Here is a 60,948-nt window from a genome sequence, read left to right on the forward strand (position 1 = left end):
TGGTGCTCATCAGGGCAAATCTATTGAGCCCAAACACGATGGAGTTATGATGAGTAGATTAGGAGTTCTGGGGAGTTCTAGTGACCAACTCCTGACTCCGTCATGAGACCCTGGACCTCATCTAGATCGATGGTGTTCGTCAGGGCAAATCTTTTGAGCCCAAACACGATGGAATTATAATGAATAGATTAGGAGTTCAGAGGGCCTACCGCGAACCACGTTCGACAAGTTACCTCCCTATCACACTTACGTACGGATTTACAAGTGCGACAGAGAGGCAACACGTCGAACGTGGTTCGCGGTAGGCCTCCTGGTGACCAACTCCTGACTCCATCATGAGAACCTGGATGGACTTCATTCGGGTCAAAAATAATAATACAAACCCTAACGTGATTTCAAATAAAACTGAAACTCTATAGCACTAATGTGCGCAAACGATTGGCATCTTGACTAGGCAGCATGGGTGCGTAGCCACCAGTGGCGGTGCGTCACAAATATTCGTAGGAAACCCGGAGCTAATTTTGCTTTCCTTTTCTCCATAAACCGATCGTGAAAGTACTTAACGGGCTGAAATTAGACAAGCCGGTGGGAATCGAGTTCTTTGAACGATCCGCCACTGGTAGCCACCATGCCAAACGTTTACGATACGACAAGGAAACACTATCTGTCTCTCTATCGCACTAATATGTGCAATCGATTGGCTTCTTGGCTAGGTATCATGGGTGCGTAGCCAACATGCCAATTGTTTATGATACGACAACGAAACACTACTGTCTCTCTATAGCACTAACATGCGCAAACGATGGTCATGTTGGCTAGGCGCCATGGTTGCATAGCCAAGATGACAATCTTTTACGTCACGACAACGAAACACTATCTGTCTCTCTATCGCACTAATATACTTTATTTATACCTGTAGTCATTTACTAACTTTTTCATTTTCCATTGGTGTGAAAGAGACAGAATAAAGAGCAAGGGTTATAGTACACTCTGTAGTCTGTACACTTAGTAGTAGTGTACATAAAAAAAACTACTGTGCATATAAAATAAAATAAAGTGTGCCCATATGATATCATATAACACTAAAATTAATGTTGCTTGACATTATATTGAAAACTATCAAGATTATTCTAGTCTGCATTGAAACGCGCGTCGCGTTGCCGGCGCTCGCGTACCGAGCGCCAACGCCATCTATCGAGCGTTATTTCGTGAAATCGGAGAACGCTCCAAGGAATAAGGGCTCTTAAATAAAATCACTAAAAGGAAAGGGCTTACGGGCTTACACTTACATAGGCAGCTTCATCCAATAGGAACCAAGTTGGCGCAAGGCGCGAGCGGCTTGGCAACGACGCCTAAGCTGATAGGGTACCTTTTATGAAAGCGGTTAAGGTACCCGAAAAAATAACGGTACCGTTATTTACCGGTACTGAAATAAATTTATTCGGCTACCTAAATGGTTTGGATTAAATCGGTATGACGTTATACCGTTCTATAAAGGTATCGTTATTTTTCGGTTATGCAGTCCCCGGTACATGGTATTAGGTAAGTCTTTTTCTTATTTTGATGTCATAAAATACACTACTCACTATTCCATACTAATAATATTGACTATGCAAAACCATGTTGACATCTACGGCCTATGGGCTACACAATGCTACGAACTGCTACGCTACGTCACGGGAACCCTATAGGGCAGGGGTTCCCAAAGTGTGCGCCGCGGCGCCCTGGTGCGCCGTAGAAAGAAATCCGAAACAACAAATATTCGCGGGTACCTATTTGAGCGCTCGCATCGGTAAATAATATAGCGTCGTGTCACTCTTTTTCGACCGTGATTTTAAATTTACAAGGGCGCCGTTGCAAAATACTAAACTTGTAACTGCGCCGCATGTTGAAAAAGATTGGGAACCTCTGCTATAGGGAAAGGGTACGGCAAACATCGAAAAAATATGTCAAGTTTTTGAGTTCAAAACTTTTTACAAAAAATTAAAACCGACTTCAAAAAAGATAAAATAATACATTCGGTATCCTATTTAAGTATATGCGTTACCAACTGAAATGTTGGCAGTTGGTGCCAATATACTTACTTTACTCTTTGCTTTCAGTTACTAATTCTAGATATATGAATTAGTAGGTACCTACTTTAAACATTAAGTTATTATCAACTATAGACCAAAGTGCCAGACAGATCCGGCATCTTATTGTCGAACTGTTGAGTCCAAAATCCACATACCTACGTACGTACCTACGTACATGATCCGAGTCCGACATGACCTTTGATCCTCGCCAAGTGGGTCAAGGTGCGACGAGTCCATGATAGTCTAGCTGTTAGCTACTGAGACTACATAATTACATAAACAAGTAAGTTTAAGCTTAACACACACCAGGCAGGCGCAGGTCGGGCGCGTGACCAAGCGGGCCCGTGACGCGTCTCGTCAGCTGTCAAAATCGTTGCAGACTTATCTTGGTCTCTACTTACATGTGTAAGAAGTTTCCGAAAATTTTCAGGTTCGCTATTTGGAAACTGTGACGGTACATCAGTTGATGATTTAAAGTCATTCTTAGTGCAAAAAACTATACCAACATAAATTATGTGTCAAAAACAACTGTATACTTAAGTACACAGAGTCAGACCAAGCTAAGTTGACAGCGATTTTTACAGCCCAGATTGTGCAAGTGTTATTTTAAACGTCAAACTTCTATGAAGTTTACTTAACACTTGCACTGCCAACTTAGCTTGGTCTTGCTTTAGTTGTTTTTGATGTGGTTTTACTTGATTTGTTTAGGATTTTTATAAGCTGTTCTTAACTTAATATTAGCGTTTTCTTTTTATACTTACATGAAATAACAATAATTAAGACCTCTGGTCCGGCAGGAGTCGTTGTCCTAAAGCTGTCCGCTGCGTGCGTGGGCGCAGGTTCATTCCGATCGCATGCCGAAGCCAGCGAGTCGGAGCTTCAGGGCTATAACCGCGAAAATCGCAGTTCGTCAATCGCGGGCATTTTTCTCTGTCACTCAAATTACGTCTTACTGAGAGTAAAAGAGAAAGATCGATTCGATACCAGTGATAATTGGCCTGGCAATAATAAATATGTACCTATGGCGACTATGACTATGACCTCCTTAAATTTAGTAGCTTAATTGATAGGCAAAATTGTTGCTACATACAAGGAGGATTTCTAAAATATGGCTTCTTGTGTCAATAAAATTTTGTACATAGAAAAGGACCTGCTGTATGTTATTTTATGTTTTTTTAAATAATGTTTTGATAAGATGTGTCCCGCCGAGTTTCTTGCTGGTCCCATATTGGGATACCCTCCTACAATTTAGGAAGGATTTAAATTTCTCGAGTCAGAGGTGTAGGGTTAGAGCAGGCGTAGCTTTATTTGACGTTGTTCATAAGCGCATTGTAATCTTTATCTTTATAGGTACGAGTATATGTATTAAGAGCTGGATTGCTTGACTTCGTGAATGATGAAAACATACTCGTCTTAATATTCACTCTACACACCGAAGCAGCAACTGAGGACAGGACGAATCGAAGGTATTCGTTGTTTTCAAAGTTCGCCTGTGCTCGCACAACCAATAGGAATACGGATCAGCAAACAGCACAGCTTTCTCCGCCATAACCGCCGTGTTTACGAGCCCTGAGTCAGGACGGCCTGATCCGACGGCCGTAATCAAATGTGTTTATTGGAGTAGGTAACTAATAATGAGCGCCCTTGTGCGTCAAGCTGTTGGGGATAAAAGTAGCAACCCAGAAACCCCTGAATCAATCTTGATTAATATTTTGTGGTCCGCAGGTCTGTTTATGAAGTTACAAATCTAATCCCTACTTATATGTAGGTATAATATACTCTGGCGAACCAGCTTTCCTAGTGGAAAACTATAGATAGATCTCCCATACTAATTTGGAATTTTGCGCCTTTTTCTACTGACAAAGGTGACTTGCCAGAGTATAATGTATATTATTTACTAATAAATGCGAAAGTAGTCAGACCAAGCCAAGTTGGCAGCGATTTTCATAGCCCAGCCGGATGCAATTGTTTACTTATCACTTGCACCGTCTGGGCTATCAAAATCGCTGCCAATTTAGCTTGGTCTGATCTGACCAAGGTCTGACTAACTCTGTCTGTTAAGTACCTCTTCATGCTTAAACAGCTGAATCGTTTGATTTAATTTAGTATGGAGATAACTTCGAGGCCCAAGAAAGGACTTTGAATAGTTTAATCATCATCATCATCATCAGCCCCGCAGACGAACTTGCGGGCAGAAGCTAGTCTCATGTATCAGCTGAAATTCTATAGATTTGATTCCCTGAATCCTAATTAAAAGAAAAAATATTACTTGCTCATCCGCGAAAAGATAACGTACGTGATAGTCAATCAGTGCTAACCCGTTATACTTACTTGCGTGTTTTATAAGCAAAGTAATATTTGTTGTTTTAATTAGTATGGATTTCCGCAAAGTAACGCCTGATTCTATTCATTCCCTGAATCCTGCCGTCACGGAATATTGTTTTAGTAAAACTATTATAGGATAAGTATTTGTATTCCGCATTTCTTCCCCTAAAAAGATTACAGTAAGTGATTGCAATAAATGAGGAATTGAGGATCATGGGGAGTATGGGAAAGGGGATAAGAGCAGTTTAAAGATTTCAACGCGGACTATACTACAGGGAGAGGCCTATTAAAGTAATAAAAGTCGATCAGCTTCTTGCCGCCGAGAGGCGTCCTGTTCCATTGTATTTTGAATCTTAATTGCATTTGTGGTGGCAAGCTTTGATTCATGGGCGGCTAGAGGATATAAGATAAGGATTAGATCACTACTACACTGAAAAAAATAGATAGCCGAACTGGTTTTGTAACTTTACTAAATAAGTAAACTACGGTTATAAGAAAATAAACTTTGCATAAATTTACAAACTTATTTTGTAGTGTATACCCAGTACCTGAACACTGATAGCCAAACACGGTTTTGTAACATATAACACATACTCGTAGTTCGCAAGTCCCAATTTTTGTGTAAACAGTAACCAAAATTTTGTTACAGTTATGCAAACATTTCTTTCAGTGTAGGGTTTGCAATCCGGATCCGAAATATATGAAGTTATCCGGGTCTGGATCCGGATCCGCGGATCCGTCGTGCAATGCAAACCCTAATCACTACACCTTAAAGTCAATCATTAAACAAAGTCCCCCGCCGCGTCTGTTTGTCTGTATGTTCGCGATAAAATCAAAAACTACTTTACGGATTTTCATGTGGTTTTCACGTATCAATAGAGTGATTCTTGAGGAAGGCTTAGGTGTATAAGTTGTTAAGGTTCTACCCGTGCAAAGCTGCGGGGCGGGTCGCTAGTATTTATAATAACTGACCAAGTTTGCTTCCCATCTGTCTGCCAACTGTTTTCAACGCCTAAATTTACATTTACAAGACGAAAACAGCAACCTATTGTCTACGTGACCAATGTGACCATTGTTTTCGATCGACGTCTGAATATATTTTGCAAACAGCCATAGTCTGGCAAAAACAACTTGTCAGTCAGTAATTACCAAAAAATTATAAGTAGTCATCCCTTTTCTTTTGGGTGCTACGGTACGGTGCTAGTACTAGCGTAAGACAAAGACAGTATGATTCTCTCTGTCTATGTTTAAAATGAAGCAGTCCTGGACTAAACTATAGATCCATCGTCCTCACTGTTTTGACGACCGGTCTGGCCTAGTGGATATAGTGACCCTGCCTATGAAGCCGATGGTTCTGGGTTCGAATTCCGGTAAGGGCATTTATTTGTGTAATGAGCACAGATATTTGTTCCTGAGTCATGGGTGTTTTTAATATTAATAGAATTTAAGTATTTGTATATTATATATATCGTTGTCTGAATACCTACAACACAAGCCTTCATGGGCTTCCTGTGGGACTTAGTCAATCTGTGTAAGAATGTCATATTATATGTATATATTTATTACTGTTGATTGACAATTCCTAGACCTTATTGCCCAGACAATAAGATCCACCGACGGTCAAGTTAGTGTTGCTGTTAGTACAGTCGCTATCTGAACACGCCTCTATTGCCATCATATGGCGTTATCTGATGGTGACTGTACAATCTAGTTCACAAACTTAGTCTTTACAAGCCAGCATTTCAAAAATATGTTTGACGTGATCTGGGTTCCGGCAGAATACCAGTGCTCTGCTCGAAAGAGTAAAGCGTATAGCTGAGTCGGCACCGTTTTGTTGTTGCTGCAATTATTCCACTATTCCTGTTGGTGTTATGTCTCTAATATTTATAAGATTTTTAATTGATTGTGTATTTTGTTAATTTGTTTATGTTTATGTATGTCTTCTGTTTGGAGCAAACAAATGAAATCAAATCTATCTATCACAGGGGTTCCCAAAGTGTGCGCCGCGGCGCCCTGGTGCGCCGTAGAAAGTAAAGAGGGGCGCCGTGAGTTCTATCATTATCCGAAACCACAAATATTCGCGGGTACCTATTTGAGCGCTCGCATCGGTAAATAATATAGCGTCGTGTCACTCTTTTTCGACCGTGATTTTAAATTTACAAGGGCGCCGTTGTAAAATACTAAACTTGTAACTGCGCCGCATGTTGAAAAAGATTGGGAACCCCTGATCTATCATATTTACACGCCTCTAAAAAACAGCCAATATTTTTGAAACATAAGCTTGTATAAAAAGATGTTTGCGAAACGACGGAACAATAGGTACCTATAATTGTTGGCAATTATCCTTGTAATAAAGGAAAATTTTTCGCTGGTCGACATCGGACGATGAAACCGCAAAAGCGCAAACAATCCTTATTTGTTTTGATAGAAATTTACTGAAATGTTTTGTAACTGCGATGCTGAATAAAGTAATAAGTACTTATGTAAATGTACGTAGTATTTAGAAGCAAAAATAGAATATGCATGTCAAGTTTCTGCGAAAACCTAATGAAATATAACCTCAATACCTACTCAAATGATTTATTTCCGTTAAAAGTATCCGTTTATATCGTCCTACTTGCTTATTTAAATAAATGCAAAGAAAAGCTTCGAATACATTTTTCTACAGATCATTAGGTATAACACGTATTTAGGAGCAGTGATATCTCTATTTTTCACCATTTAGAATTTGTCGAAAAGACTAGTAGGGTTTAAGCGAAAAATCACCTCCACTACGTATACATAGTATTCATAGTATTTTTGTATTGATTTTACAAGCTTTTAGGTATTTACTTTCACCTGACCGTTGTCTGTTTGTAATCAAATCTTGCAAGTTAAATTTGATCCACTTCCCGGTTTCCGATTGAGCTGAAAATATGCATACATATGTAAGTCGGGTGACAATGCAATATTATGGTACCATCGAGCTGATCTGATGATGGAAACAAGAGGTGGACATAGGAACTCTGTGATAAAATAACGCAATCTAATTGTGTTTGGGGTCTTTAGAATTTGCTCGATGAGTATTAGTTGCCCGTGGAAAGAAAAGTACAGTCAACGATAAAAGCTTGTACCAAAAATGAAATTTTCGCCAAAAACTTGTATTGAGGTGTGCAATAAGGAGTACATATTTGTATTGTATTGTATAGGGGATATACCCTAAAGAAATATTAGTTGTAGTTTTTATTTTACCACTTCGTCGGCATGGATGATCAATCGCTACATCTATATTCTACCAGTGGTTGCCTGGTAGAGAATGCCTTAAGGCATTAAGTCCACCATTTGTACTTAATATTTTATGTGCAATAAAGTATAAATAAATAAAGTATACTTATTGTCAACATGCAGCTTTCTAGCACTAACAATCACGAAGCAAAGCCTCAGACGTACAAACAGACAGACAGACGGACAAGGCGAAACTATAAGAGTTCCTAGTTGACTACGGAACCCTAAAACCGTGTAGGTATGCATTTTTTTACAGTGTTATTAGATGACAGCTCCCGCCGCCATTATTAACGTTCGTTATACGTGGTACAAACTGGCTCTAATCTAATAGCCAGACCAAGCTAAGTCGACAGTGATTTTTGATAGCTCGGACGGTTAAGAAGTCAAATTTCATAGAAGTTTGACGTTTAAAATAACCCTTGTACCGTCTGGGCTATCAAAATCACTACCAACATAGCTTGGTGTGACTTTAGCACGTCAGAAAGAAACAATACTCCCAACCAAGAAATAAATCGATAGTTAAGTTATGAGCAAGCCTGGGAGAACTCAGTAGGGCTAAGATGGTCGGCTCTTTATCATTTGTCACCATACCTGTCACGTTCTAACAAGTATGTAAGTGCGAAAGTGACGGGCATAGTGACAAGTGATAAAAATGGAACCATGCTGCCACCGCAGGGCACTTATACTAAAGTGACGTAGCAAAATATTTTATCAACAATTACGAGTATATATCGATGTTACTGTCAACATCTAAATGTTCTACAAAATAAATATATTTATAGAAAATCGCTGTGTACCTATACTGCTTCTTAAAATAAAATAAAAATATATGAAGAATTTATTTTATTTTTAAACAGGTCAGTATTTCCACATTGGCACTAAATGTTTTATTCTAATAATTTTATATCGTTGTTTGTTATTTCTTAAACATTATTCTAACTTTCATTTATTGCTAAAAGTACATAAAAAGTGAAATTTACCTTAAGTCATAAAAATACCATTCGGTACACAAACCATTTCGAGACAAACCTTATTTATTTTGTAAAATATGCCTGAAAGGAGTTCTTTATCAAAACTTTTTCGAGAATTTTCAATGAGCACATATAATCTTATATATCGACATCTTTTTTATCGATATCAAATCCCTAAAATGTGCTCCGAGTAGGGCTAAGATGGTCGGCTCTTTATCATTTGTCACCATACCTGTCACGTTCTAACAAGTATGTAAGTGCGAAAGTGACGGGCATAGTGACAAGTGATAAAAATGGAACCATGCTGCCACCGCAGGTTTGCTCCCAACACGCACATTTGTGGCCTTGTATTTAACCATGACTGGGGTGAAATGGTGATTTTTCAGCTGTAACCACAGTCAATGACGCTACAAGTTACTCATTCTTATTTCCAAGAAATCCGGCGACAAAACACTTGTTTAATATGGTAAATACCTACCTAAATATTTGGTTACAGTTACAGTTTGTAACAAAGACATTCATTTCACAATTAATAAATACACAGAAAACATCCATGACTCAGGAACCCATAGGGTAAAAGCACTAGTAGTCAGCCTTTTACCAGAATGTATATGTTCAAGATCGTCCAATTTGCCCACTGATGGACCAATAAGTACCTTTTGTTTATGTTTTTGCTGTTCAAGAATTGAATACAATTTATTTTTTGTGATGAATACAAAGTAATTGAATTTTGATTTTGGAAATATTTCATTAAATATAATGAAGAGGCCTTTTTGCCAGTAATCAGCCCCCTGTGTCCCAATAGACAGCCTTTAAGTACCCAGTGTACAGCCATCCCGTTTTATTGGGTTCAGAGTTCCGTAATCTCAGTGTCCGTGGTCAGCCACAGGCTGACTATTGGATATTTAATGTGTTTCAATCAAATAAAGTCATAATTATGTAAATAGTTAAAGGTGCTTGACCTATTCGACTTACATTTAACTTAAAAATAAAATAAGTCTTAGCCTCTCGCAGCTGACTTCTGGGTTTACGACCTTATTAGAATTACTGACTATTGGAGTTTATACAACAAATGTAGTTCCCAATAGTCAGCCGGCTCAACCGCCTTAAATATATTACTTTTTCATCAAAATTCGTTTTCAGCCTGAAGGGGTACCCGAAAGACATATATGTAATTTCGCATAATAAATTACCTATGAGACAGCATGAATGTTGGTGGTTGCCTTACAATCGGCTACAATTATTATTCCTCAGCAGGTGGCAGCTTTAAGTATACTTTGTACAGTCGCCATCAGATATATCGGAGCGGCCGTTGTTCAGATATTTTCGAGCACCTCGACCGCTCCGATATATCTGATGGCGACTGTAATAAGTAGGTAAGTAGCTTTAAGGACAAGATTCTTAATTCCTTATCCAATGTTTTAAACGTAAAATCCCCACATCCTCAGACGATACAAAGAATGTTTACCTGGCTGATAACGATAAGATAGCCAAACCACGCGAACTGGACACGGTTCCGCTTATAAGAACCTGAGCGCTGATAACACTGATATAGAGCTGAAACACAATATAATCTTCACAAGCTCGTATCGCATAATGTTTCCTACAAATCATAATGCGGAAAAGTTTGTTTTTATTGTCTTCAGTCATGTGTAAAAAACTCTTAGATGCATCTGATTTCAGCCCTAAAATAACCTTGTCAATTGGTGACGGACATAGATTTTGTATTAGGTCACGGATATCTGTCTACAGGGATCGGCTATCTTGGTTAGGCACTCTGATGTTCGGAATTTAAAAACTCCTTCTAAATTGGTTCAAAACGATAGACTTTCAGTTTTCAGTACCCCTAGTGTAAATTTTATCGACATCATAACGTGACGAACGCGTTTGCGTTAAGTCTCATTTTGTATAGGATTTTGAGTTTCCAAAACGTCCCGCTTGGCGCGCTCTTTCTAAATCCAATACAAAATGAGACTAACGCAAACGCGTACGTCACGTTTCAAAATCGAATTTATATACACTAGGGGTACTGATAACATGAACTTTCCAAAGAAATAAAATAAATAAATAAAAATTTCTAAAATCATAGTTAAAAACTTCACAATTTATATTTTATTTCTTATTAAATGAAACAGGTCGGATACTGGAAAACAAATATGTATGGAAGCATTTTTTGCCTACGTATAGGGAAAAGGAAAAAGTGCTGAATTTGTAAACCTATTATCAGAGGCAATTGTATCGGTTCGAAGCAAACCATGTTCGGATTCGGACACGATATAATTGACATTCTTATCCTAACCGATATTATATGTATTATTTCGATCCTTATCGCATACAGATAAGAATAGGTAATTTTACAATGGCTCTCTAATCGGGTCGAGTGAAGTGGCTTAATCGGGTGATTTAGAAAAATCTTTGAAACCTCTTAAGGACTTCGTCCGAGAAATTAGGAAGGAAAACGATATTACCTACAACAACGATAAGATTTGACAATACAAGTACGGAATACCTACCTACTATCAAATTACAAGTATTCAGCAGCTATTGTTTACTTTGTAACATAAATACCTACGAGGTACATAATTCAAAGAAAGATATAAGGTAAATTGATTACAGTAAGTAGATATTTGCCGTTTCATGACGACATAACATGCGTTTTTATTTTACGTAAATATGTACTTATGTACGCCTTGTCAATACGCAGTACCCACGCCCTAATTGGTTTGCGATAAATTAACGCGAAGAGCGTTCTTCTTAATGTCATTCGTTATCGCTATACAACCTTTACCCTATATACTATATACCTATTGCCAGAACTGGCTTTGGTCTAAACTCCTACCCCTTTGAGGTTCGTGCTTTCTCTTCTATTCATTTTAATGAGGAGCTGTAGTAGCGCCTTATGTGCCACTGCACACTGCTCTATAATTCTAAAACAACCCAATGGGCATATATGAGTGGCCATTTTCTACGATCCATGCCCCTATTTGATTAGATACACGTATTTTGAAATTTAATCACACGCCTCACCGTATCGTAATCCAGATCCCAACCCGCATCTCCCAATTTGTACCATCTCGACACCCACAGCCACATGACAATTACACGTATTTTGTAATTTGTATTTCACAAAGGGTGTATGGCGTATGGGTAACAATGCCTCATGTGACGTTTGTTGGAACTGTTGGAAGTGTGGCGAGTGTTTAACAACAGGGTCAACAGCCGATGATAACTTTTTACGCCTCATTGTAACCAAATCGCGTCGCGCGCTCGCGCAGTGCTAGTTAACGTGCCTGCACTTCGATTTTACTGCTGGATTTTACATTACTTTTATGTACGTTCTGCAACAGAAATACTGATGCGCTGGCGGAAAATTTTGCTCAATTCCGAAATTTTCCTGCACAATAATAAATAACATCGTGTACTTTCTCAAAATTTCGTTTGGGGGGATATTTCAAACCTGCTTTCAAGAGCATTTCCAAGTTTCTAGGAATTGTCTACAGCTTCCACTGCACTGCAAATGGACGATGAACGATTAACTGATTTGAAATGGGACTGAGTTTAGCAAAAAGGAACAAATTTTGGTGCGTCGGGTTTTCCTTCAATTACGCCCAATTGTCATTGTCACATAATTCCATTCGAAGTGCAAGTAAAAATGAATCCTTGCACTTAGTTATACAGACTGCCTGGCTTTTCTATAATAGGTATAACGACCTGAAAATTAATGTCGATGATTGATCATTCGTTAAGTGTAATGTAATTCTTCAAACAAGGAGCCAGGCGACTCAGGCGAGTCGTCAGGGTCAATAAACCAAGATTACTGCTTATTAGAAGCTAATCGCCTTTACTTCGAAAAACACGGGTAAATACTGGCAACTACATAAATATCAAATGATTTCCCAGAAATTATACAAATACAAATACATTTATTTTCCAAATTGGCATGACATGAAGCATTAGTAATTAATTTAAAATTTAATATACACAACCGCTTCTTAGAGCAAACAATAGCCCTCACACTAGGTCGAGCCTGTGTCGTGAGGACTGTGAAGGTGAACATTTATATTATACGAGTAAACAAATATTTTGTGGTCGATATGGAAGTGTAATTCTCGCATGCTAATTTCGCACATTAGAATTAAATTTTACAGTAGTAACCACCATGTGTTCGCTATAAAAGTCACTGAATTTATGATAGCCGTGTAGTGCTACCCATCAAAATTGAAAAGTAAGTTACTTTTTTGAGAAACTAAAACTTACCGTTTAGACTCTTTCTTTATCAGTTTTAGGATTTAACCTCTATAACCTTACTAAGATAGAATAAGTAATGTAATTTGTTTTGTATGTGTGTGTATGTCTATTTTCTACAGTCTAAACGCCCTAACATACTTTAATATTATGTAAAAGATTCGTCTCACTTTAGAAATGACACAAACATAAAAGTGTCGAAAATTCTTAAAACTCGAACGCACCATCGTCAACCCTGCCAAGTGACTATCTATTCTGAACCTCATTGTAAAAGCATAAGATCCATCGATGATCAAGAGTTGCTGTTCATACGAAGGCGCTCCAAACAAAGAAATTTCATTTTACACTTACAAGAGCCGTTAGACAATACACGCCCCTCGGTGACAATGAGCGATGGCGGCCATTCTTTATTTGAATATTTTCGGCGCGAAGTCAACGACACTTCGACGCCATTTTTCTTTTCGAGTAGGTACCTAACTTGTGTAAAGTGTTGCCATGTTTTCTTTTAGGGCGTGTTGTTTATACCTCAGGAAGCCGATTTTAGAATTTAGATTGCTCGATTTCGTGTTCCCGTGACCCTACGAATTCCTACTAATACCCTTGAAACCGAGTGGTCAATACCACTAGATTCCCAATTTCTATCGTTCGTATTTCAAAAATCGGCCCCTAGCAGGTATCGGCGCGATGTATTTTCTTTGATAGGTACGAGTATATGTAAATAAATTTATAACATACCTATAAGAAATTGTTCAGGGGGACTAATGGATGTGATACCAATCGGATCCCTTTCTTTCACATAATTATCGAAAGTCATAATGTAATGATAGTCATATTATTATTAGTCATAACTCAGAACCCGTTAACTTTTCAGGAATTTCCTTAGGTTATCCTATAGGTACGTTATATGTAGGTTACGTTAGATTAGGTTTGTTTTATGGCAATCCTAAAAAGTTACGCGTTTCTGAGAAAAACCAAATTATGGCTAACGAAAATGCGGGAAAACAATAAATTATGACTTAAAACTATATGGGAAACAATAGAGACCCGATACCAATGGGTGCTTAAGAGTAAGTTTAGGAGAAAATTGCACATACGGATGCCAAGTCACATCTGTGGCATCGACGATTCGAATAGGCCCCGTGGACACGTGCAATCGAGGCGAGAAATGTGTTGAATAGTGAATACCTACATAATCTCGTAGACGTTAGCTCGTAGGCGGAATAGGCGGATGTAACCTTGAAAATAAAATTCATAAGCAGTTAATCAATATTTCTGTACCACTCTTTTTATTATTTTTGTGGCGAAACTTTATAATTCCGTAATCTTTCTGTGGCATTCGCTGACGTTCAACGTTTGTTGTCAAAGAGTCTCCTTGCCAGTAAAATAAATTAGCTAGTATTTGACTAAAAATCCGCATCATAATGTTAATGAAGGCCAAATAAAATTTTGTGGGGATATATAGTTCGTTTTTTAGCATTAGAAAATAGGTAAACAATATTGACAAGTCTTTATATTGAAAAACGCTTTTTAAAAATCAATAACAACTATTACTTATGAAAGCAATATAGGTAATGTAAAAGATCGTATATGATTTATAATTTGGTACATATTTGCAGTGATATATTTTTTTAAAGTGTTTTTCAATAAAAAGAAACGTTAAAATCGCTTCTATTGCAAAAAAAACTGGTTATAGGTTAGGTATACTGGAAGGTAACTATAGGCTGGCAAATACAACTTGTCAGTCAGTAAGAACCGGAAGGTGCTAGTACTACGAGTAGCGTAAGACAAAGACATTATGAATCTCTCTATCTAAGTATGTTTGAAATGAGACAGTCCTCTGGTCTGGGCCAAACTAAGTATAACAAACTTATTACAAAGATATAAGTAGTGTCAGACCGAAGTTTAGGTCTCGACAGCTACCGACATAATAAATATATTTTGGCTGAAGGTTCGGTTTCGTTTCGGCTAAAGCGGCTGTGCCAAAGCTGTATTTTCAGAAGAGCCCAGCAGCCTAAGTTTTGGTTTCGGTTTAGGCTAAAACTAGAGCAAAACCGAATAGCAATAAGGCTTGTGTTGTGGGTAGGTATACAACAATATAAATAATATAATATGAATATTTATAAATACTTAAACACATATAAAAACACAGCTATAAAAACTGCACATTCGCACCAAAGGGAGATCTACAACGCAAATTGCGCAGTGGCCGCAGCCGCAGCGCCATGCGTGTGCGCACCTCTTTGTCTAAGAACAAAGCATGAACAAAGAGCAGCGACGCTTGTGACGCGCTTTCCTTGCCGACCGAGTTAGGTATGAGGTTAATTAGCTCGCAATTAATGACGTACATGGAAAAACAATGGTTCATCAGGTAATTCAAATTGCCTAAGCTGTGTTTTATTGACCAAGTGAAGTAGTAGTATTGCAGCGCGACAATACTGCCATCTGCGATAAATTTATATAAAATTTGACGTTTTCTGCAGTCATGCAGCGCTGCAATACTGTGCAGTAGCAGCGCGACAATATTGCCGACTGAATTAATGCCGCAAATCTCAAAATTGGGTCTCCGTTTTTTGGGCAAACATGTTTGACGGTTAAACTCCAGATATATTCTCCTCTACAGTTCATTTTAGAGAATAAGTAATACAATACATATTAAAAACAGAACGATCCTAATTATCTACCTACATTTTAAGTTGAAATTGGTATACATGTGGCCATCAATACAATGGTAACCAGTTTATCGATAATAACTATAATAAGTCCTTGTTGCTTTCTCGTTTAATTAAAATGTAGAGAACCAATAAGATTATTAGGGTCAGAAATATGAAATGTTGTTAATAGGGTTGTTTCCAATTTTTTGAAACGCTTGTATTACGTTCTATATTAACTAAAAGTTGCCCTAAAAATCAACTTTTATACTAAAAACGGCTTTAAATATGTTAAATTAACAAAATATATATTGACAGATGCTTTGGCGCCCAAAACGCTCTTTGAAAATTGTGTGACGTCACAGTTTACGGTTTGACACATAACTACATACACACGTAGAAGATACGAACTGTCAACTGACATTTGTCATTTGTTGTTTATCGCCTAACTGTCAACAGTGTCAATCCGAGAGTTGTGACGTCATCAGAATCTTCAATGATGTTTCGAGTTTGGTCACGTGACGTGTGCCAAAAGATATTTTAAATTCAATATTTACAAAAATAATGGTCATTACAGGTCCCCTAAAAGTAGTTTAACATGTTCTTATAATCCAAAAGAATTTATTGGGATACAATTCTGCCCTAAGATTTGTAGATAGAAACAACCCTATTGTAAAATTTCCACTTGGAAATAATTCGAGTACTTTTCATATTTTTGGATGTATGCAAAATACTGGTTCTGTGTGCCGGTCCTATATGTTAACGGCACCAATCATGGGACATTTAAGAGAAAATTTGGAGTATTTTTGATACATATTTAACCGACATTTGTAAAATTTCTTCCGCTTTATGCTTTAAAAGTTGAATGTCCAATTTGTCCTTTATGTTTTCTATGTATTGAATGAAAGCTACTGCAATTGGTTTCAATATTATTAACCAATTAAAACTATGTTTTTTTTGCTCCAGTCATGGGATGTATAGCGCCATTAATTTTCAAACTAACAAATATCAATGAAACATTGTTTATGATAAAATGTTGCCAGCGATTAAAAACTGATGGTAAATACTTGTTTTGCATAATTTGTCCATACCATCCCATTACTGGTGCCTGTTCCATTATAGGGGTGTTTACTATATACGTAGCAATAACAGTTTGAGTTTGTTTCTTTGTAACACTCAAAAGGTTTATTATTAGCCCGTCCAGTTCCACTTTTGGCAACCTGATACAAATAATTAGCGTAGGTTTTTAATAAAAGCGTAGCTACCTGACCTTCAAATCAAGAGGGGAAACTAAGGATTATTGGGATTTTCCTCACAATGTCCTTCTTTACCAAAGAGCAACTATTTCGTACGTACGTGGTAGTTAAGTTCTGAGAAACTTCTTGAAACCCACGAGTCCCATGACTTTCCGTTTGGAAGTTGTACAGTCAGCATCAAAAGTAGCGGATGAAACAACGCGCCAAAAGTATCTGATATTCCGGATAACTTTTCCAAATATGGAGAAATTTCTAAAATTCGCGCCCAAAAGTCTATCTTTTACAGTCTTAATTGTTCTGTATTAAAGACATCACTTTTTGTTAAGCTGTTACGGAATGGTAGATACTTATGAAACGTTATTTGATCCGCTACTTTTGATGCTGACTGTACCTAAGTGTAAAGGTAAGAGAGATGTGAAATTTCAAATTAAAATAGTATATTCTTTTCAAAGGGTATGTAAGGGCAAAGTCCATAGATTTATAACTAGCCTAGATGCCTAGTCTGTACATCCCTAGTGAAGCCATTTCGAGTACGACATTATGTCGCCCTCGTGTCATCGTATCCGAACGGCCCTCGCAGTACTCAAGGTCGAGTTGGTTTGTGTACACCTCCCGGTTATAAATTAAAAAATACAAGAAAGATGGTTGTTTGTGCGGTGAATTGGTGTCACAATACATCAGTGAATAAAAACAAACCGCCTGATATAACATTTCACGCGTAAGTATCCAGTTTAATGTGATATTTTTACGTAATTGTAAATACAAAAATCCAAATTTTCGTCAGCCGCCATTACTTATAAATGTTGCCAGGTGATATGAATCTTTTCCTCCAAATGAGGCATGACGATTACATTGATAACATTAATATGCTTACTTTAAGTTCCTTGTATGACTATAGAAAATATTCTTTTTTAGTTTTTCATTCTTTTATTTAAAATTGTGTTTTGTCTTTTATAAAATTACAGTTTAAATTCATATTTTTATTTTGTGTGATATTCGTTTTAGATTTCCGACTGATCCGCTTCTGTCTGCGAGATGGATGGAAAAAATTAGATTAAATAGGAACGATGCAATATGGAAACCGACTAAACATAGTCGAATATGCTCTCGCCATTTTGATGAGCAAGTAAAGTAATTTTTATTTGTGGAACACAGGTGTTACAGTTAAGGTCTGTAAAAACGAAACGCAACTGTCACTGTCGCACTTATATGGAAGACTGATAGAGAGACTCAAAGCGTTTCGTTGTCGAAGCAATAGCGATTGCAACCTTGGCTAGGCCGGCAGGTACAATTACTAGTACTGACGATAAATAGTTATTTGTTTTACAAGAGGGAAAGCTGTTGTTTAACCGCTCGTGCTAATTAGCAATATTATCGAGCTAAGTAGATAAAGATCCCAAAATTTCTAAAAATGGAATCTTGAGCGTTGCGAGGGTTTCAAGTTACGAGAGTTAAACAAATTTTGCCCCAAGTGAAACACAAAACTTTTCACCATACCAACCCGAAGAAAATATTATATGTAAGATATCAAATAAAATCAAACCAAATCGAATCCAAATGATCGTCATTAAATATTTATCATTTAAAATCATTATTCCAAAGTCAATTCTACCAGCTATTATCTGTGCACATTTGTAAAATAAAAAAATAAACGTTTTTTATTTAAACATTATTTCACAAAGTACAGAAATGCAAAGTCCTTAAAAGAAACCTTGAAAGCTTTTGCTATAAATTTAATATCTACATACACACTCCCAAATGATTGATAGCCAAGTATAAGGATGTGGTTAAAATCCATCTACTTTAAGGGGAATAAATGAACTCTGGCAACCCGTTTTTGTATATATGTGTGTGTCGCTGAGCGTAAGACACGAGCGTCGCACGCACACATCGATCGTGTTTCGGCTTCACTTTTGGCAGATTAGCCTTATGAGGACTAACTGTCTATGTGTGATAGGTCAGTGGCAAAGTCGATATTTAGGTCGAACCATAATACAGTCGACTCTCGTTAATTCAAACCATCGATGATTCGAACCTCTCTATAATTCGAAGTTATCACGAGTTCCCTCTAGAACATCTCTTAATATTTCGAAAAATACTCAATAAATTTTTTAGCACTTGGTACTTCAAACAAAAAAAATCTTCGCTTTGTAACAAAACGACGCGATAATTCGAACTCAGGCGTCAAACACTCGACAATTCAAAGTTATCAGATTGCAGACGTAAGTACCCAACATTTTGAGACAAGTTCAAACTTGTATCATCATTCCACGAGCCACAATAACCAATTGCAATGATTAAGTTTGACACACACTTTCGTACTAATTTGTTTGTTTACACTGATGAAAAAGCGTTCCAGGCACTATTTCTGATAAAAAAAAAAGTAATTGATCAGTCTCAGCAATGTGCTTTGAAGTAAACTGATATTACAGACTTCTTCCGGAAGACTAATCATTAATTCACATTATGTATGTACATGTATATACCTCTAAACTTTTGATAATGTTAAAAAATTAGCAGTTAATAAATAATAATTGATTACTACTCAATAATTCGAACTTTCATATTTTTTCTCTCAAAAATTTCGAACCTTTCGATATTTCAAACTTTCGATAATTCGCAATATTTTAAAAGTTCTTCGAATTTCGAATTAACGAGAGTCAACAGTAGTGTCATTCGATATGTAATAACACCATTAGAGTAATAAGGGTAGACATATGTAAAAACAATAAGATAAGAGTGAGATAGCGCTTTACGAATAAAACACAAACACAAAGACACAAAGTATATAAACTAAACTATATCATGCTACGCAAAAAATATAACGTTATCTGCCTAACCCAGAAAGCATTGTTTGCAAAGGAAAGTGTGCCAGCAGCACCCAGAAGACTTGACATTTCGTTTCCAAAATTATGGTCCTGCATCTAGTGCATCTGTTGTAAAATATTAGTGTAGGTACATGTACAGTAATATGTTCATTTCTTATGCTTTGAAAGTGGGTCGTTGTTGTTCTTAAAAGTGTGCAGAAAATGATACGTTTCTGTTCTAGAGCACTGTAGTTTGTAAGTAGTCGATTTTTCCTTTTATTTACGATAAGTAATTAAAACTTTGGTTTTGAATGGATTTTTTGTACAATTTCCATTCTGATAATTACCTCGGAATTCCATAAATAACGATATTTTTACCTAAATTGTTCCGTCAAGAAATACTACTGAAGTTTATACTTTAATGCACGTGTATTTTACTTTCCTCGTATTCGAAATGTAAAGTAGAGTGTTTAATTCGGGTGAAAAGCATCATTTCAACCCTTAGTTATCAATGTACTTTTGAGTAGGTATATGAATTATGGCAAATAATTTTTCAATTTAGTCGGTCCCAGAAATATCAGAAATCCCCCGCATACATACCTACAAAAGTCTCTGCAGCTGACTGCTCCTACCTATTCTGCAATTTATTTATTGTCTATGTTTTCATACTACAATTTGGCAAACTATTTTCGCCAGTAGTAAAAGGCGGAAAATTAAAAATGTAGGCGCGAAGGGTTGTCCTCCCATAGAAAATTTGAATTTCGTGCATTTTCTACTGATAAAGTGACAGACTACACCCTGGCAAACCCAATTTGTCAGTAAATAAAACAAAAAAAAAGCTTTACACATCCCCCTTTCTTTTGGGTGCTAGTACTAGCGTAAGATTATATGGTTAATTATATTAATTATATACATATATTTTACGTTTGATTGATTTTACCATTCGAACTAATCGGCTCCTTTTTATTTTACAAAATTACATTATTACAATTATGTATAAAATAAATAACAGGTATAATATTTCATTCATTGGTAAACAAAATCTGAGTCACAAAAGTGTCGGCTACTTTATCAGTTTCCGAACGCAACCTTGACGAAAGTTCTAGATTTGAAAATTCAAAACAACCGCCTACGCCTCCGCTTTGGCACGAAAAGGGATGACTAGGTAATTAATATGTAATGTACACGATTTATGTAAGTGCTGTATCTAAATTAAAATTAAATTATGACTTATATATGTTTTTTTATTAATTTTAGCAGGTAACAACCTTAATACTTGCAGAAAAAAAGTATCAAAATTTTAATAGGTGCGCGTTTCCATTACACGTTTTTGGCAGTTTTGGATTTGACACTGACCAGCATATGCCGTATTGTGACATAGCATAAAACCAACTGGGTATTTATAAGTGTAAATGCACCTAAGTATTTGTTAATTTCTTTATTTTTATATCGCACCTGTGTTAATTTAATAGTTAGTAGTATATTATTGTATTGTATTTATTTCAAGCAACATGACTCATAAAAGCTTTGAAACATACAAATAATTAAAATTAAAATATTACTTAAATATGAACTAACTTTGATAGGAAACATATATGTCAATCATGAAAAAAAAGAATAAAAATTAAGAAATAAATAAAATAAGACTACGATAAAATTTTAAATTGACTAAATTCATCGTAGTCAGTTAAAAGTAAGTTCCATGTCCCTCGTAAATTAATTATATTGGGTTTATAATAACAATAATTACATCTATTTAGTAAAATTGTTCGGGAAATGTTTACCACGTTTATTTACAAAATGGGTTGGGGGTTATGGCAAATTACCAAATAATCCGGTAATTGGCAGCAATTTATGGCTCGACTTTATGTTCGCTAATTACCCTAATTCATGGCATTCCCTGCGGCAATAACTGGTAATTAGCTTTTGTTGTAGTGAAAATAATCTATAAATTCTCGTGGTATTTACTGTACAATTAGTATTCATAAATGAAATTATGTAATTATAATTACGTAAGATAAATTGAAGAGTATATTGAAATAAACCATAAAACAGGGAAATTAATATGACTTACCGTTTATAGTAATAAATAAAAACCTACAGGGTGTTTTTTATACCTCGCATTTTTTTACAATATGAATATATATGTCATACTCATAGAAACTTTATTATGGGACCAACCCCGAATATATCAACGTCAGACCAGCCAGAATCTATGAAACAGACATTTTTTTTTGTGATTTCAGGGTCGGTACGATAGTAAAAGTTGCTCAGTAATCTCGGTATGACCAATATAAGTATTTCCAAAAAAACCTCGTCAGATTATACCTGCCATTAAGTCTGGTTGAAATATTATAATGGGCGTGTAATTAACCGTGCAATATCTCTTTCATCCTATGTTAATTAACAAATTGGCAGATATCGTAGGTGGATCAAAGGTTAATTGAGCTGGGATTTTAGTTAATAGCAGCTGGCTTTATATGTCCACAACTTTGGACTCATTGGTATACAAAAAATCTTAGTCTTAGCCAAAAACCTATTATCAGTGTTGTGTTTACTGTAAACTGCAAAAACTTCACGCAATAGCGTATGGTACTATTGTAGGTATGTGACATGTAAAATATTAACGGTGTTTTGTGACCTATTTTTTCTATTATATTCGCCGCTGTAACCTTGACAAAGCGTTTTAATTTGAAATATGTAGGAATAAACAAGTGTCATAGAAAAAGGAAAGAACAGTCGTTTTTTTTTTCATTCAACAGCCTTATTCTGAACTCATTTTGAAAATAGGCTTGTCCGTGTACTGCTTCGGGTTTTGGACAGTACAGTTATTTATAAAGCAGTTACATTATCTATTTATATATTGGGGCAATGCTCAGGCACAATAGTGCAATGAATCTACGTGATTTATTTATCGCCACGGCACGTGCGGCTTTGGAGGGGAGCCAGTCGATACGGACCGATTTAATATAATAAGACACTGTTGTGTTGGGGCTACAGAAAATACAATTTTAGAGGCCGAGAGACATTTTGGCGTATTTTTTCTTTCTCCCACATGTTATGTTTTCAATAGGTAGGTATATCTAGTTTCTGAAACGCCTCTAAAGATAGCTAAATCTTTAGTCATTAATATAAACAAATGCATTCCAGTGGAGGAGCGCAAAGTATTTAATTCGAAATATATATACTTATGTCATGGTGACTTTTTAATAAATATTAGTTATAACAAAGTCTCTTTACTCCTCGCTTTTGGTATTTTTCACACTACACCTACAGAAATTGTTGTTTCTTCTCGTTCAAAAACCAACGTGCCAAATTCAGATCCAATATACATAAACATTTGGCACGAGCAACCCCAATTTAGATCCCAATATTATATTTCCTAATCCCACGCCTTGTAAAACGATAGTATTATAAATCTACGATTGCAGATTGCCGCCATATCTTAATACCGGTGAATAAAATAAATATGTAGTTCAAAGTATCAAGCCATCAAGGGTTATCTAAATCGTGTCCTTAAAACTACTAATAAAAAAACGACAAATGGAGTAATGGATGGCATTTACTCGAGCGTGCGCCTATTGTGCTCCAGAAACAAAGACCACAATGGTTTCAACAAATATTCACACGGCGATTCCGACTTTGCCATTGTCACTGTGTGGACTAAGCGTTTTTTTATCCACGTGAGTCAGCCAGGACGCCCTCACGGGGACGCTCGACCGCACACATAGATTTCCTTGGAACCAATCCAATATTGTCAGCCTGTGTCTTCTAACAACTCGTTTAACGACGTCTTAAAACGTACCCTCCGTTATTCGTCTATCAACCAGTATCGATTAGTTCGACGTAAGTAAATAGATATACCTCGTGTTAACGACTTAGCACTTCAAAATAAATTATGCAATTAAAAAATTGCATCAATCGTTAGCGGAAAATGTAATGCACTGTAGGTGTAGGCATATTGTGTTCTTGGCATTGAAGAAACTAGGTGATTGACGTAGTTTCGATCCACAAAAACTGAATGTTACGTTATGAATATATGTGTTTATATAACAGTGAATGACAGGTTTACATCGATGTACTTGGATAAACATCGGCTTGTTAGTAAATACAGTGATGTTTTAAAGAGAACAATGCGTAGGTAGCCGTAGATAGAGGTGTTTCCTTCTTGGCTGACCCATTTAATACGTTACTACGTTAGTCAATATTTTCTACGACTAAATCTTCGGGAATTCGGATATCCGACTCGTTAAGAAATTCTTGGCATCGGTTCATTATTTTGTAAACTCCGGTTCAAATTGGAATGCCCTGTCGTTTCTTGGGATATAGTTATCTTCTTTTGAGATGGCAGCCGCGGAATATATTGGCTAATAACTGTTTCGTAATGTCTTTTCAGAATTGTGGTTTATGCCTGGTTTATGATAAAAGGATGACGTTAATCACGAATGCTATTTTTAGTGGAAGTATGTTTATGCTCAGGCACATGGTGTTTGTATTCATTATCGACGCAACATATGCTAAATCAACTGTAATGAATCGACTTGGTTTCATTATGTCAGCATTATGTAGTGTTACATCAAGTAATGATTGCTGCAATCAGTATAGGTAACTAAGTAGGTAAAAGATGATTTCATACGTCACTGTTCCAAGGTCAACAAATGCTGTTTTCTCTTAAATCCAACCGTTGTTTTCCTTCCCCATTTACGTTACCAATTGTCGTTCAGTGATTTAACATGTATCGGGGTGGGCTTGGGGACAAGGGTGTATTGATCGAGTTAAAATGAAAGCAAAAAATAATAGTATAATAATCTTCATATTTTATTTTCTCTTCTTTCGTTTTTAGCATACAATAATGTATTCAGTATAAAACAATATTCTTTGTTACATTCATAGAAATATATTATTTTAGTATAACTGTTCTTTATTTATCTCTTATAAACTTACAAATTACTGTTAACATTCTGACGAATTTTGTATAAAATAATACAAATATGTATTTAGGTTTGCTAGCCACTAATAATTTTATAAAAAAGAAAATCATTTACAGGCTTTTAAGTCTTTGCAGCTAGCTCCCCCATTAAAAAGTCTATAACAATTCAACTTGTTAATTGGTATTTATTATATTACTTACAATAATCTATAGAAGACAATGGTACAGAACAATTTACCGTAGCACATTAATGGTAACAAAAACAATTAAAACAAAGGCTTTAGTTTACAAAGCGTAGGCACTCGAGATTGCTACTTCATCCTAGTCGTAGGAGACATTCTCACTAATAAATACATACATCTCACATTCACTCTCTCACTGTCAATCGGTCGCTCGATTATGAAATGCTCACATTCGTCCATCATCATAATAAAACGGACGGCCTCGCATAACTTAAGTCGCGTCCTACATTTAAGAGCACCGGGTCAGTTCTCAGAAAACTTCGACGTGTCAGGGAAAATACTAGTGCGCAAAGCACGCTCGTACAGCCAGCCAAACAAACATCGAAACTCACACTCGATCAGTCTTACATACAGCATTATTATGTCTTAAAACATTAAGCGTTAAATAATGAACACATTCAGCTAACTCAATCAAACAATGGCGTCGAAGCACCATTGTGTGCCACAATGAAAAAGTTAACCTTGTGTAACATAACATGATTCGGGGCGTCCGACAACAAAATTGAACACATGGCCGCCATTCCGCGAGGGCAGCGCAGGCGGAATTTTAATTAGCAGAACATCCGCTCGTAACTTGGTTTGATGCGCCGTTGCCAGTTCCGCGCTCTTGTCGCTATCTCCTTTACACACGCCTGCAAGTCCTGTCAAAACCTGTTTGAAGGCGTGTTTAATATATTGCGTTTTAACCCCAATGACCCCCATATAACTTATTAAAGGGAAAAATTTACATTCGGGCGTCGCGCCACAATACGAATTACTGATGGAAATCCCCTATGTACGGCAAGAGCGGCAACATCGCTGAAACGGGAAATTCGCCGTAGAACTGGCAACGTCGCGTTACCTCGTTCAGTCAGACTGCGAACGAATGACGTTGCACGTATTTTCCTTTCTACACTATTCTAAACGAGGCACCGCAATACTGATACAAGGAAAACAATTTGTTCTGCAACTTACAATGCGAGTTTAAACTTTCGGACGCGTGATTGCGCTAAGTACATCCCTCGAATGAAGATCCACTGAGAGCGGGAACTCGTTCTCGAGGTTTAGCCTCGACACATCACTGGCAACCTAATCTCTGAACTATCGTTAACGTAGCGACTTTAACACTTTACACTAGAGTTTTTAACTATATATTACACAGTAAAATTAAGATCACAAATCGCTTTGTATGCTGCGTCCTAGCGGGCGCGACTAGCATGGAATGTGGAGGAGCTGACGCTAAGGCGATCAGAAGTGCGACTCGATGAGGCAGCCTCCGTTCGCGTGCTCCAGCACCTGCTGTTTAAGCCGGTGCACGTGATCCTTTAGTTTCACCACCATTTGTGCCAGCTCTGCGTTCTCGCCCTTCAGCAACTTTACTTTGTCCTCCAATTTAGAGATACGCTCTAGCTTGCGCCGTCTGCACTTGGACGCGGCCACTCGATTCCTCTGTCTCTTCCGTTCCAGTTTGATTCTCTCCTGCGAGTCCATGTCTATGGGGGAGAGGGGAGGCGAGTTGGAAGCGCTTGGCACGGTTTGAGGCTCGTCCTTGATGATGGGTGTCGGGTAGCGGTCGACGGGCCGGTCGAGGTCCGCGTACACTCGCCGCGACACGACTGTCGGCTGTTCGGTGTGGTGTAGTTTATGTAACGCCTCTACGAACGGCTGGGCGTACATTTCCTGTTCCTCGGTGGCGGCGGGGAAGAGCACCGGCCCGCCGGGTGTAGGTGTTGCTGTTGTGATCATGCCGTTTTGGATGATGAGCTTCTCCAGCTCGGGTGATCCCAGTTTCAAAAGTTGAAGGTCAGGGGAAGACAGCAAAGGGGGTCCGTTTCGCGCTCTCTTGCCACCCCTTCCCATATCCAAGTCCAGGGTGAGGTTCCGTTTGAGATTTTCCACAGGGCCGCTCAAGGGAAACTGTTCGTCATAGAAAGTAGTCTCCATGCCGTGGCCGGAGTGTCGAACCATGTGTACGCACTAAACGCTCTGGTATCACTAAAGTCACTGCGCGAAGTTTAAAACTTTTGGTTGCGCACCGCACGTCCTCTTCGTTCAACGTTCCACTTGTTTCTAAACATTGTTAAGCAGCGAACACTGCTTATATGTCAGTGACTCAGATAAGCTATTTTTAGCTGTCGCGTGATGAAGTTGCACGCTGGTTGGTCGGGTATGTCGTGATACCGCGCCGAGCTGTGCTCTGATTGGCTGGCCGGATCGTAACGAAGCGCGAGGCCTCAGTGGGGCTGTTTACGACTTCGTGCGATTACCGAGAATCGTTGGCTCGTTTTCCATTCTAAAGCCGACAATATCGTAACGGTCGTATTATATCTAAATTTATAAAACGTCACATTATCAAATCAATATTATATTTGTACAGGTGAAGTAAAGTGTAATAATAACAAATGTAGAAACGTATGATTATTTCGTCACCTTCGTCATTACTGCGACACCCACGCAGCACGAAGATAATCAAATTTTTTTGGTGGTTTGATATATACGTACCTTGAATATATTTTATATCTGTTTATATATTTTAAAGCAAATGCTGCTGCATGTATTATTTCTTGCCTTATTAAGAGGAAAGGGGACGGCCGCTTCTCCATTCAATGCAATTTCTGATTACAAACTTAGTCCCCATTTTCTCTCCGGATATTGACGTTTGACTTTTTTAGATTTTTTGATTATTGTAAATATTAGGAGAGTAAACAGATTTCATATAAAGTTCAAATGCTTCTAACTTTAATAGGTACTTAATTAAAAATTCGAAAACGTAGGGGCATAGCTGTGGTTGATATGCAACAAATTGTATAAAAATATTTTAAATTATGCTAATAATATCCAGAGGAGAAAACGAGGACTACGTTTATATAAAAAAGGCGATTTAGCGCGGGTGACGCGGGTCCTCCACTTTCGTCTTAACTAGATGCATTATTCCAATAATATTAACATCTAGTGTCACTAAAACTAACATTTTTTATGATGACTAAATTTATTTATGAAGGTATGTTTAACAAAAAAATAACATTTACAGCTTTCAATCAACAACATCACTATCACCACTTTTCACCACCACTTTTATGGAAGGTAGAGTTAAGGAACGCAATCTCCAAAGGCAGAACTTACGCAAAAGTGTCCAGTGGTCAGCTATAAATAATAGTTCCAAATCTCTCCAGAGTGTTATTGACGGAGTGAAGTGCGCTATCTATGATTTGATTTTTTTCAAGTATTCTAGGTATTGTAGCGCCACCTATTTAAGGTTTCTTGATGACACTTTTTGGTATATGGAGATTCCATTCCTTATCTCCACCTTCCGTAACCACTTTAGTAAATACTGTCACTCTACTTTCAAGCTTTTATAAAGCACTCACTTAAGGTTTATAAAAATATATGTATTTAATTTAATTCAGTCACTTCACCAACAACTGATAGTTTGTCAGTGATTGTAAAAAAAAAAAAATATTATTTCTACCAATCCGTGTCCGTCATCCGTCATTTCGAATCGCTCGTAAATCGTGCAATGGAAACAAACGTAGGCGGGGCGCGCTGCCTGCACGAAAAAATATTATGCGGGCAAAGCGGGACAGGGTCATACGACCGCGCACGAGAGCGAGCAGTGCGGCAACACTCCCTCTCGCTCAGATAAAGTCCGGCACTAATAATAATAAGAAGGAAAATAAAGTGCACTAAAATTCCCGCGTTTATGATTTTGGAAGCCATTGTTTTGTGAAGACGATTTTATTGTTACTGTCATAAAGTTTAATTGACCTTGGATGGTTGGATGAAACTCTAGTCGTAATTTATAACTAGAGACGAGATAGCATTCAATTATATGGCTACTACACTACGGTCAAGATTTTCGCACCTTTAATGAAACACTTAATAAATTGCGTTACTAATAAAGTTTGATAGTCAATTTATTTTATTATTCGTCCTCTACCACCTTAAAGGTGAAATTGGTATCGTATAGGTACAGGGAAAAAAACAAAACAAAAGATAGGGCAGCGATGCGTAATAAGTACCTAATGTAACAAACGAATGTTTACCAATTGTAAAATGTTATTAGATTTTTTTTTAATAAATATTTGCGCTTACATTTTTAAATTGCCGCCTTTTTCTACTGACAAAGTAGGTGTGCCAGAGTATAATTGACTAACTGAACCTGAAGAGTTATGGGCGAATATCATATCGTACAGTTCAGTTATCACCTAAACGTGTTTATTTTGAACCAAAACAAAACCCCCCGCCAGTCCCGCCGTCGTATTTCACTGTAAATAAGCAATTTTATTGAAATGTATTTCTTAAGGATTTAAGTATGCAACATTGAAATTAAAAACACAGTTTTAAACATATTTATTGTTATTTTGATTAGAGTAGAATATAAAACCGATGTCAAAACAAAATAATCCAAATAAAAGCGCCATCTATCGTCGAGTAGTAAAACTTACCCTGACCGATGTCAGTAGGGCCTAGAATTAAAGTCTACTGAGTACGCTATTCACCGGCAGATGGCAGTGATAATCATTAATTTTACCAGACGGGCACTTTGCTGATGATATTACGATTGTTACGAGTAAAACATTGTATCAAGTTATCAACATAGCCTAAATTAGTGATTTTCTGTAACAAAATTAATTAATTTCCTTTCACAAGCTTTTTGTACACAGTTCTTTAGGTCGCCCTATGTCCGCGGCTATTACCCTAGGTAATAATAACTGGCACAGTATGTATATGAGATTATTTAATTACTACTTTCATTTCATTAGGAAGTGTTTGCCTAGAGATTGTTAGAATCATTAATACTAAAAAAAAACTTCGTAGACTAAGCGTCTTTTGTAATATAACACGGTAATAAATCTTAAATACCGAAAATTCTAGGCAGCATTTCCTCGCTGGATTGTTAGGCTCAAACATTGAGCGAGGAAGCTGTCAGCTCTTCGGTCTTCTGTGGCGTCACTGAGACTCTTCGACAGGTCTCGGAGACTCAGAGCGCCACGACCCACGGACCGAGGGTCTCGACGCCGAAAGGAATAAAATTTGGTAATAAATGAAACTACACCGCGTATCATAAAATATAAATTTGTTTATTTTATATTTATCTTAAATTTCATCTAAAACACATTTCACAGTAATTCACAGTCACAAATACGATCTAATAAATTTAAACTAGTCAGGTCTAGCTTAACGAACATACCTATTTAAAATATTGACAAATTATTGTACTTAAAAACGAATTGAGGTAAATGTATTACCTAAATAATCTTAACCAATAATATTTACAATGTATGGGAGTCCCGGAATAGTTGATAGTATTTCGTACAAAAGTCCCACTATCAAATAAAAACAACATTTAATAGCTTAGTAAAAAATAATAGTACAGTCAGCCAAGAAAGTGGTTTACCACTTTTCGAGTCTATTACTTGACAAATAGAGTCGAAAAGTGGTAGACCACTTTCTTGGCTGATTGTATTACCGTACAGAAGTGAAACTTCCTACAAAACCGAAATTTGACAGCGATTCAGGGACAAATCATGATGTCTCTTTCTAATGTATGGCACTATTCCTTTCGGCTATTTAGGGTTGTCAAAATTCAAATCATCTTATTTGTGGTGTGCACACGCAAAGGGATGTCAAGTTGTGCCAACCCTAATAATTGCTCGGAGTAATGCTGAGCCGAATGGAGCCGAGAATGCCCGAACGCTCTAGTGTCTTCCCACTGATCTAAGACGAAAGTGGAAGACCCGTGCGAAGCGCCTTTTCATACAAATGTAGTCTCAGTTTTCTTTCTGGATATTAACATTATTGAAAATATTGTGATACAATTTGTTGTATATCAACCACAGCTATGCCCCTACGTTAAACTTTTTCGATTTTTTTTATTATTATAAGAGTTAAGAGCATTTAAAATGTTTGTATGAAATCTGTTTTTCAAACGTTATTGGGCTTACTAGCACTTAGTCAATTTGTGTAATAAAATAATGTTCTATTATATTTATTGACCAGTATCAATTTTTTTCTAAATTTTAGAAGAAAATATCATGTTAGCTTCGACATATAAAATTTTAGCAAATGAAACATCGGACAAAAAGTGTATGGAAAGACAGGTACCTTATTGATATGATATAACGAAACGGACCCCGTGCATCACATATTAAATTTACTAACTAGCTATGATTCGATGATCACCTACGCTATAGATTTTCTAGTTACATGGCAGTGACAGACACCAGACGGATGTCGGGCTTGTCTTGGTCTTGGCCTGCCCGATGTTCCGTACTCCCTCCATATATTAATGACATTGACAGTTACTTGACAGTGACAGATACGAGTCGTATGTCGTCGTAGGGCTTGTCGGTCTTGGGGTTGGTCTTGGCCTGCCCGATGTTCTGCACGACTTCCATGCCGCGTACCACGCGACCGAATACCGTGTGCTTGTTGTCTAACCACGGCTGAAACAAAATACATCCAATTAAAATTTTAACTACAGAACACCAGTGAGATCAGAGTCATTTTAATAACAAAACTTCCGCGAGACAGAGACATTAAATATGTTAAAACGGGTCACTCACGTATTTTAAGTCGACAATGCTCGACATGTTTCACCTCCGACTCTGCGTCGGTCCGTCAACGCAAGCTCCTGACGACACTTCTTGGTAAGTGAAACATGTCGAGCGTTTTTGACTTAAAACACGTGACGCGTTTTAACAATTTAATATGAGATCAGATTCAAATCAAGATAAGTTGTCAGCGATTTTGATAGCCCAGATGGTGCATGTGTTATTTTAAGCGTCAAAATTCTATGAAATTATGACGTTCACTTGACACTTCCAGCGTCTGGGCTGTCAAAATCGCTGCCAACTTATCTTGGTCTGACTGTACGTGATTGACAGGAATAAAATATTAGCTTTGGTAAGGTCACCACCATTTGTCCACCAACACGTCGACTAACGCGCGCCGTACAGCCCAATATCAACCTTGGTGCATTCCGATAGGGTTCGATGGCGAGTCGCGCACGATGGACGCGACGTTCAAAGAGTAAAAAAAACCCGGGCAAGTGTGAGTCGTACTCGCGCACGAAGGGTTCCGTACCATTATTTATAAAAACGGCAAAAAAAATATGTTCATTGTCTGGGAGCCCCCCTTAAATATTTATTTTATTCTGTTTTTAGTATTTGTTGTTATAGCGGCAACAGAAATACATCATCTGTGAAAATTTCAACTGTCTAGCTATCACGGTTCATGAGATACAGCCTGGTGACAGACGGACGGACGGACGGACAGCGAAGTCTCAGTAATAGGGTCCCGTTTGACCCTTTGGGTACGGAACCCTAAAAATGTAAAAATAACGTTTTAACTACACAATACTCGAGAGAATGTGTCAAACAAAATTCGTTCTAAATTATCAGCATTGATGAGGTTAAAACTTTAACGTCGCGGTAATGATAATTGCTGGGTAGCGATAGGCCTGAGCCTTCCCAACCGAGAGACGTGTGGTCATCCAACGGCTCGAATAGATCGTTTCAAGAAAGCTGGCGCGGATTTTCTATGAAAATGTTCACAGTTCAGTACAAATAAATGAAAATAAAACAAATCTCGTGCCAGCTCTTAATGAATTCACTTTTATTAATTGGGTACTTGACACATGTTGAATATTATAACAAAATGTAGTTTAATGGATAGAAAATGAGCCATCCATTATAAAAAAGTGACCGTGTAGGGTCTTCAAGTTGGGCCCGACTGCGATAAGACGATGATAGTTACCGTGGGTGCTAGAGTAATGAAGAACTGGCTGCCGTTAGTGTTGGGTCCGGCGTTGGCGTGATGATGATGATAGTTACCGTGGGTGCTAGAGTAATGAAGAACTGGCTGCCGTTAGTGTTGGGTCCGGCGTTGGCCATGCTGACCATGTAAGGTCTTCAAGTGGGGCCCGACTGCGATATGATGATGATAGTTACCGTGGGTGCTAGAGTAATGAAGAACTGGCTGCCGTTAGTGTTGGGTCCGGCGTTGGCCATGCTGACCGTGTAGGGTCTTCAAGTGGGGCCCGACTGCGATATGATGATGATAGTTACCGTGGGTGCTAGAGTAATGAAGAACTGGCTGCCGTTAGTGTTGGGTCCGGCGTTGGCCATGCTGACCGTGTAGGGTCTTCAAGTGGGGCCCGACTGCGATATGATGATGATAGTTACCGTGGGTGCTAGAGTAATGAAGAACTGGCTGCCGTTAGTGTTGGGTCCGGCGTTGGCCATGCTGACCGTGTAGGGTCTTCAAGTGGGGCCCGACTGCGATATGATGATGATAGTTACCGTGGGTGCTAGAGTAATGAAGAACTGGCTGCCGTTAGTGTTGGGTCCGGCGTTGGCCATGCTGACCGTGTAGGGTCTTCAAGTGGGGCCCGACTGCGATATGATGATGATAGTTACCGTGGGTGCTAGAGTAATGAAGAACTGGCTGCCGTTAGTGTTGGGTCCGGCGTTGGCCATGCTGACCGTGTAGGGTCTTCAAGTGGGGCCCGACTGCGATATGATGATGATAGTTACCGTGGGTGCTAGAGTAATGAAGAACTGGCTGCCGTTAGTGTTGGGTCCGGCGTTGGCCATGCTGACCGTGTAGGGTCTTCAAGTGGGGCCCGACTGCGATATGATGATGATAGTTACCGTGGGTGCTAGAGTAATGAAGAACTGGCTGCCGTTAGTGTTGGGTCCGGCGTTGGCCATGCTGACCGTGTAGGGTCTTCAAGTGGGGCCCGACTGCGATATGATGATGATAGTTACCGTGGGTGCTAGAGTAATGAAGAACTGGCTGCCGTTAGTGTTGGGTCCGGCGTTGGCCATGCTGACCGTGTAGGGTCTTCAAGTGGGGCCCGACTGCGATATGATGATGATAGTTACCGTGGGTGCTAGAGTAATGAAGAACTGGCTGCCGTTAGTGTTGGGTCCGGCGTTGGCCATGCTGACCGTGTAGGGTCTTCAAGTGGGGCCCGACTGCGATATGATGATGATAGTTACCGTGGGTGCTAGAGTAATGAAGAACTGGCTGCCGTTAGTGTTGGGTCCGGCGTTGGCCATGCTGACCGTGTAGGGTCTTCAAGTGGGGCCCGACTGCGATATGATGATGATAGTTACCGTGGGTGCTAGAGTAATGAAGAACTGGCTGCCGTTAGTGTTGGGTCCGGCGTTGGCCATGCTGACCGTGTAGGGTCTTCAAGTGGGGCCCGACTGCGATATGATGATGATAGTTACCGTGGGTGCTAGAGTAATGAAGAACTGGCTGCCGTTAGTGTTGGGTCCGGCGTTGGCCATGCTGACCGTGTAGGGTCTTCAAGTGGGGCCCGACTGCGATATGATGATGATAGTTACCGTGGGTGCTAGAGTAATGAAGAACTGGCTGCCGTTAGTGTTGGGTCCGGCGTTGGCCATGCTGACCGTGTAGGGTCTTCAAGTGGGGCCCGACTGCGATATGATGATGATAGTTACCGTGGGTGCTAGAGTAATGAAGAACTGGCTGCCGTTAGTGTTGGGTCCGGCGTTGGCCATGCTGACCGTGTAGGGTCTTCAAGTGGGGCCCGACTGCGATAAGACGATGATAGTTACCGTGGGTGCTAGAGTAATGAAGAACTGGCTGCCGTTAGTGTTGGGTCCGGCGTTGGCCATGCTGACCGTGTAGGGTCTTCAAGTGGGGCCCGACTGCGATATGATGATGATAGTTACCGTGGGTGCTAGAGTAATGAAGAACTGGCTGCCGTTAGTGTTGGGTCCGGCGTTGGCCATGCTGACCGTGTAGGGTCTTCAAGTGGGGCCCGACTGCGATATGATGATGATAGTTACCGTGGGTGCTAGAGTAATGAAGAACTGGCTGCCGTTAGTGTTGGGTCCGGCGTTGGCCATGCTGACCGTGTAGGGTCTTCAAGTGGGGCCCGACTGCGATATGATGATGATAGTTACCGTGGGTGCTAGAGTAATGAAGAACTGGCTGCCGTTAGTGTTGGGTCCGGCGTTGGCCATGCTGACCGTGTAGGGTCTTCAAGTGGGGCCCGACTGCGATAAGACGATGATAGTTACCGTGGGTGCTAGAGTAATGAAGAACTGGCTGCCGTTAGTGTTGGGTCCGGCGTTGGCCATGCTGACCGTGTAGGGTCTTCAAGTGGGGCCCGACTGCGATATGATGATGATAGTTACCGTGGGTGCTAGAGTAATGAAGAACTGGCTGCCGTTAGTGTTGGGTCCGGCGTTGGCCATGCTGACCGTGTAGGGTCTTCAAGTGGGGCCCGACTGCGATAAGACGATGATAGTTACCGTGGGTGCTAGAGTAATGAAGAACTGGCTGCCGTTAGTGTTGGGTCCGGCGTTGGCCATGCTGACCGTGTAGGGTCGGTCGTGTTTCAAGTGAGGTTTGAACTCGTCCGCGAACTCGCCGCCCCAGATGCTTTCGCCGCCAGTGCCGGTGCCTGTAAATAAATAATGAAATCATTGAAGAATCGATCAAATGTGCGAGGTATTCAATCTAGGACATCCTGGCGTCGTATAAAGGATATGATAGAGGAAGCCTTCTAAACTGCTTAAGAATACATAAAAACACAATCTAGGATTTATAGCCCAGCGGTACGATGTTTGACTTTCAAACTGAACTTCGCTGGTTGGAAAGGAAAAAATCGAGAGATTTTTTTAATTCAATCATTTTGATGTGCAGTTGAGTTGAGTCACTTTTCAATAACGGAAAACATCCCGAGTAAATCCGTTTAATCCCAAGGAGATCTTGTTTTCCCACTAAATTGGCAGTTCAGATGACAGTCGCTTTAGTTAAAACTAGTGCTTTGTTAAATATTGGAATTTTTAAATGTGTTTGATCTCTTAACCGGTTTAACATCAGGAAATATAGCGTAAATAAAACATTCTCGGTCTGGCCTAGTGGGACCCTGCCTATGAAGCTGATGGTCCTGGGTTCGAATCCCGGTAAGGGCGAGTATTTGTGTGATGAGCGCAGATATTTGTTCCCGAGTCATGGGTGTTTTCTATGTATCTAAGTATTGGTATATTATATACAAGGTGGCTAAAAAATATGTGCATTCCCGTTGCCAGGGAGGTTTTGGGATTATACTGAGCAACTTTTACTATGGGACCAACCCCGAAGTCGCGATAAATTTTTTCATCCTCCCATAGAAAATGGACCAGCTAAAATGTATGAAACAGCCAGAATTATTTTTCGCAATTTCGAGGCCGGTCCCATAGTAGAAGTTTCTCAGTATAAGCCCAAAACCTCCCTGGCAACGGAAAAGCAGAATGCACATATTTTTTTGGCCACCTTGTATATCGTTGTCCGAGTACCCACATCACAAGCCTTCTTGCTTACCAGTGCCACGGTAAGCAAGAAGGCTGTAGTCAATCTGTGTAAGAATGTCATATATTTATTGATATAATATGCGGATAGAGACAGCCTCAGGCATGGCACCGACCTGTGGGGTCCCCGGTCTGCACCATGAAGCCCCTGATGACGCGGTGGAACACGTGGCCGTTGTAGTACCCGTTGCGCGCGTGCACGCAGAAGTTCTCGGCGGCGCGCGGCGCGTCCTTGCCGAACAGGCGCACGTGGATGTCCCCCAGCGACGTGTGCAGGATGGCCTGCTCGTATATGCGTTGGACGCCTGGAAGTTAATATTAGTACATTACGATACAAGTGCGAAAAATAGGAAATTCGAAACGAGTGGCGATAAATTAAAACACGACCGAAGGGAGTGTTTTAAATCGACACGAGTTGCGAATTACCTATTCGCACATGTATCGTACAACGTTTTACAGTACATATGGCCCTTTAAATGTTCGACACAGTAACGTAATATGCTACTTTTCGCACTAGTGCTATAAAGTAGCCCCATATGTACTGTAAACATTATTTTTCTACTCGTCGACTGTAATGGTTGAATTAAGATTTCGTATACCAAACTGTAATTGGGTACTTTTCATGTATGGGCTCCCAACTCAACTATAATATTAATTTCGAAACGGTTTAGTCGACTATAATGAAATGGACCAATCCCAACTCAACGCTGTCAAGAGGACAAAAGATAGCTCAAATTAATTGATTATTTCAGTTTGTATAGTAGAAACAATTGCTTCATTAGTCATAAACGCACATGTGACACCCTTAATATAGCAACATCCATAGACTACGAAAACCGCTTACCATTGCTTGTTAGTCTCCATAGGCTACGGTGGCCAAAATAGAGAAAAAATTGTCTAAAAATTGAATTTATCGCGGAGCAAGTACCAGGGCCTCATGAGTTACGAGAAGGTGTCGTGCCCACCCCGCCGGGTCCCGGCGGCCGGGGCGCGTACGAGTATGAAGGTATCGCGGCTGCTCGCGTATCTTAAATAGCTGTATACAATTGGCTTGTTTACCTGTATGATTTTATTAATTTAAAGTATTTTTTTATTGACTCATAGAAAAAGTATTGTATACAATAGTGATATAATCAAGCTTTTCAATCTCGTACCTCAATTTGGCAACTCAGCAAGCTCCGTTACCGAAAGACGGTCCTCGACTGAAAAGCTCTCAATTATATCACGATTATATAAAATACTATTTTATTTCATCATGTCATCTATTATTATACTAGACCCAACTCATAGTATTGTGTTCCTGCCCTGGAGTAAGGTTGCCAGAGCTCAACGAGGTTAGGGTCGGCAACGCGCATGTTATTCCTCTGGAGTTGCAAGCGTACATAAGCTACGGAGACTGCTTACCATCAGGCGGGCCGTATTCTTGTTTGCCATCGACGTAGTATAAAAAAAATCACAAACGTTTTCAGAGACGCGGAACTGACTGTACGAAAAAATCTGAATTTCAAATAGCTAGGGTAGCTGTTTTGCATCATATTACGCGACTTCCTATTCTTTTATTCAACTAAAATAACTATCGATTAACCGAACAGCTGCACGGACGAACCAAGACTTATAATAATATAAAGTTAATAAAAAATAAGATGCCGAAAACTACCTAACTATAGTACCAATACTAGAACAATTGTCCACAAAGTCGACACGTAATTAACTATGTATCAATACCAATCTTCATTTTGGTCTTTGCCTGAATTTTTTCTTCATTTCATACAAATGTGTTGCCTCAAAACTGCAATATCCAAACATTATTCACATCTGCTCTAAGATATTCGAATTAATTCTGCGAGCTTTTATACTATCCTACTGAGTCCCAGAGGCCTTTATAAAGGCTTTATTCCACGTGTGTTCCATTCACGTGTGTCTCATTATCTCATTAAGCATTCGGACTGTTGATAACATAAGGATGTCTCGAAAACACAAAGCGGTTCTTTTTCTACAAACGACGTCAAAAATATGTTTACATCTTTGACGTCGACTGTAAGCCATTCAGAAGAAGATTCAACGATTTGAGATTATCCTTTTAAAAACACATTGGAACTTACGAGGAATTGTAACGCGCGTTAAACATACCTTGCCCTTCTGTCGCCGAAATGATGTCTTCCTTGGACGGTTTCTCGTTAAATATGTCTCTGTCAGCATCCGGACTCTTGATGTCATCGGGACTTCTTCTAGAAAACATGTAGAAGCGGTTCTTTTTGTAGGCCGTGCAGAACAACGTGGGGTCCGTCTTGATGTTGAGGAGGGTGGGGTTCTCGGAGCCCTCCATCTCGAGGGTCGAGGCCACTTTTGATTGGTTGGTTCGGCCCTGTTGAAAATTTCCAGAATGAGGAGTGTATAGGCATTTGGAGACTTAACACATCTATAGGGACCGTGCGCGTTGGAGGGTCTGCCATCTTGTGGTCTGAATCGGAACCATAAACATGCACATTTACACGTCACGTGTTGCCTTGTGCATCGTAGGTTCTGCCATCTTGTGGACTACATCGGAACAATAAACATCACATTTACGCTTCGCGCCAAAAATCTGACAGCTCCTGTGCTGCCTCCTACAGTTCATGCACGCTCCCTATAAGTAACTATAATATTTCATATTTCGAATTAATCGTATTAAAGACTCATTTTGGATCATCGCGCCAGCCAAGTAAGTAAGTAAGTTATGTACTACTATATAAATAAGTAGTAGTAGTAGTAGTAGTAGTAGTAGTAGTAGTAAAACACTTTATTGTACAAAAAGAAACATAAAACAGGAAAGAACACACAAGCTATGCTATTGATTTTTTTATGCTTAATAAGTCCACTATTGACATTATATCCAGAGAATTTTGTTTATCTGGTATAATCCACTGTTAAATACTGATAAATGTCTCGTAATCAGCTTTAATCGTAAAAATAATCCGTTAGTTTTCAATTACACCTTAGCTGGAAAAAATATAGCCCGGGTATCTTCCGTTAGAGACTTAGGTGTTACATTAGACATACACATACATACATATAATCACGCCTATTTCCCGAAGGGGTAGGCAGAGACCACGGATTTCCACTTGCTACGATCCTGACATACCTCTTTCGCTTCCTTCACTCATACATTACATTACATTAGACTCAGAATTAAATTTTAATTTACATATTGATAATATATGTAAGCGGGCTTATAAGAAGTTGGGGATGATTCTCAGGATCGGACAGCCCTTCAGGCGCCCCAATACCTATAAACTATTATTCTATTCCTTTGTTAGGAGTATACTTGAATTTGGTTCTGTTGTTTGGACGCCTCAGTACCAAGTCCATATTGATCGTCTGGAAAGGATCCAAAATATTTTTCTAAAATCACTCTGTTACAGAACGGGTAATTATTTTGAACGTACTTCGTTAGCAGCGAAGCATTTTTGTGTTCCTTCCCTTGATAACCGAAGACACTATTTAGATATAATGTTCTTGTTTAAAATTCTTAAAGGAGCGATTAAATGTCCGAATCTTTTAGAATTAGTCACTTTCAGTTGTCCGCACCACCCCCTACGTCCTAGATCTCTATTTTATATCAGCTTTGCCCGCAAGAATTACTCTCGGCACACTTTTTTCAGACGAGTCCCTAGTTATTATAATAAGTACCTACTTGATATTGATCCTTTTCACACTTCATTGTCTAGTCTCAAAATGATACTTAAACGTAAATTGTTTTAGTTCAAGTACCTATTTCATATAATTAAATATAATACAATGTACACAATGTATAAATGTAACTTTCCGGTTGTCCTAATACCTACCAGATATTAGTAAAAAAAAAAAAAAAAAAAATACAACATATCCGATAATTAATGAAACAGACAGTAATGTCAAACCTGCTTACTGTATTACTACTTATTGTATTTTTTTTTTTCTCCTCTGAAGACTAGTAAATAGATTTTAAGTATGGCTCATGATTTCATTTTCTTTATGCTGTTAGTATGTATGTTAACATTATGTACTTAATAATGAACCTCCAGGTCTATGATTCTTAAGTATGTTAAGTACTCTACATTGTACTTCAAATTCATTTGTATATGTGACTGTTTGTGTTCTAAATAAATAAAAAAAAAAAAAAAAATCCAAACCCAAGTTATGAGGGTTCAATAAAACGACGAAGCGCTTCGAGAAGAGGTAGGTAGTGCCCTTGCGCTTCGCTTTGCTCGTCTTGGCGAGGGCACTACCGTGCCCCCAGATTAACCGGAACTCTATTTTCAGCTCCTGCTTTTAATATTAGTTGTAAATTGTTTTGGCTATACATTTTTCGTCGGTCGCGACACTTGTGACACCTGGTGTCAAGTAGCGGTACTGATCCACTATTTGAGGTTATATGTCAACTACGAAACAACTCGCCTATGGAAGGTAGAGGAATAGAATCTCCATATACCAAAAAGTGTCCGACAAAAAACCATAAATAGATGGCGAATACACTACAATACCTAAAATACTTGAGAAAAAAAATCAAATCATAGACAGCGCACTTCACTCCATCAGTAACGCCTAGGTTCTTAGCTACTCTAGCGCTACTCTGGAGAGATTTGGAACTATTATTTATAGGTGACAGCTGGACACTTTTGCAGCAGTTCTGCCTATGGAGATTTTATTCCTTACCTCTACCTTCCATAAACTCGCTTTTTGGTAAGAAAAGTAAAAAAACTGATATATGTATTTTTTTGTATCTGTGTTACAATCCAATATAAACCATATTCAGTTAAATTTAAGCCTTAAAGCTACGGGTATAAGGTAGGTAGGTAGGTAGGGTAAGCTACGGGTATAAGGGTCTCAGAAATTATTCAAACTTGTTAAAAACTTCACTTTGTTAAAAACGTTCAAATTATGGTGGGAATTATATTTCCTCTGATTTATAAAGGTTTTTATTCAATTGAATAAATCGATGGACGATTCTACGTGTTTCCGTTATAGATATTTGTTTAATTTTAATGAATTTAATGACGATTTATAAGTTTGGTACGTATATGTAGCAAGATATTTTAGGCAAGTCGGTGGGAATCGAGTCGCCGCCAGTACCAACTGACCTGGAAAAGTGCTAAGTGCAACGGCCGAAGGTTCTCCGGCTTGCCCAGCATGGTGACGCAGCGGTTGGTGACCAGGTTGACGATCTTCACGCCCAGCATGGTGGAGTACAGAACAAAATGGCCGCTTGCATCAAATACTATGTTCGCATAGTGGACTGAGTCGGATTTTTCTAGGTCTCGCTCGGTGGCCATTCTGTGAAGAAAAAAATGTATTGTGAAGTCGAAATGACGGTTGATGGGCTCAAAATCAGCCAAGCTGTGTCCAGAATACTTTCCTATATATCGTCACTCATAATAAGACACCTGACAAGTGACACCTCACAGTGTACAATACATGTACAGAAACATAAACAAAGACAATTTACATACAGGTAACAACAGGCGTAGGTTATTTGTAAGTCTTTAGACTTACCAAAGAGAATTTGAAATAGAGGTCACTACCATCTTTCGACACATAATTAAAACTTTTAGAACGCTATTTGACTTAGATCCTTATTCTTTTCTATTTCAAATTCTCTTTAGACTTACACAACACACCGCGTTACACAAGTAAACCGCGCAATGAGGTTTAAATGCACAATATTTAACACAGATGGCGCGGCAATCGTTTTAATGAGCTAGTATAGCCACCAAGTGGATGCCGCAAGCCAAGCGCGGGCGTGGCCCAGACGGACAGGGCGGCGACCTAGACACCTTCAGCAGTAACTGGCCAGGAATAACACAACAACGGGAGCTGTGGAGATCACGGGGCCTTCGCCCAGCAGTGGAACACTATAACGGGCTAACTAAAAAAAATGACATTAAACGTGCAAATCCAAAGAAGCTTAAATCACGAAGAAACGAAGAACGAAGAAAAGGCCCTCTGGGCCGAATTTACCTCCGTCCGATTCCGAACTCCATGTCGGGCAGCTGCTGGTGCTGCATCTCCTGGAAGCTCTGGAGACTCCAGCACTACGCTCAGCCTGACGCGACCTTGAACACCACACCTGCATCCGAGCTCCATGTTGAGCAGCTGCTAAGTCCTGGTGCTGGTGATGCAACTTATGGAAGCGCTGGAGACTCTCCAGCACTATGCTCAGCCTGACACGACCATCAACACCTCAGCTGCGACCGAACTCCATGTTCGGCAACTGCTGGTGCTGGTACAGTAACTCCTGGAAGCTGTGGAGACTTCAGCACTTTTCTCAGTCTGACATGACCTTGAACACCCTCACCTCCGTCCGAACTCCATGTTGGGCAGCTGCTGATGCTGGTGCTGCAACTCCTGGAAGCGCTGCAGGCTCTCGTCCAGCACCTTGCTCAGCCGGCCTGACACGAAATTGAACACACGCACCTATTATACCAACATAAACACACACGTAAAATATTAACACAGAAAAAGCAATACAAAGGGTTCACTCGTCTCGACTAGTTAAATACGTAAGTGAATTTTGGGCACACTATTTGACAGAAATTATAAAATATCAATAGGGAATATTAGGCCAAACTGCAACTTACTGAGGCCTTACTGCAAAACACGAAAATCGAAATTTCGTTATCTGTCTCTATCACTCTTGCATATACGAGTGACAAAGAGGCATATAACGAAATTTTAATTTTCGCGTTTAGCGGTAGGCCTCTATAAACAAACCGCCTTGATGCATCAAGGTCATAGTGAAAACTGAGTGAGTTACTCTATGGTTTCGAATATGTGCTAGTGCTGCTCTCTGGCGGCAGAACATTGCAGTAGTACTCCCGGTAACAAGTGTGTGCTATAGGGACCGTGCGCGTTGGAGAGTCTGCCATCTTGTGGTCTGAATCGGAACCATAAACAGGCACATTTACACGTCAAGTGTTTTCTTGTGCATAGTAGGTTCTGCCATCTTGTGGGCTACATCGGAACAATAAACATCACATTTACGCTTCGCGCCAAAAATCTGTCAGCTCCTGTGCTGCCTCCTACAGTTCATGCACGCTCCCTATTCAACGGCGGCGCATCAAAACTATTTGTAGACAAAAAGTTAATTTGGCTTTTGTGTGTAACTCCGGGGGTAAGAATATTGCAAACTCTCTATAATCACCCTCATATCCAAAATTTCACTTACACCCCTCGTTGCACAATGTACTATTATTTATTTATGCTGGTACCATCTATGACAGTTACCCAATTGAGGGGTAAACTTTGAACCAAATACCTTTCTATCCAAGCTGATGGAGGCCATCTTCTTCCCGTCCGGCGAGAACACGAGCGACGTGGGATAAGTCTTATTCTTCACGAAGTCGAACAGGTCCGTGTCCAGCTTCGAGTCGAACTCCACGTTCTTCGGGAACTTGTATTCGTGCTTCGGGCCGGTCCAGTATTCCACTATACCTAAGATTATAGGTGGTACTTAGAATGTGGGGATAAAACCAGATACTACAGAATTGAGTATAGTATTTAACATTGAAAAAACCCGGAAAAATCCCGTTTTTTTTTCTAAAAGCAATGTTTTTTTTTAAGTTTTAATCGAAAAAAAAAAAACAATGTCACATAGTTTTTCCGATAAAACGAAAAAATTCGAATAAAACACACTGAAAAGAACTTGTGAATGTTTCCATTCATATTTAATCCATAGTTTTGGTAGCTACACCTGCTTAGTCGTGTATCTTGTTATCCAAATCTGGCAATATTTCCCAAAAACACTTAAAAATACGGAAAAAAACGAAAATTCCAAAACGTCCTAAAAAGATTTGATTTTTCAAGAATTTTCAACGCTAATGTAACTTCGTCTGTTGCTTTTTGCAATAAACGTACGTTACGTTACTACACTAAACTAACTGTACTATATTAGTTACGTAACGGAATAATTCTGTGGCCCTGGTGAAAAAGGGTACAAGTCTCTGGCAGTTTAGGTGTATAAGGGCATAAGTGTTACGTGGAACTTACACCCCTTTACACCTGCGCTGCCAGAGACTTGTACCCTTTTTCACTAGGGCCACAGAATTGATAGTTTTTATTGTATATTTTGTAATATTATTGGTTCGATTTTTAAATTAATAAAATAATTACCAGCTTTGTCGACGGATACCGCTGTTTCGTACACTGGGTTATATTTAATCGTCGCCACCGTGCTTTGATGCAGGGTCTCGAATGTATGGAGGGAGGTTCCTGACGCTTGTGTGCCGTCGAATATGTGGATCTTATTGCTGCCTTTTTCTGAGCTGTGAAGAAAGTGAAGTATTTTATTTATTTTTATTTTATTGATAAAAATGTTTACATGACATTACAGTTGAACCAATGCGTCAAGAAACTTAGACTAACAGCAATAATAATTATAAGTATTAACAATTATAAAACAATAATGGCACATTAACAAATTAAACTGGAACAGTTGAGCACCTAGCATCCATCGCCTCACAGAATCTCAAGCATTCACTATACACTGCCCCCATCGCCAAGCAAATAGATCGCATTCAGGCGTCGTCAAGTAAAAATGCTTAGCATAATTCCGACCTACAACCCACTCTAGAACCAAGTCAAAAAAGATCGGCCAAGTGCAAGTCGGACTCGAGCACGAAGGGTTCCGTGCCATTATCTAAAAATCGCTTTTTTTGTATGGGAGCTCCCTAAATATTTATTTTATTCTGTTTTAGGATTTGTTGTTATAGCGGCAACAGAAATACATAATCTGTAGAAATTTCAACTGGCTAACTATCACGGTTCAGGAGATACAGCCTGGTGACAGACGAACGGACGGACAGCGGAGTCATCATCTGTGAAACTCGGTGGCACTTGACACACATTTATGTTATAATTATCAAATTGTATCAAAAATATACAATATTTTTTATATTTTATGGTAGACAGAGATTCTATAGCAGCAATTAGCAAAGAGATCGTAAATATCACATTTTTTTGTGCAGTGTTTCAGTTATCCTGTCCCGAAGGCCGGCCCGCCACACCGCGAAAGAGGCCCAAGAAGATGGTTAGGTTAGTATCCTCGGCCCACGCCAGTACGCATACTGGATGAACCGAGCCGGCCGAAGCAAATAGGCCAGGTCCCGCGCGACCTATATGCTTTTGAATAATAATCTTGCCAGCGCGAGTTAGCGGAGCGTACAGCGCCATCTTAAGTAAACTTAAGCAAACTTAAAGCAAATTAAGTAAACTTTCAATACAATAATGTTTATTTTAACGATTCTTTTTTATTTGTTACTAGAGAAATGACACAAAAATATTGTCTGTCAAACAACTATGTCAGTAGAAAAAGGCGCGAAAATCAAGTTTTCTATGGGACGATAACCCTTCACGCCTACATTTTTCTCTTGACGGAAATGGCTTGACCGACTATACATCATAATAGAGATCAACCACATTTTAAATTTAGAATTCTAATTTTATTGATTTTACCGGTTTACTTCGTGTGTCCGAAAACTTAACAAATATCATATATCTCATCATACATACATTCATCATACATAAACTCTTTCTTTAGGAGATAGGTAAGAATCAGGTAACAGCAGAGCTATATTGCTAGGTTGCCAGAGCCTTTTGCCAGAGACATTTGAATTTCCTTAGACAGAACAGAACTGTGTAAATTAAAAGTGATTGCATACAATTTGATACATTTCGGTCCTGTTTTATTGTGAGGGTAGAACATACTGTGGAAAGAATACACTTATATGATTTGAGATCCTTACACGGCCAATGCTGAAATGGGGTCCCCGGCGGAATGCACCCACTCCACTCGGTATGGCTCAAACTCCACGGTGATCATGTTGATCATATCTGGAATGTACAACATTTTTAAATCTAAATCGAAACCTAAATTATCTAGCCTTGCAAAATGTATTTATCAAATAGGGCCAGAAATTTGGATCCATACTTCATTGCGCGTGTTTACACAGAATGAGTCGAGTTGTTGTTGCAGTTGAGATAAAAAAAAAATAGTTTTTTTTTTGTATGTGTGTTTTTTTTGTAAGTCTACATAAAGAGACTGTATACATCTCTAAGTAATAAGAATACATTAGTTTGCATAAATATTTTCAGTTAATTGTATTTTATAACTGTTGATGTGCTTGTTTTTGCTTTTATGTAAATTCCATATTGACATGTGAAAGTGCCCTTGTGACCTATTTGCTGAATAAATATTGAAGTTGAAGAAGTTGAAAGTGGAAAAATGACCACTATTTCCTTTTAAAAGATATGCTTCTGACCTTCATGGACATTAATTTTCAAGTTTTTTTTTTCTTTCATAAATGGCTTTTACTCCTCGCTAATTTTAGCAAGTCGGATTCTGCCAATGTCGAGGTGTGGACTTTTGACTTGTGTGTGTGTGTGTAATGTTCGGTTTAATTTTGATTTTTGTGGAAGGATAGGCTAAGAACCTAAAACAAACAAATATTATGGACATCACAGACAAACAATTTTCAAGTTGTTATTGACATGCAATGCTTACCAAAATTGACAACGTCAAAGACTTTAAGCGTCTTCTCTGGAGATGCAGTGCACAGTAGGGAACCAGTACTGTTGGCTGCAATGTCACTGATGGTGGAGAGGTGGCAGCGGAAATGCTTTACAAACTCTATGCCCTCCTCCTGAAATATGACAATGAAATGGTTTAATTTACTTGATCAAAACATTTTATGTTTAAAAGTATGTTTTACTGGTTTTTCAATTAATGTACCCTTAGCTGCAATAGTGCATAGCCACTTTATGTTTTTTTTAATACTATGTTGGTGGCAAAGATTCATACCGCCTGCCTAATGGTAAACAGTCTATGGATGCCTGAAATTCCAGAGGTGCCACATGCATTGCGGACCCTAATACTCCACACCCCTGTTCCATTCATGAAATTGGTGTACACTTTTACAGCTACTTTATGGAGAAAGTTTTGGTCTTTGAAAGAAGTATTTAAGGCAAAAGGAATACCAACAAGACAGAAATTTAAAGTTTTCAATAGTTGTATAATACCTATAATAACTTATGGTTGCCAAATTTGGGGACTTACAAAAAAGCAGCACCTAAAACTTAATGTGTGTCAAAACCATATGGAAAGAAACATACTTAATATAAAACTTAGATACAGAGTCAAATTGTCCATAATCAAGGAAAAACCAAAAAGAAAAACAATAACTAAAATAATAAAACAACAAAAGTGGCGGCACATGATGAGAGAAAACATAGATAAGTGGACAAAGGACCTTGTAGAGTGGTGCCCTAGATATAATAAAAGAAAGAGTGGTCCACAAAAGTTTAGATGGTCGGATGATTTGAGCAGAATAGGAGGAGGTAAATGGATGCAAACAGCAAAAGAAAGAAATAAATGGAAAGAAATGGAGGAGGCCTACGTCAAAGGACAAGTTGATTGACCTCAACCTGGTTGTGAAACCAAATTAATGTAAATTGTGATAACTGAAGACTTCAATAATAAAAGCTATTTACATTACATTTACATGATTCTAATAATATGTAGAGTGGAAGAACCAATAGGGATAATTGTGATTTTCACAAGATATTTTTTTATACATATCCGCACCCGCGCTTGTGAATGTGACCTCTGTACAGGCTGGTTAAATCTTATAATTTGTATTTTAATGAAACTCACATTTTCATGATATCTGACAATGTGTACAATTTGATTCAGTTGCTTCAAACAAAACATAATAAAAAGATGTTCCATGGGCCATGCTGTTTTTACTCACTCACTAAACTGTGTCTATATAAATCTACTTCTGCTACCATAAATCTGAATGTGTTACTGTATCCATAAACCATATTTGTAATTTTAGCTTTATATCCATTATTTTGTTACCTAGTACTATATAATGTAGATTTATCAGTAGGTAAATTGGTCTCACAGTTTATTATTAGTTTATTAATCACCACTTCGTTGCAATGGCATGGGAGTAAGCACGATAACAAATTTTGAAATGTACTATTTTATAATATGTCGACACAAACCATTCCATTACATTATTAAGCTCAGTTTCTTTTGATGTACTACTGTACTAAGACTGAACTAGTACATTTGTGAGTTTGGAGCAATCTTTTCAGTAAACAAGCATGCACAACTCTAGTGGATTAGGCACTGTAAATGTCAAATTTGTATGAATATATGATAGACTCAAAAAATACCTGTTTCTTCCAAAATTTGAGGTGTCCATCTTGACTGGCTGTGACAATAAAGTCTGTTTTGGTGACAACAACATGAGAGACCACATCTCTGTGCATGTAACTCCGCTCGTAGGTCTCCGAGGACGGCAGGTTCTCCAAATACAAGGATTCAAACTCCAGAACTGAGGCAAACACCAAAATATTAGCACATGATTAAATCACTTAGAATCTTCTAGACATTTAATTAGTTTTTAAATTAAAAACAGATCCCTTGCATGCAACAATAAATAAAAGACCTCATAGTACCTTTTCTTTTCTTAGTTTTGGGTACAGCCGCCTCTGAAGGCATAGGACCGATCCAGGCGTCGGCATCTTCAGATTCGTCTGCTTTCTCTGGACTGGCCGGCCTCTTTTCCGCAGACATGTTTTATGAGTCTTTTATTGATGTTATATGCGAGCTAGACTAGTAAAATATGTATGTTTTGATAAATATGATAAGACGCTATGTAATTAAAGCCGAACAAAAACTAAACGAGTTGATTTGACTTTGACAACTAAAATGACACTCACTAATGAAGTAATGACAGCATCAAGAGGATATTTTTTTTTGTGAAGGCATTGCCAGAAGATTCTTCTTAATTTCCTCAGTAAATGAAATTGTAGTCTGTTAAACAACTTTGTCAGTAGAAAAAGGCACGAAATTCAAATTCAAAAACAAAACGAAAACCCTTCGCACCTACATTTTTCACCACAAGGAATCGTGGGGTAGCGTGGCCTGTTGTGTCACGCCATTAATTTCTAATAAATTTGTTGCGCACACTTTCATATGTACCTAGTATATATATAAGCAGTATACAGATAAATAGCCTCGGCCGTAAGAACTTTCACGTCTATAGCAAATGTTTTACCAGGCAGCAATGAGCCATGCACCGTCGTGTGAACACATGATGAAGGCCTACAGTTGCGCATTGCCACGCATGGCCCATCACTGACCACTGTGTAGGGGCCTTTACATTTATTTTTCACATTACCTTTCTTCATCCTTCTCTACAAAAAGTGTCCTGCAAAAAGGTAGAGTAGATTTAATAACAATAACCATTGTCGGCAAGGGTCTACAACTATATTATGTAAGTAAGAAAAAAAGGTTTAAGTTTCGTTAGGAATAAAATTAGTCCCTTAAGTGGGAACATAATTTATTTCTAGTAACACTACCACAGACAACCACAAAGTATTGGTTTGTTCAAAATTTGCCAGAAGTGTAAAAAACGCCTTTGTTGTTTATGGCTTTTTCGTTTTCATAAACTTCGAGTGGTGTCTATGGCGAAAATGTCTTTTACGAATTCGTAGTGATGGTGGCTGGCTTCCTTGCAGACGACGCGTCATAAATTGCAGCTAATTTGTTAATTCAAGAGAAATTTCGATCGACCAACGATCTAAATAATAGTGATTTAAGTGTTTTTGAAGTTTCACACAAAATCGGTAAGTGATAAGGGTCGTAATCATTCTTAAATCGCGCGCTACCGGTACCTCTACACGTGGTTTGGCTACCGTCCCGCGTACGTACTTTCCAACTGTATTTTTTTTATATGCATCGTGAGATTCTGTCGATTTCGTGTAATTCCAGTGTGTTTTAGGTGAAATTTTCTCATGCTTAGATTTGCCGCGTTATGTTTAGGTTGTTTATTGAACGTGGTCAAGTTTGACAAGTACTGGCTTTCTGACACACATCTTGATACGGTAATTAGTTGTGAAATGTGTTGCTTTTCGTCTTTCTCCGTATTTATATACTGATAGCGAGTAGAGATATCGTGAATAAGATCCTCATGTTGACTTAGGTTGTGTCGTACGTCAGCTTTTCACCTTGTCGTCGGCATGTCGTAGCGACTTTTCTCTTTTTTCCTCTATTGGTTATGACGCATCAATGTACTGTGAGCCGCTTGAGAAATCGTATAAATACACGACGTAAGTGTGCTGTGAATATTCATCAAAAGGCACTTGTTACAAGTGAGCTGTTTGAGGTTACTTTATAGGCCACAAACCTGTTGGCCACTGTATTGAGATGGCAAGTAATTAAGATTCTTGTTAGATTGTGATATCTCCCGAATTCTACATTGATATAAACTCGAATGTATGAAGCTACACAACATAAAAACTAAGATTAAAGCAATTTGTAATGTTTACTTAGATATTGTATTTCTTCAATTTGGTTTCTCTGGTAAGAAATCCTACACATATTTAAAGCCTAGAGTAATATTGACATAGGTACATTATAATTGTTATACTTATACAATGTAACATTGCAACTTTCAACACTGCATTCTCTGTACATACAATGTTCTCACATAAATCCAATCTGTATCGTAAAATCTTAGTCTACCAGAAACACATGATCCAATTCACATTGTATGTCCGTTATTTAGGTGTTCTCAGGCAAATATCTTCCAGTTATATGAGAAACTCGTCCGAGGTATTTTTTTTAATTTTTGGCTTAAGAAATTGTTATTTGTCATTGCTATTTTTTTTACATCTATTTAATTATCATAATAGTATCAAAAATTATATGAACCTGTACCTAATTTCTTGAAGTAAAACTTAAAATGCTGGAAAATGAAGGAATTTCTCAAACCATATAAAGTACAGTTAGACCTAAATAACTTGCTGACCCTATCAATTTAGAAAGTAATTGTCTGTGGTATGGCATGGCCAACCCGAGTTAGGAGGAATATGAGAAAGTATTTCATCTTGTCAATTTGTTTTATTTTACAATGAGATTTTAATGGAGGATTGCATGAAGTGTATTGTTTTGTGATAAATTATAAATTGGATAATAATTATACATGTTGATAAAGAAATTAAAGTTGAAAGAAATTGTGTTTGTATAGTTTGTAAGATTTTTTAAATATTTACAGTTTTTGATCATTGTTCTATGATAAGAACTTTAAAATACTTTTCTAAGGTACCTACATAAATTATCTTTCTTATGATTATCATTATTAGGTGTTTGTCATATCATGCAACAGGAAATCAAACTGCTGTGTTATCAGTGGTACAATCGGTCAGGGTCATAGTAATATGTATAGTACACATGTTACACAAGTCATACCTTTTTAATAATGGAGAAGCATGCAATTATGAATATATAGGAGCATTAAATTACTTAAATATTTATAAACTAATTATATCACTTGTGCATTGAGTTATATACGCAAATAGGTAGAAATAGTTATTTGTGGAGAAGAAGGGGGCAAAGTTGTTGTTTAACCCCTCATGCTAATATTGATAGGTACCCGAGCAAGCAAAAGATTCCAAAATTGAGGCATGAGCTTAGTGAGTGGTTCGAAAATGGAATTTGCAAGGGTTTCTAGACAAGAGTTGAACAAACTGCCAACAAGTGAAACACAATTTTTTTAACCATACCATACGCAAAGAATTTGCTAACTGTAGAATCTGTAAAACATTACAAATCAAATCCAAATTAACAATATTTATCACTTAAAATCATTACTGAAAAGTCAATTCCACCAGCCAAAATGAGGAAACAACAAAAGGATAAAATGCTGGTCCCATTTGTTTGTTCTCCCATTCTGTCTCCATGCATCCTTGGCACAGAGGACTGTCTAAATATAACAAAGTCTTTAAAAGTTATGACTTATTTTATATTTCCTATAACAGGAGTCTCTAAACTCTGACCCGGATCCCAGAGCCAAGCCTCTGTTTCATTTCAAAGTCCTCTGCTATCCTATATTAGTAATAGACACACGTGATGTAACACCTGTTTTACAATGACTACTACTTCATATAGTCCATTTTTTTAAGGTAAGTGATTTAAACGTGTCTTTTTATGAAACCCACTTTTGAATAAATTAATAGTTTAAAAAACACGCTTTTTGTCGCAAGTTGAGCAAAGATTACTAACAAGAATAATTCCCTTCGTCAAAAATTAAGCGGTGCGTTTGGGCAAAATGCATTTCGCAGCCAAGCTGTTCTTTTTGCTCAGGATATATTTGAGATAACTGAAAAACTTCCAAGTCCATAATTAGAACCTTTAAACCTGATCGTGTTCAAAGTCCATTACGTGACCTTTCTCACAAGTGCAAACATGACTATGATACGATATTCCATCATGGAATGCCAGTGCCTATCTTCCGGCTTCATCATCAGACCTTGAAACCTAATCGTGGTCAAAGTTCATTACAAGACTTTTCTAATAAATCCAAACACAGCTATGATATGATGTTCCATCATGAAGTTCCAGTTCATATCTTCCAGCTCCATCATCAAATCAGTTTGACAGTACCATATTATTGTATTGTCATCAGAACTACATACAGCTGCCAATTTTCATGACCTTGGAAGATGGTTAAATTTGTTACCTTAGATTTCATTACATAGTTACATACAGGTCGACCTAATAAAAGCGTGTTAAAAATAAGTTGCGGCATATTTGCCAATATGTAACAATTATAAATCCTATACAATCTTTTAGTGTTTTCATTAAGTAAGTAAGTAAGTAAGTAAATATTCTTTATTGCACCAACAATTATACATTAAAAAATAATATATAAAAAATAATATTTAATTAGTAATAGTTACTGGTTTTTAAAAAGCATTTTTCAATAAAACAACATCAAAATTGTTTGCCTTTTTACAAGCTTTTATTTACTTTCACCTGACCGTTGTCTGTTTGTAATCAAATCTTGCAAGTTAAATTTGATCCACTTACTGGTTTCCGATTGAGCTGAAAATTTGCATACATATGTAAGTTGGGTGACAATGCAATATTATGGTACCATCGAGCTGATCTGATGATGGAGACAAGAGGTGAACATAGGAACTCTGTGATAAAACAACGCAACCTAATTGTGTTTGGGGTTTTTAGAATTGGCTCTATGAGTATTAGTTGCCTGTGGAAAGAAAAGTGTGTCAGCGATAAAAGCTTGTACCAAAAATGAAATTTTTGCTAAAAACATTTCTAATGCTAAAAAAATGAACTATAGTGTTGAGTCAAACATTAGTGAAGTCTTGAATATTTGTATCTTCAATGTTCAACTATTCTTCAAGTTCTGTAATAGTAAGACTTTTTCATTGAGTCGACTCAGCTGATGCCTATAGAAGGTGTAATAAAAATAGTGGGGATCCGTTGAACTGATACCGCATACAAAGCCGATATGATATTCAACTCTATTGACACGTACGGGTTTAATGAAAAAAATTTATTAAGTTTCAGTTCTAAGTATGGGGAACCCCCAAAATTTATTGTTTTTTTTTTTCTATTTTTGTGTGAAAATCTTAATGCGGTTTATAGAATACATCTACTTACCAAGTTTGAACAGTATAGTTCTTATAGTTTCGGAAAAAAGTGGCTGTGACATAAACGGACAGATGGACATGACGAATCCATAAGCGTTTTTTGCCATTTGGCTACGGAACCCTAAAAACGTTTAAAACACAATTGTTCCGTCAGTATGGTTTGAATTTGTAAACCTATTATATCACTACAACACTCCAAATTATGGTAGTAATAGGTATAAATGCAAACCATTGACCAATCTCCTGTCTTTCCAGCAATGAGTTCAAGCGTATGCTACAAATGCAACCGGACGGGGCACTTCGCCCGCGAGTGCACCGCTGGGGGCGTGCAGACGCGCGACGCCGGCTTCAGCCGCCAGCGCGAGAAGTGCTTCAAGTGCAACCGCACCGGACACTTCGCGCGCGACTGCAAGGAGGAGGCCGACCGCTGCTACAGGTAATGGAGTTTCCCTTCTTTTCATCCTGTTGCGTTCTGTCAGGGTATAGGACTCGAATTTAGTCACACACTGGCCGTGGGCAGTTTGGGTCACCCCAATACAGCCTGCGCGAAAAGAGCTTTAAGAGGCTGACTGCTGCTAACAGGTAACATAGAGTTCTTCTTTTCTTCCTGGGGCTCAAATCATATTCACCCAGGGCGTGGGCAGTTTGGGTCACCTTCTCCCCATCCCCAATATGCCCAGCACGAAAAGGGCTTCAAGTGCAACTGCGCCGGACACTTCGCGCGCGACTGCAAAGGCCGACTGCTGCTACAGGCAACATAGAGTATCTCTTCTTCTTTTCACCCTGTTACCTTCTGTAGTGGTATAAATCTCGAATCATATTCACACACTAACTCTGGTCGTGGGCAGTTTGGGTCACCTTCCCAACCCGCAAGGGCTTCAAGTGCAACCGCACCGGACACTTCGCGCGCCTTTCTGTGCTTTTTACCCTTGGGGGTGTAGGGCTCATTATATTTTTCCTCGCTATTCCGAATACATCCATTTCGTGCTCTAGTTTCTCAAACAGCGGTACAAGAAACCCTTGCAGTTCTCGAATGATTGTAAAGGGATCGTAAAAATACACAATATATAACAAGTAACTGACAAAAGCCATTATCCTCCTGACTCCCAGGGGCCAAGGCTCGGGACCGGTTTTAAAAATAGCCGTAAATACCGGTTTATTTTTGTTTTTCTGCGAGTTTTTCAGAACTTTATACCTAATTAAACCAGTTTATTCGACGAGCGACGAAACAGCCGGCCGGCCTGGTGGTGTGCCGCGTTACGTAACAAAGACACCGGTTTAGACAAAGACACAAGAAACCGGTTTTTGTTGTTTTAAACCGGTTAATCTGACAAGCACTTTATTAAGTATAACGGTTTTACTAACGAAACAGAAATCAAAAGGCTTTGCGTCTGGTACATGATAACGGTTTGGAAAAATATAACGGGTTTATGAGCTCAATTTTAACTTTCATTAAATAAGCCTAGGTTCCAAATTGAAAAAAGCAAATTAAAGTTATGAAAAATTTTTTGAGCTAGGTATGTTAATTTGAACTTTTAACACCTCAATAATGTGAATAATTATTTTTATTCCTTACCAACAATAAAGTGGAGGTCAATAGAAATGGCAAATATGACAGATTTTGTTAGCATTTAGGCGGGTCCACACAGAGCAAGCATACGCGCGAGGCAATTTCCTCGCTCACAAAGCGGCCGAGGCACGTCTACACTGGTTGTTTTGTGCGTGAGGAAATTGCCTCGCGCGTATGCTCGCTCTGTGTGGACCCGCCTATTGACGTATAACCTAAAAATTTAACGATGATCGTTCTCATTGAAATATTAATAATGAATATATATTTTAACTAGTCATTGATATAAAAAAAAATTTTAGGTACAGTCACGTCTGAAAACATCGACACGATCGAAGTGCCAAAAATATGTATACACGACTTTATGGCCCATATATTAGGGTAGTGTATACATATTTTTGGCACTTTGTCCGTATTGATATTTTCAGACGTTGACCCGTGACTAAACTGTTGATAAAATCATGGTTGTCCTCAAAAAGTGTGAGACTATGAAGAAATTAAGATAAATTGGTTTGTTTACGTTATTTGCAAGTTCTATTTAACTCCAATATACGCACGATGCTCCCAAATCTTCGCCCGTTATCACTTCACGATATGTAAATAACCGAGAAGATACTCCTTGCATTGCAACCTTGTCGCATTATCGCTTTAAAAATAACATTGACATTGTCTTCGATAAAGGACGAAACAGCGAGAGGTTATCGACCTACTTTAGCAAACTTAATTTTTATAGGCATATAATATATCGCAACTAATGCGTTGATTGTCCTTGTTTGAGGGTAGATAAGGTCAGATAAATAATGCATCTACTCGAGAAATAAAAGTATAGTAAAGCGGGTAATGATAAGGCATAAACAGGTAAGTATGTTAACTGCGCTTATGGTAGCGTTAGTACTTTTAATCTTAACTACCGGCCGGCCATGACACTGCGGGGTTGCGTACTGCATCGCAACTTTAATGTGATTTGTAGTGTTTAGTTAAATATATTGTTACAATATGTATATTAATTTTAAGGTATTTATCTATGGGCCTCTAGTTGCCTGAAATAAACGTTTTCATTTCATTTAATGTAACATAAGGCCAGAGCACATCCGCTGCATGTGCGTAGACGCGCACGAGCGCATCTCATTTTCAATCTCGAAAATTTTAACTTTTGAGATGTGGCCGTATTGCAGGAACCATACAAGATACTCGCAGGGAATTATGAATTTATAAGTATAATCGATCTACTCCACAACCCCATGTCAAGGACATGTTCTCAGCAAGTCGTCAGAATCCTACCGATATTGCGGAATGCGTCGCAGCTGACAGCAAAGTGCCTGGTCAAGTGGTCATATTTATTAAAAATTAAAAGGTAGATGTGACTGTCACCGTGGATATCTGATACGGGGCATTATCTGAGCGGGGAAGATGAGTTATTGTAGGTACTATAAATTAAACAAAGCTATTCCTTTTATCAGATAAATCCAGGCCATACTTAGTCTTTACAGATACTGTCAAGTCTGAAAATTTCGATACGAAATTAGTGCCAAAAATATGTAATACACGATCTTATTGCCCATATATAAAGTTAGTGTATACATATTTTTGGCACTTTGGCACACTCCGTATCGTACGTTATTTTCAGACGTGACCGTATACCCAGCCGCAAAATTGCATGATCACTTAGTGAATGAATTCATTTATATTATGTCCAATTTTGCAGCTTGCTGTACAATCAGGACCATGTCATCCAGAAGTATCATAACCCGGCCCGATGTTTTAAAATTATCTTACAAATTATCGTGTTGACAGAAGTTTGTTTACATCTAATGTACAAAAATGATTGCGCTGAAATTCTACGCACATTCCGTGCATTGCACTTGGGGGTGGGTAAGGGGATATTGCGAAAAAACACGTGCATAGGGCGCCGGGGCCTGGCGCTGACCTCGGTCGGTGCCGCACGTGTTGGCGGTCACGTTTAAATGAAATTGCGACGGTTGTTCAACCTGTGCCCAAAACAATGAGGGCTTAGAAAACATACTTTCATAAGCTTCCCCGACATACTTTTATTACCCGCTGCCAAAGGTTTTTGTATACATTTCTTTCCAATCTTTCTATAGCAACAATAAGTAGTATATTATTATTAAGCTCCAAAAACCTGCGTTGTTGATTGTTGAAACCGACCTCCTGGCATTTGCGATTTGGTCCAGCATGACTTGACGTGGGAGTCTGGTAGGGTCCATTCTATGTACATGGCAAAGCCAAGTGAGCCTTTCTTTGCTTTAGGATTGCTGTCATAGAGGAACAATGCGTTTTAGATAGCACAGTTTGATTGCTCATATGATCCCTCCAAGTAACACACGTGGATCTGATCTGATTTGAATTTTAAAATAGTTTTATTGGAATAAAGTGCTGATTTTGCTAATTGAATTTGCAGATGTAACGGCACAGGGCACATAGCGCGCGAGTGCGCGCAAAGCCCGGACGAGCCGTCGTGCTACAACTGCAACAAGACGGGGCACATCGCGCGGAACTGCCCCGAGGGCGGGCGCGACTCGTCGGGCCAGACGTGCTACAACTGCAACAAGGCGGGCCACATCAGCCGCAACTGCCCCGACGGCACCAAGACGTGCTACATGTGCGGCAAGCCCGGCCACATCTCGCGCGACTGCGACGAGGCCGAGCGGAACTAACGCGGGCGGCGCGTCGCTCCGGCTCACCGCACTCACCGCAGGCGCAGAGCGGCCACCGCACTTATATAATATTACGAAACTATGTATATTATGATGCCACGCACGGACGATAAGCAAAGGACGAGATACGATATCGTATGACCACTACTGATGAAATTAACGCAACGGAATTACAAATCGGATACAGAAATGGACAGACTGAGGAGTATGATTTAATGTTGACTTGTATATAGGTCTCCGAGCGGCCGGCGGCCGCGGCTAGAGTAATGTTTGTTCTGCACGTGATCGAGTTATTGTGTTTTTAAATCATTTAATAATCGTGATTGAACTATTGATGAGGTAGCGTTACAGTTTTTAGCATTACAGAGTATATATTTAATATATTTTGTACAGATTTTTTTGTCAAAAGATAAATTGGATGCTGGCGTACCATGACTTTTCAATGAGGAGGAGAGGAGATCCCGGGAGAGGCCTGACCCCTGTTCGTCCCGTTTCTAGTTAGTTGTGCTGCTGTGGTTTGACAACTCTACTTTTTCACTCTGTGATAATTAATTACTTTGATCAATCCTTTGTTTATGAGGTCCTGCTTACTTGTGGAGAATTCAGTGGTTAATTAGAATTTCATCAATCAGAATATTTTTTATTTTGTTATCCCGGTCATTATGACTATGTACCTATTACACAAGTTACTGTATACTTGTTTAGCTTAACGTGGGAGATAATGAAATAAAAATCTTGCCTTATTCTATCAAGTTTTCTATCTCCCTCATCTGACATTTTCATATATTTCTTTGACTATACGTGACAAGACTTAGCAGTACTAGTAGTATACAGCTTTCTGGGCTAACCAACTTTTAGACCCACACTGTTTTAGTCTCCCTTTTTACTCTTAGTAATAGGTGAGCGTTTTCTAAAAAAAGATTATTGAAAACCTGATTCTCATAGATCCTGATCTTTTTGGGTTCTTCCAACTCAGAATCCATAGCATATTCAATCCTGATGCAAAAAATGTACCAAAATTTTGTATGGAACTTTTAGTTTCCACTACGTCACGCAAGTGAAAATAAAACAAACACTAAAACGTGACATAATGGAACGGACGTTTTGGGACATCTTTTTTAATGGTAGGATGTGAGACGACCTATCTGGCCTAGTGGGTAGACCCTGCCCATGAAGCCGATGGTCCTGGGTTCGAATAGTTAGGGCATTTATTTGTGTGATAAGCACAGGTCATGGGTGTTTTCTATGTATTTAAGATTGTATATTATATATATCGTAGTCCGAGTACCCCCAACACAAGCCTTCTTGAGCAGAGTTTACCGTGGGTTTTAGTCTGTTTGTGTGTCCCCTTTAATATTAAAAATTCTGAGCAGAATGAGCCCAAGGAAGTCAGATTTGTAAGAACCAGGTTTTCAGTATTTTTTCGAAACGCCCAGGTACCTCGACCGTAATTAAATAACAGTTCTGGGCCAATACTTTCCCAGTCACATTGACGACAAAATCGTCAATAGATCCCACATGGCTTTCATATCATCAGATGTGGCTAACATTATCAGATTTTTTGACTGAGGTTAGTTAGATTTAATTATTATGGGTCTAAAATTTGATTTGCTCTTCTACTGTAGTCTGTGGATGCTTTAGTCCATTTATTTTGCAATTAGGCGTCATCCATTAATTACATCACACGTTTAGGGGGAGGGAGAGGAACAAAAAATGTGACAAGGAGGAGGAGGGAGTCACTAATGAGTAATGTGACATCACTTTAACTTCACCTGCAACCAAACATTGTCCTGTTTTTTTTTTTGATTTGCCTACAGTTAAATATTAGGTTTTTGCAACGATAAATCGTTTTTTCTTCATATTTTTATTAATTAAAACACAAAATATTACTTTGTCAATCCGCGAAAAGATAACGTGCTAGTCAATCAGTGCTAACGCGTTATACTTACTTGCGTATCCGGCTGCAACTCCAGAGTTACATGCGCGTTGCCGACCCTAAACCCTAAAAAAAATCATCGAATTCGTGAGACGTAATTAATGGATGGCCCCTTATGCTACTCATTGTTTTGGTAAAGTGCCAATCCACACTTTATCAGTCCCGATTTCGATCCCGAGAAATAATATTTTCCCGTTTCACCAAATAACAGCACATCGTTGAAAATATTTGAAATGTAAAAAAATGGTTCATATATGCAAAAATATCAAACATTGAACCTTTTTGGACATTAGAGACAAAGTATTTTTACATTTCAAATATGTGAGTCAGAATGGCGGGTGTACCTAAATAAAATTAAATGAAAACCATACCATATTTTTGTATCTAATTTGTACTATTTAGTACCTCCATTAAAAAACAGTACACCCGCCATCCTGACAGTCAGAATGGCGGGTGTACTTTGTTACGCTATATTCCCGTGGTTATAGATAAATTATATAAAATCCAAATTTTTGTATCTTCATATTCAATCTATATGACCCATTTTATTTGTGGTTTCAAAGTTTTACTCATTTATATTTTGCTTGCTATTACACTTTTGCAGGCGTTATAATTTTTCAAGTTATCGATCTCATTTTTAAGAAAAAACGCTGAGGTACAATTATTTATATTATGCCAGGAATTAGTTTAATCTGATAAGTTCAAATAACTCAGAAAATCATGTCTTAAAAAAGGCTAGGGGCCAATTCAAAGAATGCTTCCTGAGAAAAATAATTTTTAAGTCATGATTTTCTGAGTTATTTTAACTTAACCCTTTTCCAGGTCGCACCAATCTACAAGGTTTTCCCAAAAAATCCAAATATATTCCAATTAATCCAGGTTTGATGATTCATTTGAAGACAAGTAACATTTCCTGAAAGTGTAATCTAATTTGAACCTTAAATCGGAATGCTAAAGTTGAAATTCTAATAGCGCGTATGTGGTCGATAAATCGTACTATGCCTGGAAAAAGGAATTACTGGCGTAATAAAAATAATTGTACCTTAGCGTTTTTTCTTAAAAATGAGTTCGATAACTTGCAAAATTGTAATAGCAAACTTGGAGACCACAAATAAAATGGCTCATATTATAATTGAATATGAAGGTATAAAAATTTGACTTTTATAGAATTTATCAATAACCACGGGAACATAGCGTAACAAAGTACACCC

General features: G+C 38.4%; 3 protein-coding genes across 4 annotated transcripts; 1 reads left to right on the top strand and 2 right to left on the bottom strand.

Annotated features, from left to right (window-relative positions):
• Positions 1–24,385: 24,385 nt before the first annotated feature.
• Positions 24,386–26,825, bottom strand: LOC133527443 (transcription factor JunD). The gene has a single exon (XM_061864459.1). It carries the CDS (start codon positions 26,708–26,710, stop codon positions 25,991–25,993), a length of 720 nt encoding a protein of 239 aa, XP_061720443.1. The 5' UTR covers positions 26,711–26,825; the 3' UTR covers positions 24,386–25,990.
• Positions 26,826–29,802: 2,977 nt separating this feature from the next.
• On the bottom strand, positions 29,803–49,172 carry LOC133527441 (peptidylprolyl isomerase domain and WD repeat-containing protein 1). Its single transcript, XM_061864456.1, has 12 exons — positions 48,556–49,172; positions 48,271–48,431; positions 46,592–46,730; positions 45,834–45,921; positions 44,203–44,354; positions 43,349–43,524; positions 42,389–42,507; positions 41,175–41,367; positions 38,206–38,440; positions 36,192–36,380; positions 35,035–35,186; positions 29,803–31,188 (listed from the first exon to the last, which is right to left on the bottom strand). Exons 1-12 carry the CDS (start codon positions 48,671–48,673, stop codon positions 31,045–31,047), a joined length of 1,866 nt encoding a protein of 621 aa, XP_061720440.1. The 5' UTR covers positions 48,674–49,172; the 3' UTR covers positions 29,803–31,044.
• A 396-nt stretch (positions 49,173–49,568) lies between these two features.
• Positions 49,569–58,547, top strand: LOC133527445 (CCHC-type zinc finger nucleic acid binding protein). Of its 2 annotated transcripts, none has more exons than XM_061864461.1 (3): positions 49,569–49,728; positions 53,815–53,995; positions 57,546–58,230. In XM_061864461.1, exons 2-3 carry the CDS (start codon positions 53,817–53,819, stop codon positions 57,799–57,801), a joined length of 435 nt encoding a protein of 144 aa, XP_061720445.1. In that variant the 5' UTR covers positions 49,569–49,728; positions 53,815–53,816; the 3' UTR covers positions 57,802–58,230. The 2 variants fall into 2 exon arrangements, with proteins under 2 accessions (XP_061720445.1, XP_061720446.1); XM_061864462.1 differs by lacking the exon at positions 49,569–49,728 and adding an exon at positions 51,076–51,205 and having other exon boundaries at positions 57,546–58,547.
• The last annotated feature ends 2,401 nt before the right edge of the window (positions 58,548–60,948 follow it).

Source organism: Cydia pomonella, chromosome 18, assembly GCF_033807575.1.
Source record: "Cydia pomonella isolate Wapato2018A chromosome 18, ilCydPomo1, whole genome shotgun sequence".
NCBI lineage: Eukaryota > Metazoa > Arthropoda > Insecta > Lepidoptera > Tortricidae > Cydia > Cydia pomonella.

Coding starts and splice junctions, on each gene's coding strand:
- LOC133527443 (XM_061864459.1), bottom strand. CDS start 26,710: ATGGTTCGACACTCCGGCCACGGCATGGAGACTACTTTCTATGACGAA.
- LOC133527441 (XM_061864456.1), bottom strand. CDS start 48,673: ATGTCTGCGGAAAAGAGGCCGGCCAGTCCAGAGAAAGCAGACGAATCT. Junction 36,381..38,205: donor TTCGGCGACAGAAGGGCAAG/GTATGTTTAACG, acceptor ATTAACTTCCAG/GCGTCCAACGCATATACGAG. Junction 35,187..36,191: donor GCAGACCGGGGACCCCACAG/GTCGGTGCCATG, acceptor ATTTATTTACAG/GCACCGGCACTGGCGGCGAA.
- LOC133527445 (XM_061864461.1), top strand. CDS start 53,817: ATGAGTTCAAGCGTATGCTACAAATGCAACCGGACGGGGCACTTCGCC. Junction 53,996..57,545: donor GAGGCCGACCGCTGCTACAG/GTAATGGAGTTT, acceptor TTGAATTTGCAG/ATGTAACGGCACAGGGCACA.